The 72,089-nt window shown below is 43.7% G+C and overlaps 1 protein-coding gene across 1 annotated transcript; it reads right to left on the minus strand.

Moving 5' to 3' along the window:
* Window positions 1-1,175: 1,175 nt before the first annotated feature.
* Window positions 1,176-53,657, minus strand: BASP1 (brain abundant membrane attached signal protein 1). The gene is made up of 2 exons (XM_082499468.1): window positions 53,502-53,657; window positions 1,176-2,782 (listed from the first exon to the last, which is right to left on the minus strand). Exon 2 carries the CDS (start codon window positions 2,771-2,773, stop codon window positions 2,042-2,044), a length of 732 nt encoding a protein of 243 aa, XP_082355594.1. The 5' UTR covers window positions 2,774-2,782; window positions 53,502-53,657; the 3' UTR covers window positions 1,176-2,041.
* Window positions 53,658-72,089: the final 18,432 nt, after the last annotated feature.

Here is a 72,089-nt window from a genome sequence, read left to right on the forward strand (position 1 = left end):
CTTTCTCTGTGCAAAAGAATCCACTTTATTTTGACATGTTATGCATGAAATGGACTCCTTTGCATTAAGGATGCACAAGCTTGATGGTGGTGCAAGATTCGTGTCAGTGAAGGACCTGATCTAAACCTAACAAAACTACTCCTGCCTGTTCCAGTAAGCGTGGCTGCGCATCGGTATCCCCAGCGTGGTATAGGAACCTCGTATTTCTGAATAAAATAAAGGATAAGAATTATGGAAGTCTGTAAAGTGAATCGTCCTCACTGCACGGAGAGAGAGAATGTGAAATAATTTATATGATTTAAAAACACCTTTTCCCTTATTTACTAAATACAAGTCCACTCATCCCTTTAGTATGTGCACAAACCGTGTTGCTATTTACCGTTGCCCACTTCTTTCAGAACTTCTGCTCAGCCTCAGAGCTTATTAATGGGCAGACCAAATATGCTTCTTGAACCAGTTTTGTGAATTCTGGCCTCTGCACTGAAATCGTTGTCTGTATCCAGCAACAGCAGCGCTCAGCAGAAACTGCAATTATTCAGCAGTTCTGTTGAATAAAAATAAGGGCAACAAGGCAAAACTATTGAAAAATTTTGTTTATGCTAGGCTAAACTCTGATCAGCTACACAAGGTTACCCATATTTGAAATACACAGAATTGGACTCTTGTGGCAGCTGTGATTCATCTGCTGCACAACGGCAATTGGGAAAAGAATAAAGTGTGTCAGCACTAGGAATATTTTAATAGGACTAGGATTAAATTTAATTGCCTCATTTTAAAAGATCAGTTTATCAAATCCACTGTCTTACTTCCAGTTAAAACCCAGTCAGCATGCCGCTGGCTCTTTAAAATAGCAAGAGAGCATTTTTTTTCACATGTTAAGGCAGGCAAAAGCCATTTCTACATCGCCTGGGATAAAATATACATAAGATGTGCTCCTTCTTCAAACCTCACCTCTGAGTGCTTGTGGCTGTTGAAGCAGGAGTTTCTGGCAGCATGTTTCTAGGATCATGAGGTTGATATAGTTCTTTCTTTGCCTCCACTTCACTGTAAATAGGCGAGTGAACAGCCCCAGATGTAGCACTCCTTCTCTAAGCGTAAGAGTCTCCTTTGCCTACTTCCCAGGAGGTAAAAGTGAAGATTTAATCAGTCTTTACACTTTTATATTTTTTAAATTATTTAACTTTTATTACTGTTGCACCATTTATACAATTACATATAATTTCAATGCATCCATTGTACATTTTGTTTTTTCATTTGTTTTCCAATGAGTGTGTGTTGGTGTCTGTGACACAGAATGGAAGAGAAACTGGAACTGCAATGAACGCAGACTTTTTCATTTCCACTGACCAATAAACAGAACTACAGGTGCACCCAACCACGGACATGCATTAACTCGTCATGAGAAATCTAGGTAGGCTAAGTAGGATGAGAATGCTTTTTACTCCCAAAAAATATTTGGAGAGGAAGAATTGGAGGATTGGCATTGAGAAATATGTGGACAGCTAAGTGGGTTTTGTCTGAAAGTTGGCATTCATCCACTGCATAAAAAAAATATCAAAATAAGAAAGGCTGTAAATAAAAAAACCACAGAAAATACTGCTTTCATAAAGATCTGATTGCCTTGGCACAAACCCAGTGGGCAGAATCAAACGCATCACTCCCAAACCCCATTACAGAACAAAAAGAAGATTTTGATACATTGGTGGAGTGCATTTACAGCAGTTCAGATACAAAAGATGTGCTGTACTTTCAGACATCCATTTATTTTACTTTTTTTTTTTTTTTAATCCAGGACTTGTGTCAAGTTGGCAGAAAGTATATTAGATATTTCCCCACAAAAATACTATTTGGATTCTCCCCCCTCCCTCCCTCCCAACTTGATGGGACATCCTTTTCATTTTTTCTTTTTTTTTTTTTTTTCTCCTTTTCTTTCTGGGCAATACATATTTGTTATTTCAGATCTGAAACGAGTTAGTATAGCTGAAAAAATAAAAAAAAGACACAGGTTGTTTTAAGTGGTTGTTTCAACAGGCTGTCCAATTTAATCTTGCACTGCTATGGTTTGATCCGAATTAGTCGCTGGAACTTCAGAAGGTTTCGCTTCCTCTGGTGGGGCTGCAGGGTCCGAGGCCTTAGCAGTGGAACTAGGTGCTGCTGTCGCCGCCGTCTCCTTGGAAGAAGGCGCAGCCTCGCTGCTGCTAGGTTTTGAGTCTGAAGCTGGGGCCACTTCACTTTTAGTTTCTTGGGCTGCAGGCGCTGCGGGAGCCTCAGTCTTTTTGGCTTCCCCTTCCTCTTTGCTCTTGTCATCTGCTTTACTGGGAGCTGTGGCTTCTGAAGGCTGGGAAGCTTTTGCGTCGTTGCTAGGCTCAGAAGTTTTGGGGGCTTCGCTACTGGCAGCGGGAGCAGAGGCTGCAGTCGGCTCCTCTTGCTTGGGTGCCTGTTCGCTGCTCTTCTGTGGCTCTACTTTCGCATCGACAACAGACTCTGACTTCTCCGGTTCTGGTTTCTGGGTTTCTTCCTGGGTCACTGTTTTCTCCTTCTCCCCTTCTTTTTCTTCCGTCTTATTGGCAGCGACCTGAGTATCCTTTTCGCCCTTCTCCTCCTTGTTGTTCTCCTTCACTTCTGTGGTCTCTGTGGTTTGCTGGGCATCCGCAGCCTCCTTTGGAGTCTCCTCTTCCTCAGTTGCTGCTCCTTCAGCCTTCTTGTCTTTGTCTTTAGCTTTTTCATCATTGACACTGTACCCCTTCTTCTTCTTGCTCAGTTTGCCTCCCATGTTGGAGCTCTGTAACAGAAAACAGAAGGAGGTGGTTACCCAAAGCCCGGCATTTATCACTGAGAGAATCACAATCAGATGAGGTGCGAGAGAAAAATTGATGCCGGCTCCTTGAAAAGGAGACTACAACGGGTTCGGTCAGACGTTATCGGCTGAACGCACTGACGCTACTGAGCACCCCTGCCGCTGAGCTTACATCCCGCTCAGCCCTGCAGCATTTCAGTCAGCGAACCCTCTTCTGCCACATCCCCCCATGAACAGCCCTTCTCTGAAACCCTCTACCCCTGGTTATTTTTGAGGGGGGAAGGAGTGGAGGGAGTAAGAAAATGATGGAGGACTAGCATACATCACAGTCTCTTGTGTCCTGAGAAAGGGAAATAAAGGGTGGAAGTGGAAAAGAGCCATATTTATGTTCAGGTTGGGCACAAACCGAATTTGACTGTCAATCTTGGCATCCGTCCCTGGCTAACACCAAGTCCACTATCACTCTAGCAAAGGCTATGAACAAGCTTTTCATTGAGGTCTGGAAAAAGAAAAGCAAGCCTAGAGTCACTGAGAAGGCTGATGTTCTCCGTAAGACAGAAGACTGCATCTACTTACTCCACTCTCACCGCCTGTTACCCACACAGCCAGCTACAGCCTGTCTGCAGGGTTGATGCTACCCAGAGGACAGGAGCATGTGCCTCCCTCACCCACAGGGCTGCAGGTACCACGGAAGCAGGAGCAGCTCCTAAGCAGGGACGTCCCCATGCACGGAGCCCCCACCCAGCCCCTTCCCATCCCGCAGCTCCCACAGGGATCGCCCACCACTAGCCCCGCGTTCCCGCACACGGCAGCGCCTCACAGCCCCCCGCCGCAGGATGGGCAACACAAGAGCCTGAAACACAGCAAGCCTGCGACAAACCGGTAAGACAACAGAAACAAATACGGGCACTTCTGACTACGAGCTTACATGTGGCACGTGGCACGATGCAATAAAAAATAGGGGCGGGGGGGGGGGGAGGAGGGAGAAAGAGGGGTATGTGCTTTGTAGCCTCTGGTCATGGTTTCCAAGCATGACAAGTGATCAGGTACACGGTTCAGTAGTTTAACAGAAGTTGAGCACGTGTGTAACCATATCAGTATTTATATACCCTTCGTGTGAGAGTCTTAACTAAGAGCATACAAAATCACTGTACTTCAAAGCAAACTTTGTCTATTAAAACAGGAGATACTTGCAGATTACATTGGGTCATTAATGAACATGAAAATCTCTATGACTGGCTAAAAATATACACTTCTGGTACTAAAACAAATACATCATTCACACTCAATGAAAGATTAAGATAAAACAAATCCTAGTTTTGTACTACTTGAAAATAGGAGAAGGTGTTTTTTTTCAAAGTACCATCAAACCAATGTTCAATTTAAGAGCTTCTACAAGGGAGATGAATCATTCTAATTTTCTGTTTTCCAAAGGCAGATAGACTTATAGGCCCTATATTTTTCACACACTTGCCAAAATTGTGACTACAAACCAGTGAAAGTTCATAGGAGTGCTCATAGAAGGCTGAATATTAAATAATTTTAAATACCACTAAGAACTAGCTGCCTTTCAGTAGATTTTCTGCTAACACGGATACAAGGCCCAGGCACAGCCCAACAACAGACTTTCCACGTGTCTTGGGCAAAAATGAGATATGGTCAGCAGAGACCTTTCTGATTTCAGGTCTCAAACAGAACAACGATTTGCAAATACTGCTGAAGGGTTAGCACACAGCCCTGCAAAATGGTAATGTAATGCTACTGAAACACTACTTTGCTGTCTGAAATTTTATGGGGAACAGCAATAAAAGGATTAACTTCCACAGAGCCACAGTTGAGCAATCTAATCTCTGCCTTCATGGCTGAGATACCAGATTTTTAGGTATTTAGGGCAGGCTACAGATATTACTTTGTTATCTGACAAATTTACAGGCTTCTTACTACTCCATAAATATTGCTCCAGATAATTGTTTATGTACAGTTACAAGCAAATACTTTGAAAGGGGTTTTGCAAGTCAGCAGGATCAGAGATTTTTACGGAAGTCATGTGTGTATCCCAATTTGCAATCCCTAATTAAGCCTGTATTTGTTTCCCAGCAAAGCCCAGGTACTGCAAGCCTAGTTTCATTTGCTGCGTCTTCTGTATTTTTCCAGATTTAGCTGTTTCGTGGCTAGTAGTAACTCACCACAATTTATATTTTCATCCACAGAAAGCTTTTAACGTCAGATACAGCCGGCTGCAGAATGCGTATGCCAAAGGACCTTTAATAAGCTGAGAAGCATGTGTATGAGACGTGCGCTCCCAAACTATGAAAAGAATCATGCACTGTCTTTGCTCGGAGGTACACTGTGAAATCGCTGTGTCTCAATTTGCATCACAGCCAGCTGGCTCAAGATACTGGAGCAGAAGATGTGGAAGAGGTTCAGAGACTATCATTACGCTCTATTAGTAAATATTTACAGTTGCAAATGGACTGCCACCTTCCAGCATAGTTTCAACTGCTTTATAACAGAACAGATTCACTCTCTGTGACACCGAATCTCACATCTCCCTGTTTAAAAGCCGCCTAGATCATCATCATAATAGCTATGCCGGGCTATCACGCAAAAGCACAGTGATATCAGGGTCATCACCCAGCCCTGCAGGCAGCAATGCTACGATGTTCCTTTCCCCCCATGTCTGAATTACAAATACTCCTCCTCCTCTCCCCAGCCTCCCGATAACGTATCCGGGCTCCTCTGTCACGTTCTCCAGAAACAGCTCCCCACGTGCTCCACTGCCTCAATCGGATGCTGACCTACTCCCTGTCCCACCTTCACTGTGGCTGAAACACAGCTCTGGACCGTCCACAGTGAAGAGTCTCAGGGTGCAGCAGACACAAAGCAGACCTCAAACACGATCTTAAAATTACAACCAGCTACACCTGGAAGAAAAGTAGCACGTAGATCAAGCCGCTTCACCATCTCTGTGACTGAGCTGGATGTTCTTGCAGGGACAATCTTGCCTGGTGCCACGTGAAAGTGAATCTCAGTGAAATGTCTCACAAGTGAAACAGACAGTAAAGTGCATTAAATCATTGAGGTATGTATTCATACGGTGTTAAATCCACTCTGTATTGCTACCTACATATTAACACTTGCAGGAGTACAGACCTTTTTGCTCCCCCCCGGCAACCCCCCGCAAAGGACTAAAGCCTAACAAAAAGGAGGTGCCCTGTCTGTCCCAGTGAGACTGACGGCCCTGGCTCCATTGCTCAGCCTCTCCCACTTCCCCTGCCTCTCCCTAACCTCATAACCATTGCGTCCACCTCGTGAATGACAGACCCAGGAAAAAAACTTGCCTACAAATATTTAACATACACGTTAAAACCCAGTATGGCTCCAGTTTTTGCGCTACCATTGACACGCAGTGGTTTCGAACTAGCTCTAGCAGCCACCAGCTGACTGCAAAGCACTTGTAGCACACATGTCCAAAAGGAAAATCCTTGATAATTTTGGTGCTGAGCACCTTTCCTGTCAAATGGCACAGCATTTGATGGCTGTGCCTCTTCGCTACTGGACAGAAAGGGGTCCAGAGAGAGACAGTCTAGAGTCAGATTTTTTATATGAAGTTGGAACACATCAGTCACTTTCAGGGAACTTTGATGCACCGGTTGGCAGACCAGTGCTTCAGAAGAACAAGGTTAAATACAACACTTTGAAGTCATAATAGACTTCATCTGCTTCTCAGTGTGCTTGGTATCCTTTGACTGTATTGCTCTTCTCATGGAAGAAGAAACAAATCCAGAGACCACTGTAGAGGACTTCTACTACAGGAGGAAGGACTCCTTCAGTTTCTAAGAGCTGCTGTTCATTGCGCTCATCCTGAAGTTTCCATTTTCCTGCAGAAAGCAGGAAGGTAAGTGAAGAGCTTGCATAGGTATCTTTCTTATTGTATAGAAGAACTAATCTGGCTATATTTGTATTACAAAATATCACATCTACAGGTCACCTAGATCATGTTAAACACTTTGAAAACTGAATATTCATGATAATCAGGATTTCCTGGGATAACTGTGTCAAAAAAGTTAATGTCCATAAGACCATAATACAGCAGGAAGAAGAACTCACAGAACATTTCAGATTTTACACCTGAAAACAGGTGATCTGATGGAGATGAGTCCCTGGAACACAGGCAGCATATATTTGTACAGTTCGGGAAAAGAAATATGATTTCGAAGTTTTATATTCCAAATTGTTCTTCTATATTGAAAAAGTCCCTAGAATTGGACTCTTACGATGTCTCTTGTTTGTCAGTAAAGATTTGTCTGCCCAGTTAGATTTCTGATGTGCTTATAAATTTCTAAACATTTCATTTAGCATATACTTGCACGTCCCATGAAAGGGTCTGGCTGTTACAGGAACGGATTTGCTATCCCCCTCATTCTCAGCCCAGCAAACAGCCAGCGCATCAGGAAAGGACAGAAACACAGATATCACCTGTGTATTACCATAGACTGATTGCCAAAGCTACGCTTCCAAAGGTCCCGTTCCACTTCACACAAAGTGTGGGGAGCTCAGTCCAACTCCAGAAAAAACAGTTTGGGAAGACAATAGGTATGTCCTGAAACCCCGCTGCCTTCAGCGCGAGGGAGGCACGTGAGGTGGGTCAGGCCAAAGTAGCCCTTGCACAAGCCTGTTCCCAGGCATGAGTTATCTCACATCGCCTGCGGACAAGAGCTGTAAAATGCACATCCCTCCCAAGGCAGAGTTTCAACATTCCAAATGAAAGGAAATATGGATCCCAGAAACTGCCCCAACCCCCCAGCTGCTCAAAATAAATAAAAAGATCTTGAAGAAACCATTACATCTCTGTACTTCATTGATTCACCCTACACCTCTGTTTAAAAAAAGAAAAAAAATAGGCAAGTTTTTATAAAGGAACTTAAGGAAACAAGGAATTTCCAGACACAGTTTTCAAAAGATCTCCTGAAACTTTTATAAAAGAAAAAAAAAAATTTACTACTTTTCAAAATATCCAGTACAATTTCATGCATTCCATTACAAACACACACACACACGCACTCTCAGAGACACTCCTATCTCAGCAGCCCAGGTCAATCAGTTTACCAGGTTAATATTAGAAGATGTCTGTAGCATACCCCTAGATGGAATTAAACTCGCTAGCCTTGTCTTTTAGCAACAAAGCCATGTTTTTCTGTTCTTTCTCAATTATCCTCACGCATCTTTCTTTAACTCTGACATTACTTGGAATTAAGAGAACAGAAATGCTATGTCTCACTCAGATTCATGCCTCCTCACACCTCAGTGGTAGTGACCTTCTCTTCTCTTCTCTTCTCTTCTCTTCTCTTCTCTTCTCTTCTCTTCTCTTCTCTTCTCTTCTCTTCTCTTCTCTTCTCTTCTCTTCTCTTCTCTTCTCTTCTCTTCTCTTCTCTTCTCTTCTCTTCTCTTCTCTCTTCTTCTCTCCTTTCTTCTCTCCTTTCTTCTCTCCTTTCTCCTTCCTTTCTCTTCCCTTCCTTTTCTTTTCCTTTTTCCTCCCCTCCCCTCCCCTTTCGTTCTGTGCTCCTTATGTTTCAGGGCAGTGATGGGAACCGTCTCTCCTACACTCGGGTGGGTTGTGGCGCCGGTGCAAGGGAGAGAGGCAGCAGGAAAACCACACTTGACCACCTCTCCCTTCCCAAGAGAAGAGACAGAGATGGCTTACAGCACACAGCTGTGCCCTCATGCCACCCGGCGCCTGGAGGGCTGTGAGCAGCACACCGCCTTCACATGGCAGCTACATGGGTAACATGTAGCTGGTTCATTAGGTGCTGGTTCATTAGATGCACACAACGAACACGGGCTGTGGTCTCCACATGCCCTGGCTGTTCAGGCTGAGTCCTGAACACGGAACAATTCAGTGTGTTTATTGCTGTGAGACACACAATAATAAACTGGGAACATCTCACCTTGGCACTTGTGCTGACTTCTTTGTGGACCACAGATAATTTTTTCTCCATCCCTCAGCACGTGCACAGCCCTGTAACTACTGTGCCTCCTCTCCTTCCTCCAAAGCCTCGCTATTCTCAAGATTTAGTAAAGGAGTATAGAGTAAAAGAACAGTGAATGCTTAAAACACAGAAATTGCGCTCACTTGATTTTCTAACCTTGATCTTTAAAAGAAGGCAATTCCAATTTTGGCACTGTCCTGTCTTCTTTTAATATGCAGCCAGTAAAGGAACTCTAAGAAGTAATATTGCCAAGTCTAAGGGTTTAATTCTCAGCCAGATTTCAGTTCTATTTTCATCTGCTGAAAAGCAGAATATATTTGGTGCAAATTTCTTTTTTTTTAAAAAGAGAGGAACTTCACTTTTTATATTCTTTTAAAATTCCTGGGGACATGTAAAACACACAAAATGGGAGGGATGATGTGGTTTTTTTTTTAATATGGACCATTTGTCATTAATATATCTAAATTATGGTCATTGGTAACAGACTCCAATTATGAGAGTTATTATAATTTAAGCACAGTGCAGGCTGATAGAATATTGTGCCTGGCTATTTAAGAACTTGGACATGACTAACTGTTTCATCTGAGAAGCGTAACTGCTAATAATACAGCAAGTTATCAGAAAAGTTAATAATCACGTGACAATTATTTTGAGAGCAAATTAAAAAGTTGTACCTGAGATATTACTAAGATTCCTGTGAAATACTTGATCTCTGAGGTATGTATTAATTCATCAATTAGGAACCTATTAGGAATGAAGACCAGCAGTTTTATTACAGGCAAAAGTTTTGCCAAAACTATCAATTCATTTAGCGTCAACCTGAGACCACAAGCACTCCGCACCTGTAATTCGTCTTTGCACGCCGAGTGGAAAAAAGCTAGTTAGCTAGGCAGAATTCCTGAATAAAAAATAAAATTTATCCACTATTTGATCAAAGGGGGATGAAGATTTTGTGGGTTACATTGAAAGCAACTGTTGAAGACTTTGGATTTGCATCCTCCTGACCCGGAGGCCTGTACAGCTGAAGAACCTGGGGACACAGAGTGACTGAAGAGCCGCTACCCAGTCTGACTCTGGTCAGACACCAGCACTACTTTAGCTGTAGGAGGGTCTGGGGAAACAAATACATCAAGGTACTGCCTTATGCAGTCTCTGTGTGTGTCACCCTGTCTTAAAGCCACTTTGGTGAAGTGCTGACCTGTGTGCTGCAGCGCCGCTCTGGAGGAGCGTGCTCCCGAATGGAATACACCTCATTTCTCTAAGCCGATACCCCCTTAGCTCCTCCGGCTACAAAGCCATCTTGCAGAAAACATGAGCAGAACACGGACCAGTCTTGCCCTCCTGAGTCAACAAGGGGCACGGAAGAAATGCTCTGCTGTGTGCGAGCTCCCCGCTCTCCCCGGGCGAGGCTGTGCTTCGGAGGCAGAAATAACGTCTTTTATTAGACCAGCCAATACGGGCAGGAATAATATCACCCCTATTCTCCTTAGACGAGTGTCTACGGCTGGTCCATTTTGGTGTTAGCATTATTTGATACTTTCCTATTGCTGGTTTCAAATCGGAATCGCACTGTTTTGCTACAACTGGTGTTTTTTTCAGTGATCCAACACAACGTTACATTGCCCAGCAGCATAGATGCAACTGCTGGTGCCTCCAGTGCCACCCCTGGCAGCTCCTGCAAGGCTGTTTTGCATCGTTTACAACAGAAACACAAGCCATATTAAAAACTGAGCACAGAAGAAGCATCAAATAGGTTATTTTTACAGTGCAGTGCACGTGTTGCTCAGCCTTGTGTTCAGTTCGTCCAATGCTCTGATTGCTTAAATTAAAAATGCTGCCATCAATTTCTGTTTGCCTCATCCACCCCGTTCAGTCTACCAGCCTTCCTTCAGACTGGAGACCCAGCTCACGTTCAAAGCATTTCTCCTATATTCAGACTAACTGCATACTTTCTTTTTTTTTTTGAATAATAAAAGCAGCTTGCAGACATGCTCGTGCAGGTACACGCAGGCAGCCAAAAGTCAGCCTGCCCCAGACCGAGATCTTAATCACACTATTGTTAGGCACACGGTTGGAAGGGGAAACTCTTCTGTAAACACTTGTTTTGCAGAGACTGAGATTAATTTTACAAGAACACCTCTGGTAGAAACAGTTTGCAGGCTTCAAGATAACCCGAAAGACTAAGTGAAAAATATAAGCGTGTGCCTCCTCCTTATTCTTTCTAAGTTGCCACGTCACTTTGGGGGTTTTGACTCCCCAGGAAGCAGTTTAATAGGTATTTTACACTAGCCAAAGCTTTCTAATCCGCATCCTAGAATTAAGTTCCTAAATAGGAAATGGTGCAAAATTCAGCAGTGGTTATTACCCACATCTTTCAAACTGTTCAGGTCCCAGGAACATGCACAGCCGAGGGAGAGGCGAGATTCCACACATATTATTCCAATTATGGCCAGCCACTTTTTGCCTCCCTCAAATACTGAAGACACCACCACCATGTCTAATTACAAAAACACGCGAGGTGATAAAAGCCTAGATAATGGGACGATTTCCTTCTAATTCGTATGATGCTTGAATTTTGTCCCCCCAGCGCTATCTCTATAGTGGAGCTCAGTACCACAAATACGCTTGGGCTTGCAGACCCCTGAACTGGTTTGGGTGTCTGCAGAAGAGAGACTCCACAAATGTAACAGTCAGATGCTAGTAAGCAACGAAAATATTAGCCTCCTCCACACTATAATCCTAGTGAAGAGCAGATGTGGGAAGACCTTCTTCCTGGAGGGACTGCACACCAGGAAAGGGAATTTTTTCAAGCTTAACACCTATAGCTTATATTTCTCTAGCCTCATCCTGAACAAAGAACATACAATATGAGGCACATGAAGAGGTTTCAAATTCATGTTTTCTGTTAAAAAAAAAAAAAAAAAAGAAATTACTGTATAATCATCATTTACGTGTTTTCTTCCATAGCAAATGTTCTTGGTCACTGTTTGCATAAATAGTAAACTTACCTGCCATTTCCTTAACAAGGACATGGAGACCCACATTCACTTTTTGAAAAAGGCCCTAGGGTACTTAATTAGGGAACTGTCACTGGAGACAATTATTTATGGGGATCTACATTTACATGTTATCTGTTTAACATTCCACACTTTAAAAAACCTGTATTACTTTAATGCCCATTTAACTGGTCAGACTAGTTTTAATCAACTTTATACTATAAATTACAGTATGCCGTCAGAAACGGATACATTCACTTTGAAATCTCGGAACTGCCAGTTTTACTTGGAAAATGATTTCTCTGAGTGACTCCTAAATTCTTCAGCATTTTTCTTTCCCATCTCTAGGCTGCTTATGGTGCTGCTCCCTGGAAAAAGCACCAGGTGTATGCCCCGGCTGTCAGAAAACATCCTATAGCTAGGAAGAGGAGTCTTAGAGACAGCTCAGACCTATCGTAGACCATGGTAGTCCTCAGACTATGTGTTTTGCTTCTTCTGTTTGCACGGCACCCTCACTACAGGCAAAGAAACCACAGTTATAATTTTGAGCCAAATCCAATTCTCGATTTTGTTTTTCTTTTTTAAATAAAAGCCGCATGGACTGCAGCACACCATCTCTGCCTGCAGCACGTGATTCCACAATTGCACCACAGAAAGGGGGAAAACAGGAAAGCAAGACCAGCCGCCATCCACCGAACGCAGCACTCTCCCCTGGGGCGCACATCCTGGTGTTCACGAGAGCATTGCAAGCGCTTCCTTCCAAAATGCGCTGTATCTAGTTTACTCAGCAAAACAAAGAATTAGCAATTGAAATGAAGTATTTATCGTTGGCTCCTTTATTCCATTAACTAACTATTGAAGTATTTTAAGATTTAGGATCTAGTTAACACATTCTCTGTCTGCTTTTATCTGTTTCGGCTGCAGCCTTTCCTCAAAAGGAAATGATCGCACATCCACTTGATGCTCCAGGAGGGACCACAGCTTCAGGTTTAGCCATTAGAAGAGGTTGGTTGATTTTAAAAAAGCACCCACAGTTCTCTTCTCCCGAACCTTTTTCACAAAACATGCAGCTGCTTCAGTTACTGGTGATGTGCCCACCCCTCCCATAACCTCAGCCCTGACCATCCCAACAGCATTGCTCAGAAATTAAGGTCTATGCAAGAGTCACGGGACTAAACGAATTTTTTCCTCCAGTTAATACCCAACTGCTAATGACAGTTAAATTAGTAATTGAAACGTTATTCTGAAAATACCTGCGGGTTTAACATTGCATGAGAAAGCTGAGTACGCTTACGTCTTCTTTTAGGACAGTATTACCTATCATGCCTCTGGTGGAATTTAACCTCCCACAAGCAACCAACACAAAAGCTACTTACCACCTCAGCAGCACTTACAGGGTATTTTACACCGACTTCTTGAAAAGCTGCTGCATTTATCCTTGGAATAACCACTTTTGACTTTTAGTCTTGCATACAAAGTTTCATTTGAAACAGAAAATTCTGTACTGAAGTCAATGTCTACAAGTCAAGTCATGTTTTGCGTAACATCAAAACTACCTATAATTAAACCCTGCAAGACTTTGGGCTGAATTACAAGTATTTTTAATGTTGTTAAGAAAGAACTCCTCCTCGTGACCACAGTATCGGTGTCGGCACCTTATCAGCTCTCAGCTTCTCACAGCTCTGTTGTAATAAGGTCTTGTAGTACAGATATGCCCAAAAGAAATGAGAGAAATGCAAGCCTAAATGCTCAACGTCTTGGAAAACTTTTTACGTTCGTGTTCCCGGATGTTCACTTGTGCCATATACGTTTTCCACCAGGCTGTAGCTTGGGCTATTATATTCAGTGTATCACTTTGGTCATTCTCACTTCCTGGTTCTCACACTAGCACAATATGTGGTTTTTTGAAGCAGCATACATCTAACACAAAAGAAAATCTCATGTTCCAGGCTTTCTTTTTTTGATCTTATTTAGAATGCATGCCTGTGCTGGATTTTGACTTTTTTCCCTTCCCCCCTCCATTTTTCAAACAAGGCATTACATTCAAACCACCAGGCTTACCAGTTTCCCTTTAGTCACTAGGGGAGGATTATCAAAATAACATGGGATCGGTACACAACAATCTCTGGCAAGCAAAGAGCATTAAGCCGCTGATTTCTGTTTGTCTTACAAATCTCTCTCTCCATCTTTTTTACCACTACTCGTTTACGCTCCCTTAACAGCTGTTCAAGATACCGAGACGTCTTAGGAAGTCTTTTATTAAGACTGGCAATATTCTCCAAAACTTGAGAAATAAGAGCTGTATTTCTTGACCCAGACGAAGAACTGCAGGTATGCATCAACGAATGCTGTCGTGTGGAGCCTGTGACACTCCTTCAGTGCCACATTTTGGTAATAAGCTAACACATATTGAAAGTCAGCCATTGATGGGTGGGAGGAAAGCGGCAGAGTTTGCTTTTTGGTTTCAGTAGTGCAAGATGACAGAGGGGGATGGAGAATAAAACCAATCTCTATAAGAGAATTTTGTCTTGTGTCCCAAAATAATAATGGCTTGCTTTGAGAAATCCATTTTGAAAATGTGAAGTGTTCCAAATAATCCCAAAGCAAGAGCTATGCCAGCCAATAAGCTGTACCGCGTCCTGTGTTAAGCTGTCAGATAAGTCACCTTGGATTCAAGACCCCCAGATGTAGACCGATTGCCTAAGTTTCTTTCTGCCATCTTCACTGCCTGTTCTTTCTCTTTTCTTTTACTTGGTTTTGGTTCGTGTTACATTGGGATGGCTGAGCAGCTCTGCTAGAGGGAAGGTTACATAGGACTGGAGGCTAACGAGTCCATTTGGCAAGATGTAAAGTGAGCAGCTAGTGCAATCCATGAATTGCACTAAGAGATTTCTGTTCAAACCAGGCAAGGCAGAAATCCGATTTAATAATTACTCAGCCAGAACCATTACCACGCTAGCAGCTACCCAAAAAGGAGAAGGGTAAACAATGCAGCAGGAATGAAATGAAAACTAGAAAACAGGAAAGGTGATCAGGTGCATACCTCCTTTCAATAAAATCGCTTGGTTTTCTTTTCCATTTAAGTATCAGTAAGAAATCTGTCCATCTTAGAGCTATCAAATTTAAACGCAGTAAATGAAAAAATAAAAAAAAACAAAACGTTGCAGGCATAGCTGTGGAGTCGGATGTAGTCCCTTTCCCTCCCCCTCAATTAAGCAGACTTGGGGTTTGTGACAGCTAATGTAATTAATACCTAATATGGCCACAATTCAATTTCTGCAGTTCAGAATGCATATCAATTGCCTTAGATTTTATCAGTCTTGATGTAAACTAGCCCTCCATCAAGGCTGTATGTATGCCAATTTGCAGGTTGGGTCAACTCAGACCATATAACAGAGAAAAGAGTACTTTCCAAGGCCCACATGCTTCACAGAAAGCTATTTATAGAGAATTCTTAGAGTCACTCCTTCAGTTTAAAGAGCTCTCAGTCCATGGCTATTTGAAAAATTATTTATTCTAATCAAAGACGACAGGCAGACATCACTATAAAATATAAATGAGCTACTTCAGGATTAAAATGAGAGAAGTCTATCAAAGCAATAGAGGCTTGAGAAGTATGGAAGATTGGTTTTCATTTTTCAAGACAGAGATATAAATAAAAAGAAAAATACCACTAGAATGGTGTTGTTAGCTCTTCCAGCTCTAATACATTTCAGTAGCAGCCCATGATTCAAACCAGCACGGGGGGCCCATTTTGCTGTCCCCCATAATAGCACTTACGTGGAATCCATCCGCGCCCCAGGACATCCACATTTTAGAAGGAGTATGGGGATATCAATTCATTTTAATGCCATTAACAGAATACAGCTGCCAAAACTCCTGACAATAACTGGCTTTTCCAGAGGTTTTTTGCAATCTGTTCTCCTGGCTGGTGAGGTAGCAAGATCAGACTGAGCAGCACTTCAGTTTGGGGGTTCTGGCCTCCCTGCACTAGCAGGTCAGCTGGTGGGACAGGGCCCCTGCAGTCCCCTGTGGGATGCCCTCAAGGAAGGGGGATGGAGCGAACGCCTCTGCCCCTCTGTCTCAGCCCTGGCTCCCAGGGTTTGGCAATTCATTTGCTTGGGAATTGGGGAGAAGGAGCTGCGCTTCATAAACTTTCAGATGTTGGCTGTCACAAGCCAAGAGACATTCTGCTCTGCAGAAATCATGTACGCAGTTCTGCTCACTGCAGTTTTCTGGGTAATCCCCCCACACGCAGAAGTTGAGCACTAAATTCACACATTCCAAACAAGGGGGCCAGACCTAAATATGATTCAAGTGCATAAAAGCCTCATATCCATATTTGGAAATATTACTTTCAAAGGTCTCAGGCTATTTCAGAAAATGCTAAGTGAGCCAGTATCAAGAAATATGTCTCAAGAAACACGTAACTATTTTAAGGGCATTTGCAACCTCAAACCTTCATTTAAATCTCTTACCTACCACAATCTTTTACTCCCTTGGATTTTTTCTATTTTTAATCACAGGTAACCGGTAAGCAATACCACAGTTAAGCTTATTCTGATTTAAACATAAAACAGAATAAAAAACTTTTTCCATAAATGGCCGATTTCACTGCCCGCTTTCAGTTCAGCAATTCTTCACTATAAAAGGGCAAGTCTTCTATTTAAGTGTTTATTAGTTTTTGCAAAGGAATGGTTAAAAAATGATCTCTTTTCAAAGTCTATTCTGTGGGAATATATGGGACTAAAAAGACGGATCTTATGCTACTCGCCAGTGACTGCAAACTTGTCTTATATCACACACTTCTCCTGACAAAATCTGACATGAGCCACTTCATTCAAACACAGAAATCAAATATAGAAGGAATTATTCTCTCTATTCGGGACAACTTAGATAAATCATGGAAAACTACCATCACGCCATCACATGTCGTCATACCCTGCCATTCACACCTAGCTTCGTGTGTGAAGCCTGTCCCCGCTCCGCATCTATCTGCAAGTGTAAAGAACCAGCCTCATATCCCTAAAATCACAACGTGCCCATTTGGTGCAGGAGTTGTCTTCTCGAGGTGAAATTGCCACCCTAAAGCAGTGAGACAATATCCCCTGGGTTAAGCTTCTGGGAGGTATCACAGTACGAAGCGTACCACGGCAAAAATTGTTGACAGACAAGATCTTCCCTTCCAAAGCCCATACGCAGACACATGTTACTGCAGTAAGACTGTTACATAGTACAAAATCACAAGAATATCTCTTTCTTCCTGTTTTCAGGGGTCCACAGCAATCTGGGTCAGAGGAGGCAAGAGCCCAAAAGCCGCTCAGTTTCTGCCAGTTGCTGTTGGGTGGAAGGTCGCCTCATTTGTAGCCCAACTTCCCCCTTTGCAAAATGGGATAATATCACTTTTCATCCTCAGAAAATCTCTGCCTGATGCCAACAGGTGCTATAAAGGGTTGGAGATGGTTTTGCTTGCTTTGAAAAGCAAGCTCGTACCGTATGACTGACTTCTTCACCCCGAATCTCTGTTAGAGAAGGCTGTTTTTCTGCATATTGGTGCTATACTGAATTACGGTCTCTGAAGCTTACCGTTATATCGCACATATTAAAATAGCATAATGAGCAAGTCGCTCATCTAGATTTTACAGTACTGTGCCAATATTGTAATATGGAGCTGTAAAGCATCTCTGAACATTTTCAAGTATTGCTGAAAGCTCCTTCTGGAACCAAGCTCCTTCGCATTTGTGCCTCTAGGCTGAGAACATCTGTACATGGACATTTTGATTTATAGTTCCAAATATGCACATTTCGCTCAGTTTCGGTTCACTTGATGAGAAGGATTTTTTCTCAAGCTAAGAAAGCTCAGGTGTATCCAGCTGGATAAAGATGAAGCTACTGCTTGGCAGCCATCTTAGTGCTTTATTAAAGACAGATGTAAGAGAACAAAGTAATCTTGCTTAAACAGAACATTATGAATGCTTGAAAAGCTACGATAAACCCCTTTTAACCTGCTTGCATTGGGTTTGCAAGTGTTGGACTGACACATCATGGTCGGTGCTATGTTTATGCTATGTTTATTGACTAGGTGCACCCCTTTCAGGAGCAATTATTCAAATTTGAACAGACACAAGAGGAAGCTCTAAACTGCTTCACTAACTTTCCAAGACCTTTTTAAAGATTACACAAGTTTGAAAATTCTGAGTTATATTTGTCACATACTGCAGAAGCTGCTCTTCCTACATACAGATCTGGGCTGTAGCAAAACATTACTGCAGTCATAGAAAGTCATGAAAATTAGAAGTGTCTTCTTTAAATGTGCGATTAAATATCAAATAGACATAGCAACACGGCGCTGCTGGAGATGGTGCTCAGCAGAGCTGGATACGAAAGGATCATCTGCGAGGAATGGCAGGAATTAGGGATTTGAGGGGTGACAAGTTTCGGTAAATTCCCCTCAGTAGCACCGTTTTCACACTGTCTGAATCAAACTAGTCTGTACTCTGGAGTTTCAGAAGCCTTGGTAAGTAAAGTAAGATCATCAGAGCAAATTTGGCCAGGTAAATAATATCAGGAGAATGAAGAATGGCCGTGTAGATCTCAGTTCTTAGTACCTGCACTGAGGGGAAAGCGGCTACGGAGGACTGCACTGTGGGCTGGCGGTCACAGACTGAATTTGTGAACCTCTAACTTTGTACCCATTGACTCTGATGTAATTTTTTTTATGTACATTTTGATGCAATTGTTTTTTTCATTATGAGTAGATGAAGGACATACATACACACGTTGTTGCGGAGACTTCCGCTTCGACAGAGGTTACACCGTGGCAATTGTGTAAACACGAGGCTTTTGAAAAAAATCTCGTATCAGTATCTGCTGAGCAGGTTCACAACCCATCTTGTAGTCACAGGTTGACAAATAAACTTAAGAGCAAAAAAAGTTTTTGGATTTATTTCAAAAATAAGCATAATTTCCATGAAAAAAAGTTCAAATAAGTGTTACAGAGGAAGTAAAAAAGATTAAGAGGGTTTCTTTTCTTTTAAACTAAAAGAAAACTGCACTCATTATTATATTTGTCAGAGGCCCGTCAGGAAAGATGTTATGTATGTGTGCCAAAAAAATCTTAAAGATCCTAGCCTGAGAAAGACGTGAGGTTAAAGTAACTAAATAATATGGGATCATAACCATACGACACTCAGTTTCAAATGAATCAGTTTCTGTGAACTCATATTTGTAAGTTGTCAGCTCATAATTTTATCATAAACTCAGAGTATTTGGAATTTTTTTAAAGCATCAGCTCTAGTATTTCCTACAAAAATAATCCAAGATTTCCTTTTTAATCCTTATTTTAGAAAAAAATGTCCTGAAAGATTCTTAAACCCAGAAGGCATTTTTTTGTCTCATGGTTTCTTACGACATCATTCATTTTAAATGCTTAAGGCTGGGAACACTGCAGGCTTGCAAGGAGAGAAAAGTATCTGAAACATTCATTAAAAAAATACCGTCAATTCATTTCAGTTATTCATACCTGTTAGCCTGGTATTCAGATAAATTCAAGAAATACAAGGGTTCTTTAAATTTATTTTAAAATTTCTGTGAGAGTTTCTCCTTAGCATGCTTTGTTCTGACAAGTTAACCTTACATATTCAGGAGTCAAGACATCTAACGCCATTTGAAATAAACCCGATAAAGGACTGTACATCCGGGCCACAGGCAAGACAGAAGACCTGTGGATGGAAAAGAGGAGAACTGACTCTCTGGTAAGCGATCCGTCAGAAGTGCATCGATGGGAGCCTGTCAAAATCAGCACAGGTAGAGAAAGGAGGCACTTCCAACAATTTTTCCATTTCAAACCTACATGGAGAATCCAAAATTGTCCTAAAAAAAATAAAATAACTTTAAAATGAAAAAGTCGAAAACAATTTTGTTGTCTGTAAGCTAGCTACAGTGCATCACTGCAAGATGATCTACGCTCCATCTACTGAGCTGTTGGAGTGTTTTGACATAAATTCCTTTGCTCGTTTGCACTTAACTGGTATTTTTGGTGCTCTGAGTGGTTTTCCAGCTGGAGCACTCTAACAATCTTTTGATTTTATTTATGTTACTTATAGCATAGAATTAATCCGCAAATGAAAACATGGGAATTTGTAATTGGCTGCCTATTAGACCATTTCAACTGTTTTTCCTGGATATTTTTGACCATCTTTTTTCCTATCTCACTCCTATTTTTAGCAACTGGCAAATAACTATTCACTATCAGGCTAGATTGAAATAAAAGCAGTTCTAAAACTTGTTTGGAGCAACATGGTGATATTATCTGCTATACCACATAATTCAGATACAAATCAATGTGCAATTTCAGTATTGCAGAAGAGATGGGAGTTCCCTCGCTTCTTTTTAAGTTCCAAATTTTATTTTCATGAGTTACATTTTCAAAATCCACTTAAGCGCTCTTGAGAATTTTTCCTTATGATCTTTCCCTCAAAGATAGCTATAGATAACTGTGCAAAGCAAGAACTCAGTCTTTACAAAATGCCAATGTCATTAAGAATAATTTTGCAGTTTCACTTGAAGAACTACAAAGTAATATTTAGAAAGGCTAAACAAAAGTTAATCTGCAACAACCGTCTGTAGTTCAGTACTTTCAAATTAGTATTAAAATACGAAGTGTTATACTTAGGAGAGTGAAATTTAGCTGGGATCTTTGATCACATCCCAGGCATTTGCCAGTCCAATTCTCTTTCAATAAAAAAACAAGAGAGAGAGAGACAGAGAGACTCCAGCACTGTTTGCTAGCCCTACAAATGAAGTTAGAAGCTGGATCAAGGAATACTGAACCAGGGGCCCTGAAGCCAGTTGGCTTTGTTGAACCTCACATTGAACTTTTTTTTTTTTTTTTTTTTTTTTTTCAAAAATCAAGTGTTTCATATGCAGCCCAACTGTATGACATCTACAGTTACTCAAATATGATCCTCAGTTACCAGAAAGCAAGTTACTAGCAAGCAGCAGCTGGTAGACATTAGTATCAATGGTAAACCTGGATGGATATCAATATCTGCAAGCTACCAGCCAAAGAAAAGAAGTATTACAGTTGTACATGGCCACCTGCTTGTAGAGATCGAGAGCGATTAACTCTCTTCTCGACTGAGCGTCACCCTCCTCAGACTGCTTTAATGACTTTAAAACATTGTTTAGAAGGCTATCGAAAACACATTTGTTATATTTGCAAGGTACAATAGCATTTCCCCACTGTAAATTGCTGAGATTTACAGCCTCCCCTTGACTAGCACCTCAGCACGATGCTGTGGAGCAGAATGCACCACTGGGCTTATGAAGATTCAGCGCATGTGATTAAGCATGTGGAACAAAAGTCTGAATGCTCAGCTGCAAAAAACATGCAACAATTCATTAAATATTTGACTACAGCAACAGTGAGCAACAGGAAAACAACTTTGTGCATATACACATTCTTGTGTTAAAAAGACAGACATTAGACCATGACTACGATTAAATTTACCAGGAAGCAAATTCTGGAGTCTGTAAAAGAGGTAATGAGATCTGAGAAAAAGGTGTTCTTTCCCTTTCTTATTTGGTACTGGAAAGGCACAGAAAAAAATGGAAGAAAAAAAAAAAGAGTAAATGTCACTCTACATTCCCATTCAGATGTGGGGACTTCATTGAGCCTGTCAATCTGTGCTTATTTTCAATCGATGGTTTTCCACAGAAAATGGGAATGCATCACAGAGGTGTTTGTTTTGTTTTCCATTTAACGCCCCACCTGGAGAGATCAGCAATCCTGCAGCTCCGAAAGGTTCCATGCTCCATTGCTGATCTTGCTACGATTTGAGAGACCACCAGCACCCAAGGGCGCTATGCAGATTTATAGGCACCGTGGGCTGAACAACCAATCACAGCCTGAAACATCCACATCTAGATGAAGACACTTCCATACAATTATTGTATGAACACCTCCAAGCTGTACCTTTGTTCTGGAGCACGATTTTGCTGGGAGGTTTCTATAGCACTAATAAGACTTGCTCTCTGATCAGATACTAGCATAAATTTGGTACAATAGGTCCATGGAGGTTATTATTCCTGTCCACCTAAATCCTCCCAAGATGTAAAGTTTCAACTCTACTTTAAATGCAAAAAGAAAAATAAAATGCAGGCAATCCTACATTTTTTTTCCCCTGAGAAGCAACAGGATTTTGCATCTCGGCTGTAAATAACTATTTGGTACCATTGGGTCACAGCGCACAGCAGTACTAGAAGTCTGAAAAACCTATACTTGCTACTACATTCCGTGGAAAAGGGGTATAAAAATTGGTATATAGCTCTTTCATTCTAGGCTATGCTTTAATTCTTTTCTAGAGCAGTGTTTTAGATCTCAAAAATATTAAGGCATAAGGGAACCAGTCTGGACATTACAAGCATTGTTGCCAAGAAAAGCTCATGTATAGAATCTGAGAGTTGAAGGTACCAAGGAAAGTTAAAACACGCATTTAAACTAAGACCACTAGCCAGAACATGAGCTACTGTAGTGTGAGAAATTATTGTAATTCAGAAAATTAAGTTACTCACTGCCATTGCCCGTATTGAGCATGGTCTAACTGCAAACGTGTCACAAGCAATGCCAGGAAAAGGTTACCAAATTGGTCTTAATGCCTTTCTGATTATTCAAATGTTGTGTAAGTATCTGACAAATGGTAGGCATCTTTGCAGCCCCCAGGATTAGCAGTCATTTTAGGATGTCACTGAGTACTTCTGAGGTCAACCTCTGCAAATGTAAAAGAGCAAAACAGCTTTTATGTCCAACGGAGTTTGCAAGAGAAGGGGAAGGATGAAAGGGCAACCTCTTCCCTTTAGAACATTTCTGAAGAAAGGATGTCTATTCTCCGCTTCTATGGTGGATACTGAAATACGGCAGATCGCCTTCCTCCCACTGTCTTTCCTCCATTTGTTACCATGTTGCTGACTGAAGGAATATCCAGCAAATTATCCTGGCACGCCGGGTAGTGTGGACCATCACATGGAGAAGGCAAGATGTCCTCTGTTCCAACCAAGAAACCAAAGCAACTTATATACAGGGTCAGTACGGCCCATATCGCTGCTTAGCTCTCTGGTACCATGAGAGAGCACCTTGGCTCCAAGCTCTCCTGTACATGTCTAGCATGGGAAGTGTCCCTTTCTCCTGCTCCTGGCACCAGTTAGCAGCATCTGCCTGCTTCCTCTGCACTGGCATGAAGCAGAAGACCACATGAAAGATGAAAACGCATCACTAGATGAAAACACACAGAGGAGGAGATTCATTTTTACACTGTGAGGGAGGGGAGGAGAGGGATGGAAGAGAGAACAGAAAACTGGATAAAAGGATGTAGAGGAAATCTATCCTTCTCATGCTCAAAAAAGAGCAAGAATATGCTGCCACAAGACCAGCCTTCGCCTCCCTTTCCATTGGGTCCTTGCAAACAAAAAGTACTCCCCACCCACAGCTGTAAGTCAGATAATGTCCCATTCCACTAGCTGTGGTACATAGGTGTAAGATGCTGTCCTGGACTAGATAAGAAAGGTACAGCATTAGCAAAACACCAAAACAAAGCAGCAAAACAGCAAACAACAAAAGCGCTCTCAGACCAGTGGTAGCAACTCCAGCACTGGAGCTCAGCATCTGTTTGGACACAAGCCTGGCTTGCCCAAAGTGCCTGCTGTCACCAAGGCAGTGGCCCAGTCTGAACGCACAAGACTAGGCCCAGCAAGGCATCAAATGAAATTTAACAGCAAAGCGTACAGAAAAAAGCAATATACTTAACTCATTTTTGGTAAACGGCTATTCAGTGCCATTGGGTTGAGACGCATAGCTGACTCAGGAATCTGAGCAATCTACATTTGCTACGACATTCAGCAGAAAAGGGGAATAAAAATTGTTAAACGGGTTGAAAAAATTCTCACCTTGAGTTTAATCTACAGCAGATACAAAATAGTTCGGTTACTCAGCAACATATTTTTTTTCTTTTTTATTTTAACAGGTATCTGAAATTAGAGGCAATAATCTACGCCTCTATAACTACTTTTATAACTGTATTGCTATAACTACATAACGTACATTTATATGCTGGAACTGATTTCTGGGCATGTTTTCTGTGACAAACAGGGATAATAAATCACAGTCTTCTGTTCTTCGACATCACCTTCTGCTGTATGTCACATTTTGGTTCATAAATTACCCATTACCCTCCCCCTCCACTTACAGTGCCCCTTCACTTTTATGAAACACAGCTGTCAAGGACTTCAGTAACAAAGAAATTCCCAAATTCTCTCAATCTCTGGCATTTTCCTGTCTATTACACTGCTTCCAACATTAGAGCAGTATTATGTGAAAAAAAAAGCTGCCTTAAGAGTATAGCTGCCACTATCTATTGACACGGGACACTTTAAAATGAGAATGTAGCAAGAGTCAGAGTTCAAGAATCGCACACCCAGTCCAGCTGGATAACATACAAACATCTTACAACTCTGTCTCATTAAATGAGTTCAGGGAAAGGGCATTGCTAAAAATGAAGAACAAATGTCTTGATTTACAGATCTACGCAGCATTTGCTGCAGTACATTAAACAGTAACAGAAGTCATTTTTAATGCAGCCTCTTTCACTGAGAAGCACATAACGGCAGCGCATCTGCGCCGCTAAGGAGGAACCCAGAAAGGACACATACAGCCTAAGTCATTTGTGCTACCTTTTCCTGAAAGCCCGTACCAGTAGAAGGTAATGATGGCAGTATGGGGATGTACGAAATATTGCTCCAGTTACTTAGATCAGGAACCGCCATCCTGGCCCTTCCTTTCTGCTCACCACCCGTCTGGCAGCCAGCTGTGGGCAGCCCAGGAGACGCTGTCAATGACGACTGAGTTGCCCAATATACTGTACGTCACCGAGGGGACTCGAATTCATGCCTATCAGCAACAGGGTAGAAAATCAAAGACCACACATTCATATTTCCCAGCAGGGACATGCTGGTACAAATCAGAGTACTGATTTTACCAGTTTACCAGTAATAACCAACTGGTCCAGAGCAATCATACTGGTTGTTGAATAAAGCCTTTTATTTTTGTTGAAGCACGCTCAGGCCTCTGCGAAAGAGCTCTGTGTCAGGGCAATTGCTTCTGCACTGCTACTCCACTCTTTCCAAAGATGCCTAAGTAACTTCCCACACCACGTTTTATTTCTCTGCTACTGCAAAATGCCACTCGGCGCAGGGCATACACTCCAGGTCCCACTGGGATGGACGTGGAGCACCGTTGAATGCATCTACCATGGTGGGACTGGGTCAAAATGCCCATGGTTGATTCAAAAGTGAGCGGCTTTGATTTGGGATTTTGGGAGAGGGGCAGCAGCTCATTTTCCTTAGGTGCAGCATTAGTTAATTTTCTGTAGCTAAGCAGACAATCAGAAAAAGACAGGATTATAAGGATCATGTATCCATGGTGATTTTAATAAGAAGTCTTGCTTGCAGTAGAATAGATAGAAGCGAGAAAACAGAATCAGGCTTCACGGGTAATTTATTTTAGTTCATCTCCTAGGAAGTAGGATGTTACTGGTTTGATTTGAAGCCAAAAATTGTAAGCCTGGATCAAGTTCTTGAGATTCAAACTCAACTATATTCTGCTCTCAGAAACCAGGACACTGTGGCTGTCTTTATCTTGGATATACCAGTTCTCTCTGGTAAATTGCTTACAATGTATTAAGCCAAGTTTTGACAGAGTCATGCTGTGAACATTAATTTAATCAACATAAGTATCTTACTTCAACTGCCCTGTTTCTTTTCCTATATGGTATTTCTGTTCCTTCCCAAGGCCACCAGTGTTTAATAGTTGTCAGGTAAAGTAGTCTAGTATACATATACCTAATTTTGTCAGTTCTTCAGCCAGGAAAGGACCAGAATTTTGCAGCATATGTCAGGACGCTGTGTAGAAAGGAGCACTAAACAGTCACAACTTTCATTTGCATCTATAAATTATATCCTTTTTAAGAATATGTATACATATAAATATATATGTGTGTATATATATGTATATATACAAAAATATGGGTTCTACTGAGTATGAGCAGCCCTTGTTTACGAAGCTTCTTGGATCAGCTGCTTAATGCCCCTTTATTCTTTGCAGCTGATTGCTGTATTTTCTGAAACACAGTAAGTTTATTGTTACTATTTATTTTAATAAGCTATTCTATCGAGCATTTTCATATTGCTCACCACCATATTCCCTGAGATCCAGGAGAAACAGAGCATTTGGGATTGCAACACCCATGGGATTCTGTGACTAAACTGCCCAAGTGCAGGTGAGTCCTAAGCAGTGAAGCTATTTGCGATGCCAGAGAGGCTACTCCATGCCCATTTGGTTTCCTCTGTTGTCCACAGCTATATTTCACTCAGTGTCCTTGCTCAGCCAAGGAGGAAGAAACCCCAAGAAAAGTATGATGTCAACAAAGTGGAATTTGATAGAAAGGCTTGGAGAAAAGAGACCTGTTTGCCTTGAGACTGACTCTGTAGGAGGAAGATGCCACAGTTAGAGTTTTAGGCTTGAACAAGCTAAGACCAGAATAGCAATTATGTTAAGACTTCTGAGAAAAGGACTCTGACAAATGGCAAACCAGCAGTGAAATGTTTGCATTCCTTTTGCAAGGTCCAATAGCTCTGTTCCCATAGCTACTGTATGTTGAGATGGATGATGTAGCTACAGCAACAGAGAGCCAACATCCATGCTCACTGTAAAATTCCTAAGTCATTACTTAATCCTTCTTTTACCTCCATACAAACTTCTAAAAGAGGAAAAAAAATAGGGTTAGCTTGTTCTTTGAATGAATCAAAATTATGCTAAAAATATTAAAATTAGAATCACGGAATCACGGAATTTTCAGAGTTGGAAGGGACCTCTAGAGATCATCTAGTCCAACTCCCCTGCTACAGCGGGATTGCCCAGAGCACATTACTCAGGACTGCATCCAGGCGGGTCTTGAAAATCTCCAGAGAAGGGCACTCCACAACCTCCCTGGGCAGCCTGTGCCAGTGCTCTCTCACCCTCACCGTAAAGAAGTGTTTCCGTGTATTTGAACGGAACTTCCTGTGTTCTAACTTGTGCCCATTGCCCCTCGTCCTGTCACTTGGAACCATTGAAAAGAGCCTGGCTCCATCCTCCTTCAACCCACCCTTTACATACTTGTATGCCAAGAAGAAGACCCACTGCAGAAAACTGGAGCTATGATTTGCTTTCCCGGCCTCATCTCATGATTCCCCTCTCCACATTGACTGGGAGCCATTGCTGTTTTGCAATCTTTTTTTTAAGAGAGCTGTCACTGCATTACTCGATGGGTGATGTTTGGCAGTCTGCAGCTCCTCCAGGTCCCACCGTATTCAAGTGCAGCACCCAGTCATTTATAAGCCAGTCCTTCCATCAGGTGTACTCAGTTGTTCCTTATCTCCCACCACCCACGATTCCTACCCCACTACTACTTTGGAGAAATATTTGTATCAGAAAATCTGCAAATTTGCATCTCAATTATTTGCCTCCGCTTAACAGCTCTAGTTCCCTACATAATTAAAAGGGAAATATTGCATCAAGCATGGAAACTGTTGTTTAAAGCACAGAGTCTTTTAATCTTCAGCTTGTTGTTTGCCATGTGATTGCCAACTGGATAATGTTTGGCAAGCCAAGGGCATGTTTTGTTATATATATATACAGCTAACCAGAAAAGAGTTTAAAGTTTAACCTACTATAACGATTTCTGCTTTAATGCCCCAATTCGAGTGTCACCAAAACCAATAGGAGTCTCACTTAGGGGGATTTATACTGGGTCCTTAAGAGGAGCAGTCAGCACAAGCCTTGATTTCCTAAAGGCCCTACACAGAAATACGCCCTATCATTGCAGAATCTGAACGTGGAGACCCCAACAAACGTCAGCACCCTGAGCTCTCCCTAATTTTGCTTCGATGTCCTATTTAAAACGGCTTTTTTTCAAAGCTACATTATCTTACTCAAACGGTCAGTCTTTGCTAGAACTATAAAAGGATTAAGCGACACTTAAGCCCTTATATAGTGTAAATTAATCCGTAACCATTGCTTAGAAAAGCAGTTTTATGTTAAAAAGTCAACCCCAGAATATTCTCAATTAAAATAACCCAACCTCAGTGCTCAGAAATAATCTCACAAGAGTCCAGAAGGCAGCAGAATCTCAATGTAAATATTTAAAGTTTTAATAACAAGATGTTTATGCAAGCTCATAAATCCACGTGTGGCATAACTACCCGATGTCTACACTGACATTGCTAATTTTGGTTTGTGTGGACAGAAGGAAGGCTCAAGTAAATACTGCAGAGAATTGTTTTTCCAGACCCCGTCTTTCTGTCACGTCAGAATTGCTAAGGTTCACAGAGACTTTTGGTTAATGTCGGCATCATTTCTGTTCCTGTCCAGGAAAGGTACAGCACAGGTAGCTACTCCTTCAGCAAGTCTCATCAGTCAACTATTTTCCATTAAAAAATAAGTGAAAAAAAGAATACAAACACAGCCCACATTTTGCCTTTTTCAGAGGAGAAGATAACCGCTCAGGTTATGAGAAACGACCATTTTAGAGATGAGGCTGGGTATTTCCTCCCCCGTCCCGTCCCCCCCCCCCCCGCCCAGCTCCCGGCATTACAACATATCTTTCCCAGTCCCCGGGGCAGAGCTTCTGAAAGAGGAAAGTTTCCCAACGCGGTGTCGGCAGAGCAGGCGTGCGTACCGCACACCAGCCTGGGACAACAGAAATTGTGCAGGAAGTAAAACTACTGTAAGTTCACAAGTTTTCGAATACAGAGCTAAATATAGATACAAGCTGGCTGAAAAGTGGAAGAAAGATCGAGCCGATAGGGTTCGTGCAATGTAGCGAGAGACAGAAAACTGCACAGTAAAGAACTTACGGTTTCTTTAAGCTGGACCTTTCTGATTTAAATCACTTCACGGGTTACCCAAACAGGTTGATATTTCATGTGTATTAAGTTTTATAAAGCCAATTTTCAAACAATCTCATTTTTAGCTAAAAAACTGTATCAGCCCAGGGCAATCTAACAAAATAAGAGTCTGGTAGGTCACCAGGTCATCGTTAACCTCGGTGTTGCAATACCTTTGAAGTACTGCAGCAGAACTCATTTAAACATCTAAGGCTAACTATCAGGTTGCACTGCTAGAGGCCTCAATATCTACAAATTTGGGATGATTGTAAGGCTCTGAACGAATTAATAGCAGAAAAGGAGATAGGCTGCTCCATGCAAGCAGCCGCACAGGCACCATTGGAATTTCAGTCGGAACCAGGAAAGGCCTCCTAAAGGCTGCACAGAAATGTTTGCCATCGCCCTGCAAGTAACAGTTCTGAGGCCAAAAGTAAAAAGAGTAGGAGATCATCAAAATTTTATCTTTCAACACGAGATTCCACCTGCATACCAGTGTAGCATGAAACGTGCCTGGTACAAGCCTAAGCAGGGAGAAAAGAGGATTCAGAAGGCATGCATGTGCTCTGTTGCTTCCAGACCTAAACACAAACTGGTTCACACCTCAGTTTTAACATCAGCGTCCATAAGAATGAATGACCTGGGACACCAGGACTGCCTCTTCTTCAAACTGTGTGCATTCTGTGAAACCAACAACTAAATGTTAGAAGAAATTGTCCCTGCCTCACCTGGACTTAGCTTGCTCTATTGACTTCAAAAGACTTTGAAAGGAAGAGTCCCCATATGACAGAAAACAAGCTGTGGTTCCAGAGAAACCCAAGCTTCCTTCCTGCGTACTGGCCATTGCAAAGAGATAAAGACGGGAACTCTGAGTGAATACGACCATTTCAATAGTAGTGATGAACCTTGCAAAAGCAAAGTACAAAGCTGAAAAGTAATTTACTGTGGGATTGCCCCAGGCGTGCTAAGAGAAAGGAGTGCCATTGTTCCGTCTTCCTGCAGGAGAGATGGAAATCACCTTGGTGAGTTGGATTCCAATGTCAGAAAGGCAGTCTGAAGACTAACAACAGGGAATAAGTCATAAACTGTGAGTATCCTCAAAACTCAACACTTCCAAGATACTACTTTTGTGAAATATAAAACATATTTAGAAAAAATAAATCCTCCAAATTCAAGAGAACTTAAAATAAACTGCCACTCTGTCATAGAGACACGTCTTATGATTGGAAACAATTACGGTGTTTGCTCCACTATACACAATAAAAACGCCAGATCCAGGATTACATTTCCTCTGTTCTTCATTAAATTTACTCCTTAAATTTGACACTCTGATCCCTGACGTAATTTGAAGAAGGGCTCCCGCTCATGTGAATTATGCATTCCGGTGCGCTCAGCGTAGGCAGTGCTTTCTCCCAGTAATGCAATGGACTCCCATTGCAGCAACAGAGACTCAGCACAACAATCTGAATGAGAAAGAAAGTAACACCTCACAGACAGAGTCAACCTTACAACTGCCATCCTGCATTTATTCTAAGAAATGCAGTAATTTATTCTAGTCCAGCTGCTCTAGGAGAAAGAAGGTGTTTTACATGCAAGGATATCAGTGCCACAGCATTATTTGATAAATATTTCCAGAGCTTCTCAAGCAACCAACTGTCATCTTCTGATTACTGCGTCAAAAATGAAGCTTACATAGATGGCAATGAAAATTCAAGTATAAACAGCAGGTGGTCTGCACTCATCCAGTAAAAGTAGCACTCAGCAAGAGAATTAGTTTCAACTGGTGTTCCGGTACGGAATCTGTAAATGAGAGAGGCAGCATGGAAGATCATCTCAGAGATACTCATCTCAGTAGCTGTGACATAGTTTAAAAGAAGTTTGCAGTTTTAAGTGATGCAGATTTATTGTGTCTTCAATAAAGAAAAACAGAATAAAAAAAATGTACAACAGTGATGTGGACAAGACTTAATCAGTATTGTTTTGGAGGAACCAGCCATGCCATGATGACGAAAAAGAACTTTACTGACAGCTCCATTATTTTTTTATTCTTTTGTTTGTGCACACCAACAGATTACAATAGAAAGTCCTTGAAGAGTCAAATGGATGCAAACAGAAGCTGTTTACAGCGAGTGAGTAGTCTAAAGTGACTGCAGGAAACCTCATTATTGCTCAACCTTTACAGTGGCGGCAGCAGTGAGGTGATCCGGGAGTGGGAAGGAAAATAATTAGGAGTTCCTGGTATGGGTGAAGTTATTCATTCCTAAGACTGTGTCCCAAAAGGCAAGATGCAAAAGTGATAGCTGAAAATATTCACTTAAGAGTGTCCTAAGAAATGACAGTGGGAAAAGTTCATATCAGATCTAGAAGCTACCAAGAGATGACTGGTCCGATACCTTCCTATGTTTTCAACTGTATTTGCAAGGTAAAAACTTCAGAGCTTCATGCCACAGAGCAGGATTGAGCAAATTCAGGTCTCCCCACAGGCCTGTGAAACTCTGTTATGTAGGTTTATTCCATTTTACGTACCTCAATTATTTGCTACTTCCAACATACCAAGCACAGAGGAAATTTTCAAGTATTTCAATGAAAGCGTTTGCCAGTTAAAATTAATTATTTTCTCCAGCAAAGGAGGTAATCCAGAGAGTGAGACTTCTGCTTTGAGGTACACACTTGCAAAACACCCGACTGGCCGGGGTTGGGGGGGAAGAACTACCTCAGAGAATTTCTTAACCCATGAGAGAATTTCAACTCAGTGCAACTGAAGAAGTGGCTAATGGTCAACAACCAAAAGGACCTCCTTGCTCAAGGATGTGCTGCGCTTGTTATGGCACTTAGTGCGTGCCTACCGGGCTCCATTCATTCCTGTGGCCCTCGATGGACAAAAAAGGATGGGATAAAATTTAGGCGAGGAATTTAAAATAAACCCAAAGTAAGGAAGGACCAGTATTTTTGGAGATACTACAAGTACACAGAAGAATCCTTGCCAGCTGGCAGGCTGTGGGGCAGACAGCCTGCCAGCACAAACGCTCCTGTGCCCCGGCGCAAGGTTTTGGCAAACTGTGCTGTGTCTATGGGAAGTGGATTTCCCGTGTGCCCCGGCAGCACCAGGCAGGCTCTCACCTACCCTGCGCCCCGGCAGGAGTGAACCCGGGGAGAGGGGAGGAAGGAGAAGAGCTGAGCGCAAAGGGCGGCCTGTGGTGGGGCAGGGGTCTGGCACCACCTCCCACCATGCGGGAGCGCGAGAAGTAGAGCTGGGATGGGTACCTGAGATCCAAAGATGTGAAGGATTTGGGAGAAGGATGAGGAAACTGCACAAGAGGGATTCCTAATGGCAGAGATGTCTGTGCCAATAATTAACTAGAGGGGGCTCTGCGCATTAAATCAACATCTTTAAAGAGGCTGTTGCTGTGATAAGAGATAGCACAATCGTGCCAAAATGCAAGGGCAACGTCCCCACAGCAGGAACACAGACGTGCCAGACAGGGGAAATATCACCCTGTTGGGGACTGGAAGAGATTCTGGGCTAGGCTGAGAGCCCCTGGCTGGAAATGATCTATGCTACCTCGTTTATGTTTGGGGTTCGAGGGGTGAAGGAGCTCAGGAGGGAGGAAGATAAAAGGAGAAGGAGATTGTTCAAGGCAGCAAGGCAATCCTTAAGTCGTACAGCCAGATTTTGCTCTTTGTTCCAATCTCCATAGCGAGCAACAGTAAGTGTCTGCGCCGGTGATCTGCCTCCAAAGAGCTGACACAGGTTGGGTCAAGATTCAGGAGGGCTCGAGGGCAGCTAGGTTAGGTCTGGCACTGAACAGGAGTTAAAATCAAGGACTTTTGTACAATCAAACTTCTCTATACTGAGGCTTCCTCACCTGTGTTTTTTTCCTTTCCCATTATCTGAGCTAATGAAGAATTGTCCATTACATTAGTCCAGACCCGAAGCAGTTGCCCAAGAGGAGCAGAGGTGAAACAGTACCCAGTACTGCAAAAAAACACACACATTGGCAGACAGCAGTGGATTAAATACAAGCACAGGGTTCATCTGGTTTTCCATTCACTCCAGTATTTATCTCTATTAAGGTTATTTTAAATACAGAGGTCTCACTCACTGCTGTAGTGGGATATTTTTTGAAGTCATTCCAGAATATTTTTACTGTGCTGCTTTTTTTTCTTTTTCCACTCTAATGGGAAAGCCTCACAAAAAAAAAAAAAAAAGCACCTCAATTTTAAGAAAACACGTTGATTCTTTTATGTCCTCAAGGACTTGGCAAGCAGGCAGGTTTGGCAAGCAGAGTCATGGCCAGGCAGCAGCTTTTAAGTTTATGGACATGAAGGCCAGTGACATAAGGCACATACACTCTGTATCACAGCTGCATGCTACTGAATTTCCACAGTGGGTCAGTGACTTGATTACATAAACAGTGGAAATAAGAGATCAAACCATCCCCAACACAGCCAATCTATTAGTAAAATAAAGTTTTGTTGGGTATGGAAAACCAAGAATCGGCAAGAGAAAAGCTAGGGAGGTTCCCTGGCTTAAAAGCCGCATAGACCTGAGTTTGAAGTTACTGGCTCCAGTAAACTTGGCTTAAATAAATCTTCAATATCTACAACTATTTGAAGTATCATGCACGGCTTCAGTGAACACATGGTATATCAGGATTCTAGCCATACAAAGAGGAAAGGCAGTACCTTACAGAACCTGTTTCTAACTCACACTTCTCATCTTTACTTTGCTTCAAAGAAATACCCAGATTGCTTTCATCTCTGTGGTATCTAAGGTATGACAACCATGTCCAAGTACGGTCAGCTAATTATCTTCAGTGGATAATTAAGAGCACTGAGGAGCTTGGCTTTCTCCACCAATGGTAGATGTCCAGGCTTTTAATTTGGGCATTTGACTTCGTTCCTTAAGCTACTTGGTGAGAAGTGCAACGCTATGTTTTCAACTTTTCTAAAACCTACAGAACAGAGAAAAATCGTCTTTTACATAATAATGATGTGTTTCAGAGCACTGCTAGCCCTTCGTTGTAAGGACCTTCACACATGATGAACTAAAGCTTCGAAACACCGTATAACCCAGGCATGTAATTGTACTTGAATTCAAATAGCTGCCAGCCACATTCGTGTTACAATCCCCTACTAAGACACAGGTCACACTAAAGGGATAAAAAGAGGGGAGGAGTTAAAGCATCCTCTTTAACAGTTTAGCAGAATATCTTAATAAAGTATTTTGTCATGATTTATTGCTTGGCCTAGGCAATTTGCTAAAAAAAGTCGGGGTGTCAGAATCTAACTATCTTGAGACATAATAACACGGAAGCAAGGTCAGGGGGAATTTCAAATTGCCACCACACTTTGTCAGAGTGAATCCTTAAATAGTACCTGCAAGATATCCTCTGAAGTCTTGAAGTGCTCCACGATTGTTGAGGCAGCAGCTGGTTGAAAAACAAAGCATAGCCTGATCTTTGCTTTATTGTTGATCTGCAATGATGTCCCTCTTTTGGCTACTTGATGTGTTGTTCTGTGCAAACAATTGGACTATTTGTCTTGGAATAGAAATATTCTGTAGAGTGAGAAAATGGTCTAATTTTTAATTTTCTTTTAAGATGACATGAGAAAATTCTTTCAGAAGCAGTGCAAGTTACATGTACAGTTAAAATGGAAAATAGAAACATTATTCCAAGAGAAAGAGGAAACAGTCTCAAAATACTTAATGAATTTTCCATGCATTGCTCCATCTGACGAGTTGCATTAATCACACCATACAAGACACATTACACCTTCACACCTCCCAAATCAGCACATTTTAGGCATGAGAAAATTAAACCCATGTAAAAATGAGAAATTGTAAGCCCCTGAAAACAGGTGTTTAAAGAGTCTTATCAAACACGCTTGTAGCAGTGCTAAGGTTGGAGATCTTGCTCTTAGCTTAAACAGACACTAGCGACTGAATTGACTTTGATCTTCGGAGTTGGGGGGGTGTATTTCAATATTTGCGTGCTTCATAGGGGAAATATTTGCACAAAATTTGTACTTGTTAGCTAGGGCAACGCACACAAGCCAGTTGTTGAGGCCAACAATCCCCCTGAAGCGATGCTTCAGCGCTAGATTGCGGAAATAGCAGAGCGACCCAAATGAACCCAGAATTTCAAGGGACCGCTCTTTATATCGCTCTAATTGGGTGGACACATCAATCCTTGTTAGAGCACCTCAGTGATTCATTTGTTGTTTACTGAGGCATGTGCTGGAAGAGTCCACTGGCATGCCTTCAAGGGTCACAGCGAAGCCTCTTCCATCGAAATTAAAAATCTAGTCGTCTTTAGCAGCTTTTTAATAAACAGGATTTCCATTTGACCCACATTAGAAGCTTGCTTTGTGGAGATTTAGAAAGAAAGGTCTGTCCTTGCAAAAGAGCACAGGGGGCCGTTAATATTCAGATTAGATTTCTGCGGTGATTAGGTATTATTAGCACCTGAGTTCCAGCTCAAAATGAATATCGTTTCTTCCCTGTCTCAAGAAGTTCTTCTCAAGGAGTCACCTTTCTTCCTCTCAGAGGCACTAGAGTGCCTTATAGGCACTAGAGTCTTTTTAACGACTGGATTGTCGGTCAGACCTGCGTTAGGTGAGAAGCTGGGGTGCTCCAGCACCTCAGCAGGCATAGGTTCGTACAAGGCCATCTGTAGCACACACGCGCACAGCCTACCTTAACACCAGCTGCACCAGGCGCTGGTAGTCATGCGGCTACCCCAAAGCGCAGCGTGGGCTAACTATTTGTGTATTCGCACTGCTGCTCGCGTGGCTCCGGCAGATTGCTGAGCTCCACGCTGCCACGCAACTCTAGCACGTGCCTTGAGCTAGCTCCAAACTCGCGGTGCATCACAGAGCCACCACAGCGGCACCAACAGTGCAGATGTGCCATAAGATTTCCAGGCAGCAGGAGAAGGGAGCAGGTCTGTGTGGCTTGCCTGGAAGGGACAGCCTCTCACGTCCCCCGCCAGGCCGTAGCTCCCTCACCAAGAAGGCACCTGGCATCACCCAGGGGTGGCCGGGCCAGAAAGCTTCATGAGATCACAACTTCAAGCCAAAGCACAAAGTTCTTTTTCCAATCTGTTCTCCTTGATGGCTCTTAACATTTATATCAGGGATGATATGCTTAGCCCTATACTTGTTATCTGAGGATAAGTTACATCCCATTTTTTACAAGCTTAAATTCCTTCGTTCAATGTGAGTTTGTTTTACAGAAGTAAAACCACTAGAAAACAGGGGTCAGTGTCCTGTTCCCTGTGACAGAGGGAACACTGGTCTGCTATAAACAGCGTTTATGCCGACTATCTGTGCGGAAGGGCTGACGTTGGACCCATTAATATTTGTATGACAGAGTCAGTCTCTATGGTGCCATTCACTTGCAGAAGCGTGCAAATGTGAGGCAGTGGGATCTCCATCGTTACTGTCATCTCTCATGTTACCATTTTGTAATTATACTTATTCAGTTATTTGAGGTTGAAGTTAAGAAGGACTGTTAGATTTTACAAACATTTCTGAAGAGCTATGTGCACAAAACCAGCTTTATAATGAAAGATAAAGCTGGTACATTTAACACTGATTTTTTTAAGTGTTGGTTTTATTCAATTTAATTCAATTGAAAGGAATGGAACAAGGATACTTACTTCCCCAGGCAACGCAACACTGAAACCAGTACTGAAACACCCAGTTGCAAGGCAGAACTACGGTTCAGAGCAGTATAACATATTGGTGCCCACGTTAGTGGAAGCAGTAGGGTGAAATACACGTGAAATTCTACAATAGGTGGCTAAACATTCTCAGAAGGATAAAATTAGCCACCACAGAGCTTCCATGTGAACATGGCTATGGTGCTGCTGGGAACAAGCTAACTCCAGCACTCCTAAAGCTACCAAATGCACTGCAGACTTATTCCCACTTTTACAGCTGCAATATAAACTAGAAAAGTGTGGATCTATAGCTGTAGATTTCATGGATTAGGACTGGTCCGACTGTTCTCCACTTCCAGATAAAATCAGAAAAGAAATTTACTTGCAGTTGGTTTCCCAAAAATCCCATCAACAGTCCTTTCTTTTTACTGCATTGCCTCAGGACATGGTAGAAAAGACTTCTCGGGGAGTTTCAGTAGGCAGGAAGTACCCAACGAGTTACTGTATGAAAAGACAATATATATGATAGTTGGGCTCACCTCATAAAATACAGCTTTCCACAAGAATAGCGCACTTACCTCGCTGTCCTGACAAACTGCCTCATGTTTGGCTAACAGTCCTAACTTCCCTTCCCACAAGCAAGCGGTACTGCCTTCCTGCAGCCAAATGGCTGACACAGTAGACATAAATACAGGAACCCCATACAAAATGAAGCTCAGCTTTATAGCCATCTCGTAAGTACACTAAGTGAGAGAACGACACATATTCATAAATCCTGCTGAGCAGCTATCTACAGGGCAAGACATTTCCTAAAAAGTGCTATGTTCCCGTTTACGATATAAAAGATTTCTTAAACCAGCACCAGTGTAGCAATTTGTTATACACAACATATTTTGATTGCTGCTTTACTGATCTAATTCTATCAAGGAGCATAACTTCTAGTCTCAACAACGTGTTTTGTAGCGGGAATCGGGAATTACAGATGAAACAGTCAAGTTAAATATCCCTTATCTTTTGAAGCAAACTATGAGTGACTCTTATGCTAACAGAAAAAAATAAGAACTCCTTTGAAGAGATTATAAATATGTATTAGGAATTAAAATGCAGTCCCCTTGATTAAAACTGACGGAAATCCCCCAACTCCCCCCTAGTCAGCATCAAACAACATTAAGAAACACTTGAAAGTACGAACTCAAGTTTCTAGTCCAGTCTAATAGTTTTATCATAACAACCTACTCACTATTTTTAATATTAAAATCAAAGGACAACATTAAAGTAAGAATTTAGTGAGCCCTCTGCAGCTCTCTTGCAGTGCCAGGATCACAATATCCCTTGAGAGGTCTGGCTCCTGCCCAAGGCACAGAAGAGTCGGATGCTCCGAGGCATCCCTTTACTTGCCTTACCACTTTACTCACACCTGAGCTTTACCCATCAATCTCCATTCAGGAGTAAACAAAAGGATCGCATCATAAACCATAAGGGTTATTGCTGGCTTTTACAGGAATCGAAACAACATAAAAAGACAAAAAAAAAAAAAAAAGGAAGCTTAAGATTTGAGTTGGTCTTCACTTACGCAAAATAGATACGGATGTAAGAGATGTAGATGGTCATTAGAGGTCACAGTCTGAGTTAACTCACTTCTGATTTCCCACACTGGAACTCCCTTGTCGGTTCAGATATATAGTGACCTTTGGGCAGATCTAGGCCTTTGGCACTAAGGTAATTCACTTACTAGATTTCAAACCACAAAGCATTTTATTGGAAGATTTCACAATTGGTTTTAATCTGCAAAAATTTGTGCAATTTTTTTTTTTTTTTGAGTTCCATAATGTGATGCTTCCATGTTCCAGCCATAAGATGGATAGTCTTAAACATGTGGGTTTAGATGAAAAACATGCTTAGAGGAATAACATTAAAAATCATTCGAATCTTGAAATGAAGGTGCAGTTAGGTGATACAGCTAAACCAAATTAAATAGCTGGGCTGGGCCCACTGCCCGCTCCCCTTCCCTTGCAGCTGGTCTGGCTCTTAGCTGAGCCCTGGGCGAGGTGATTCAGCTCACTGAGCTGGGAGAAAAGGAACCCAGCCAGAAAAAAAAAAAAAAAACAAAACAAAAACAAAGCAAACAGGGGAGAGCACGCAGCCAGCCCACCCTAAGGAGCTGCTGATTCACTTCAGCTGACCTACCTGCACCCTTGCGGTGGAAGTGTCTAACGCCATAGATGGGATCGGTTCTCAAAGAAGGAAAAAATCCCACACATTATAACGTAAATGTAACATTTTCACAATCCGTAATTTGCCTCTAAGCGTGAAGTAGCGGGACCAGCTCCGTCATTAAGATTCGTGCCAGGCACTTAATTGGCAGTTGGGGACTTGAACATCTTCCCGGAAACTCCTACAAATAAAATACTGCAAAACGGCAGAAGGGGTAGATATTTAATTTAGGAATCCAAACAAAGACACTGGCTTTATACTAGAGCTACATGGAAAAAAGCTGTCCGGTCTCCCAAAAGACTGGTATTTATGGCATTCTTATACGAGCTTTCGCAGTCAGACAGGCAAAAAATTAGCCACGGGTTTAAACCCTTCGCTTAAAGAGAGTCACTTTAGCTACAAAAGAGCACGTTTCAACTCTTCTCTGTCCAGTTCAGAGCTGAACCTCAGCTTTCAACACCTCGGTGAGTGCTCTGACCAGAGACATTCTTTTGCCAGTTGGTAGTTTATATAGCATGGTGTAGCCAGCTCCATCAGCAGGGGTTGAGACTGACCCAGCCAAAACTGGACAAAAGTCTGCTGAATATGTTACTCACTTGATTTATAGGAGACAAGTTTAATACCCCAGCTGGAATCAGCAAGAGCAAAAATTTGAATCTTGGCTCTCCACATGCATTAAATGCTTAGCTAGCTCAAAGTGGGTAAGTCTGTCCTTTCTTTCAGCTAGAAATAAACCCCCATATGATTATTCCTACAGAATTTGAGCTGCAAGAACTCAAATATTTCCCAGTAGAAAACATTTCATTGAAAGATTCCCAGCCAGCTCCATTGTCATGGCCAAATCTCAACATTTTTTTCTGACAGTCTTTCAACAAAAGTAAAAGAAAATAAAAATTATAAAGACAAAAGCACTATTCACTTGGTGAGAAACTGCTGATAGGATTTTATTTAAACTTTCCTCCTATCAGTATTACGCTTCCCATTTGGTGAAAAAAAAAAATGCAAAGGGTGTGGTCCTTCACAGGACGCTACAAAATCCATTAAAATATACTCAAATTTCAAATAATTCAGATTATAGTTTTTGCAACAAGTTTTCTTATTGCTGTACATCTTCAGGATGCTTTACCAAGAGGCACGCAATATATGCCTTTCTTTGATTAACACTCATTAGTCCCTAGGCTTTGTATGCTATTGCACACTTTAGGTCTCAAACCTCCAAACTCTATGAGCTGTACTCTTCATTAAGTGGCTAGTTACCTTATGGTAGAAAATGGAAAAGTTTTTACTGTCCCACTGTTGCAGACAGTATGCTCAAAAGCATACTCTAATCCTGAAACACAAACCTGAAGGTTGACTTTAAAGTTCATGTATATTTTCATTGGCCTGTCTCTTAAGTCAAAAAGGTTTTTGTAGAAGCACACTAATTACGCCAGGCATAGCCCGTTTGCACAGGTCAGATATTTCTCTGCGACAAATCAGACCAGCTCTGGAGTTTAAACATCAGCATGCACATAATACTTGAAGATCAAAACTATTTTCGAGGGCATACCAACCCTTGAATGAAGTTCCAACATGGCCATTTTTAGCACTTCATCTTGCTTACCTATTGTTTGTACTGCAGAGCTCCATACAGCAGCTGATGAAAGAGGCTTGGTTGGATCGCTTGTGAACAGTTTCACCGAAACCAGATTCCCCACCGAAACCACAGCTGAAACCAGCTCCGATGCAGCGTGTTGACTCAAACCCAGTACAAGCAATGAAAGCCCCATGACCACCCCAACCCGCCGCCCTCATTCGATAGCTCCCACACAGAGACCTGCTGCAGAGAAGTAAGAGAGCGCTGTCCCCGTAGACACCAGTACACACTCCCCACCTACCCTAGTACCTGCCACTGCACCGTAGTATGCGCTTGCTTCCCTCGTTGCTGTAATTACTCGGTCTGCTGTTTCTCGTGTAAAGGCCCGTGCACTGGAAAAACAATCTCTGCTCCACGGACTATTCTGCAGCCCTTTGTGCCAGTTTGTGTGAGTTTATTAATATTAATAAGACTTAATGCCGGGGATTTTCTCTCTGACCAAAATAATCCTAACCTGAGGCGTGGTTTTTTTCTGACCTATCTACTCAACTTGAAAACTGCACTGCTGCACACACTTACCTTCTACAGAGTAAAAAGATAATCCTCTTCAGGCTGTAAGAAACTCGCCTTCAACATTGATACTATCCAAATTAACCCACCATTAGTTTATTAAAGGAACCAAGGAGGAAGACAGGAAGAAACGCAAACAGATGGCAGAACACCGGGCTTTAACATTTTGGCAAATGCTTATGTATTACAGCCTCAAGTGCAAGCCCTGTTATATCACATAAGAGCATCAGACCCGGTCAGTGCTGCCCACCCACCCATCCAAATTACCGTGGAATTCTAGCGGCTCACAGCTCTGCCTTTATTAGTACAACTCAGTTAGATTCAAAGCAAATACTCACTGATCAGCAATGTAAATAAAACTGGGATCAAGCCCACAACTCTAGTTCTGCTCCCAAACATGCCTCCCTCATTGAGAGGGTTGCTTCAGAGAATACCAATACACTGTTGTGCACGGTTGGAAATCCATACGTCGCTAACTAATCTAACAATTAGCAGTTTAGCGAAGGTGAGCGTTTCCTCATCTTTAATACCACCAAGATATGGGCAGCTAGCCAAGAATCTGGTTCATTAAACAGAAACACACGTACAAATCCTGCAAGCGCTTCTCAAGAGCTCAACGCTACTTCCAGTAAGCGTATATGGAAACTAAATAAATCTCAGGTTGCCCTCAGGTACAAAAAAGTCGATTGATTTCAAAGACGTAGTCCAAAGTAGCCGCAGCATGGATAGTCCCTGGGATTGAACCAGGAACTTCAACGGCAGCTGCCCACCTGCACACAAAAGATAGGCTGCACAAAGATATTTGTTCAGCTAAACATTAAGCCCATTCAAAACCATTTATGAATACACACCAAGGATTTCTTTAGAAATGAGCCTAATTTATATCAGGCTTAACCTTCAAAGCTATTGTTATTATGCCATTAAGTTTGAGCAACCATGTGTTGAAAACGTGTGTATAGCCTTTGTTATGCAGTTAGATTCTCCACTCATCTGTGGAACAACCCGGCAAACATCTCTGCAGCCTATAGATTAAGTAACAAAAGATATCCTAGTGTCATATCAATCAGAATTACACAGCTGTCCTCAGATGCCGTCACAAAATTTCATCCCGGGCTTACATCGTACAATTTTCAAACGTACCCACATGACTACACATCCCTGTCTCGAAATAAAATTTAGGAACTGAAAAGCCTCAATCGATTTTGCAAGTTTTACTCCCCTTCTTGCACATCAGCCCCAATTTGAAGAATAGCCTCAAACTTACAGCACATTTCAGGAACGAAAGTCAAAAGTGCTATGAGAAATCTGTTTAACAACCTATGCTCTTCAGCATCAATGAATTAAATGACCTCTTGCCAGGTCTAGAAAAGCCTTATTTGTATATTTTTTTCTAGCGTATATCATGTCCATAAAGCATCTTTGCAGAGGGTTTTTCTTTTGATCTCTGTCTTAACAGAGCTCAGACATACTGCCAATAAATTAGTATGCTTGGGAATGACTTTGTTGCAACTGAACTACTGTCTCTGGACTCAAGAACAACCTTGCTCCAAAGGTTCCATATGTGCCTAGTTCCAAAAAACCACAGGGTGGAAGGGACCTCAACAGAAGTCTAGGTAGTCCCTCTTCTTGCCCCAAGGCAGAATGAGTTATCTTTAAGTGATCTCTCCCTGGTTATTGTCTTACCTCTTCATAAAATAATCATTCTCTTCTTTACACCGCTCAAAACCAATGTATTTGGTTTTCCTTTTCCTAGGTCCTGTTTGATCACTTATTGTTTACATGTGCATCCACTTGAATGGTATCTCTCTTTTGCGTGGCATATTACCCATACAAGAAATATCTTTAAAGGTTCAATGCATAGTACATGAAAGGAAGACCTCAGATGTCCATTTCTGGACAGTTAAAAGGCAATTTATTCTATCTTGGTGGCAAACGCTTAGCATAACTACAAAGTGGACCTCTGTTGCTCTTGCTTTCCCCTTCTGGCCAAGAAAATCTTCTTTACGGTAATTCTGATCACATATTCTTTATGGCTACCATATATAGTCTTTATTAGAAATGCCTCCACTGACAAGGAATTTTTACTATGATTTATCCATTTCAAATTATTCAAAATTATTTTAACTCAGGTTACTGACCATCTTCCATCTGTTACAGAGCAAAGGGCAAATATTTCCCACATACAATCTACAGTTATGTTTATCTAATCGAACAGTGGAAATCCCATTTCTTGTGTAGAACACAGTTACTTGCAGCACAACAGAGAAAGATGCCTCCTTGTTTCCATTAAAGGCTTTAACGTGATTGTAAGTTATGAGGTGTGTTGTTAATACAAAAAATCATTCCACCATGTTAATTAAGATGAACTCTGTATTTTTTTATTTCAGATGAAGGGCAGCTGGGAGGTATTCCTGGCTGTGACTCGGTATAATTTTGAAATATAGTCTCTTAGGAGCCATGAGCAGATTTAACCACGAATAGCTAAATGCGCCTAGATACATGAAGCTATATTTAACTATCTCCCTAGCTAATTAGATCAGGGAACCAGAATCATATGGCTAGATTAATTAAGATAAAACGGGGCATTTGTAATAATTAAGTTAGCTATTTGGTCTCCTTTTCAGCGCAGGGAGTCAACGAACATCGTTAGCACAGCAGTCGATGACCGGCACTTCCCACCGTGTGCGCCCCATGGACGCAGTCCCACCAAAGCCACTGCGTTTGCAAGACAGCACAGGAGGACAGCGGACAGTCCCATTTTCTTTGTTTGTTTTCAGAAGACCGAGCGGCCAGAGGAGCTCCTTCCCTGGAGGAGTCCCTGAGGCTGCTCAGAGGAGAGAAGGTTTCTGGAGACAGCAGAGTGAGACAGGCGAGAGATGCAAGCCGGGAACCTGCAGCTCCAGAACAAAACTGGAAAAATGTTGCGAGGAGCACGTGGCAGACCCACAGTCAGACCCCAAAGGTTTTGAAAAGGAAGGCTGGGACCAGGGAGGACTGTGGAAATTTGCTACAACGCAGAAAACCACTGCATGCTTGAAAACAACGTCAGTATTCAAAAATTGCAAGGGTACGCGGGCAGAGATCAGGCTGTGAATAAACCTTTTATCTATTAGTTTGATTCTCTCATTGCTGCAAGTTTTCTCTATGTAAGGAGTTGATTAACTGAGATGACTAGTTGTAATTCTAATGAAAATAATCTCCTTGGAGTTTTTTGTCTTCTTCGGGAGTTCAGTGTACAGGAGATGATCTAAATCAATCCACGTCAGTTCTCTGACCCCCTACCTGGGGACCAAGGGCTATTTTGTGTCTTCACTCTTATCTGTAGCTAAAAACCTGTACTTCAGAAAAAAAGGCATATATATTTGCCATTGTGAACTCATTTGGCCTGAACATGGCACTCATCTTGATGGCATTCATAATGAATTTACACAGCAATTGTGGTGTTGTCTCAATCATATATAGATGTTGTGCTTTATTTGGACACAATGAAAATCTCAAGCAATTAGAAGTGGATCCAAAGAAGGGTTTCTCTATGAAAGCAGCTCAGGCCAGTATGACTGTGACAGCTACTGGCCTTTATGCAATACACAACCCAGCAAAGCCACAGCTTGACAGACAAGCTTTGTCTATTATAATAGCGAATGTTTCCCCATAAAGTGTGTTTTGGAAGGTTCTGCAACTCACTAATGTAGATTAATTATGATCTTGCAGCAATTTGTTTAATGTCCTACAGGAATCAAACAAATCTAGTTCTTCTTGAAAATAAGACTGACAATGCAAGCTATCACATACAGGTTTGGGGGTTTTCTTTCATTTAGTCAAGTGCTTGTTTTGCTTAAAACTAAAACACCATGTAAAAAGGAAAAAATTCTGTTTCCTTTCCGTCAGCAGAAGGAGAAATCACATTAATATTTCTTCAAGTGATAAGGAGGTAAAAGTGTTGAATGCTTTTGGCTGGCAAAGCTCCAAGATTTCCATATTGTTACAGGATTTGCATAAAAATTTGTTTAAGATCAAGTTCTCATGTTGATATCATCTCACTCAAGTGAACATCTAGATTTGGGAGCTATATCCATGCAAACAGTTGGGGGCTAGTAACATTAATTTGAGTGTTTGGAATTAAAGTTTTGCAATAAGAGGTTCTGTTCTCATATCCTTGCTTTGTATTGCACAGGAATGACAGTACACACTTAAGCTTATGACATAGATCTTACTGCGTTCGGAATACCTGCTGATGCCCATATCACATGTTAATGTGCGACTAACAAGGTGTTCTCTAAAATAGGTTGAGTTAGTTCACAGTTTAAAATATGGACTTGTAGAGAGGATAACCAAGGGGAACGGCAACATAACCAGGTGTGATAACTTAATTGAAGTGAAGAATCTACGGAGGCATGGCAAGGAAGGATACAGAGTCAGAGTTACCTGAAAAATGAGTAAGTACTAGCTTGAAGACAACAGAATTTTTTTTACTGTGATGCATTTACAAATATGCACAGAGGTAATAACATATATCCCAACATGTTTAGAATACAAAGTTTATATCAAGAGGTGCATTGAATGGCTTCTTTAACCTGGAGTAAATGTGCCAAAGACCTTTGGTTATGAAGTAGAAAGCAAAAAAAAAAGCTGCTAATATAAATATTTCTATTCTCAGACTGTAAATTTACTGCCACTGTTTCACAGCAAACTCCCGGACAGACTATTTTTCTGAACCGTAAATCTGTCTGTGCAGAACTTCCTTCGCTCCCTGTCACCTCTCTCTGGTAGATGGTGAGGGACTCGGATGCTCAGTCTCCTGCCTCACACGGTCAATGGCTGTGGGAGAGCACACAAAGCCCGTTCGTTTCCCTCAACACCACCCTCCATCTAGCAACTCTAAGTTAGAATAGAGATGGCAAGTATTCAAAGGCACAATATTTATCCTGCTTCAGCAAGGGGGGTCCATTATATTTGTCATTTGTTGACTGATATGTTTGCTTTTCTTCGTAATGCCTTGGTGACCGCAGTGTTTCAAGAGATGTTTACAAAAACACCAGTAGGTGATTCGCAGTATAGTTTGAACCCTTGGTAACAGGAGCCACCTCAGCACTGAAGGCCACTTTCAAGTCATTGTGCCATAATGGACTGCCAATACAGCGTATTGTTCAGTCAGGATTGAGACACCATGAGGAATGCCGCATTGCTCTTGCCATCGCCATCAATAATTTGTTCATGAATCTGTCAGTCACCAACTCATCCGCAGAAGAGGATGACAGCTGAACTTTCTGTGACCTAATAATTATTCTAGTGCTTATAAAAAACTACTGTAATACTAGTTTTCTTGAGCTGTGTTGAAGCTTTTATTCAATATTGCATGCACGGGAAAAGAGTACACTCAGGTGAGCTATCGTATTTCGTTGCACATGGAAGCTCTTACTTAGCTCCGTTCTAAAAGTATTATTCATTAAGGCAATGTCATCAGTTCAAGGCAACTGGATGTAAAGCATGGGACACTATGCAGAAAGTTGAATGTTCCTCTAAATATCACTTAGGGAAACCAGCACTGAGGAAATCATTACAATGTACAATACTGGTAGAACATCAGATGGCCACAAGTGGCTTAAAAGGGGTTCTGCTGGAACCTCTGCACTGTGGGATGGTTTTCTTCAAGGTGAAGATCTCTGAGGGTAGAAAATGAGAAAAGGGAATAGCGTACAGGAACAGAGAACAGATAAATCCTTCTTACCAAAATCCTTCCTTGCTCATGATACCAGATCCACCAGAAAATATTGTCTGCGTGGTCAACTTGTCACTCTCCTTGAACTCTCACAACCTACGTGCAGCTTTCTAGAGGCATCAGGATGCTCTTCGCTACCAATGTTTGAGTTATGCAGAGCACTTACGGACTGCAAACAGGGAAAGACTTTCCACATTTCCACATTTGCTCTAGTCTGCTAATTTAGGCACTTGAATTATAGGCTACAGGGCTGTCCTGAGCACTCAGGTACACTACAGAGGCCTCAGGTGCTCCTAGGGAAAGCGCCTAGTGAAACGAAGTTACAAACCAACGGTACGCTCTACTCCATCTCAAGCAAAGTATGGAATGGAAAAGCCTGGAAAATCTGGCCAGCTTTTCAGTTTTACACTCTGGGGAGCTGTTGTCTCCCCTTCTTCACTGGGCTTGTAGATCTGAAAAGGAAAGCAAGAGCCAACAGGCAGCTTTCACCCACTCTTCAGCGAGACCGGCTATTCCCAGCACGGGCTGTACATTCGCTGCTGCAGAGTTTGCAGACAGGGCTGAGCAATGCTGCTGGAGGAGAACGAGCCCCACTCTCTCAACCCATCTGGTTCGGAAACCTGTTGGTTAGAGCAGCTAGCACATCTTCCCCATTCACCTCAGCTTCCGTGGTGACGGCAAGAAACCCAGAAGAGCTGTTTGCACCGCCTCAGAGCTCACTGAATTTGCTTCCTCCCACCAGCTCAGCACAATTAGTAGCAGAAGTCAATCATGCACTTACTGGTGCTGGCCAAAATACAAGCAACAGGAAACTCTGCGTATGAATGGGGAATGCCGAAAGCATCTATCTGAGCACCGCGTCTAGTGGCGACAGGTTTCACCCTATGCTTTTCCAGACTCCTAGTTTTATACCACCTCTAGCCTGGTTTTGGTTTTGTTTTCTTTCTCCATGAATGACACGCTCTATGGCTTTGAGGAAGGATGATTACAGGAAGCTGATGTAGCAATTCTCAGGCTCCACTCTATCTTGGACAAACAGATGTACCAACAGGTTTCCCATGGTTTTACTCTCCCATGTTGATTACGTGTTTGCAACTGGGTTTTCACTGTTTTCTACATCCTGATTTGCGCTTGTTTTGTGTGTGCTTTTCTAAGGTAGTTAGATGAGAGAGAGGTGTATCAGTTCTACTATTGTCGATCCGTTCTTTGTTTTGTCTAACTTTGCTTCATTCCTTCTCCATAGTTCAGCAATCACCTTAAATTTGTCTAGCAGATGCACATCTACAGCATCCTGCTATGTGACTGTCTCCTCCTTCCTCCTAAACCAGTTAATAACGTCAAGCTGTAATTCTGAATATGAGCCCCTCCTTCACCAACCGATCACGTAAGGGAAACGGTAAGAGCAGAAAATAAATTCACAAACTAAAACCTGGCTCTATCCTTTTGCAGGGGTTGTTATGCTCTACATCCTGCTTGAGTATTTAAGGACTACTGAAACAGGAGATGACCAGCAGCCCCCTGATTTTACTGCTTGTACAGAATTGGCTTCCATTCGTCATGTAAAGTCATGACGGCATAGATTTCTGCCATTACAATTAATCCTATGGGAAGTTTTGCCGTTATAGTTCCTAGGATTTTGCCTGGAGTAAAAAGTTATGCTTCAACATTGCACTCATATGCTCTTCGTGCCAATGCGGCGGTGCTACAGCCATCATCATGGCATCACTAGCAAGCAGCCATCAACATGCCTTTATAAGTAGCAAAAGGTAGGTGGTTAAGGCCCAATCTTATTACATGTTCAGTGTTGCATCCTTCGTAAGGACAGCAAGTCTCTAATCAAGGTGAAGCTCCTACCATTGGTCCTACGGTGTACATTAAGCACCAAGTGCATGCTGCTCAAAACAACTGTTAGGGAAGTGTACATCAAATTTAATCTTTTGAGAAGATATTCAAATTCCTACAGGGTAAAAAAAAAAAAATAAATTAATCCCTGGATCAGCAGATCATAATCATATGTGGCACTACTTACTAGGCTAAAATCTAAACTATGCAACATGTGACTAAAAAGCATGTGGCTTTCCCGCCGCTACAGCACTGCTGAGGTACTTGGCAGTTTATACCCCACAAGTGAGATCAACTACACAGCCTACTTAATTTCTATTCTGCAGAACACAATACCAAACACATCAAAAGAGCTCAGCCTCTGATTTATATCCTAAGACAGAAGGTTTTTATTAATAAAACTGTTTCCTCAGAGTTAAATTCCATTAACCGTACTTAAAGAGGGAATTACTACACATCTTGCTCCCAGGCAAAACCTGACCATTCCACATGTGTTACAAATCAGTATCTCTTTACATTTATTGGTGTGCTGAAGAAAGTCAAAGGATCTTATTTTCAGATTCTGGCAAGTCAGGAATCTTTCATGTTTGAGGACTCAAGTTGCTATCAATCAGTTTCTATTTTAAACTTAGGAATTTTCATATCAAACAACCAATAGCTACATTTTTATACTAACTGCATTTCTCCATCTTGAAGTAAGAAGCTTAGCTGGCATCACGCTTTTAAGAAAGACAGCTGGGAGATACAAGATGCTGTAGAGAAGACTTTAAAGTCCTTTCCATTCTGCAGAAGGGGGGTGTTTCCCCCCTTCTTCCCGCTGCATTTTTTTAATCTTCAAAGTGTTTCCTACTAATGCATGAAACCTCTATTATGCCGCATATGGTTTCTATTTTCAAGTCTCTAATGCCTTCAGGAATTTCTTTGATTTATCTAGTTGTTACCCCATTCTTGTCATTCCTGATTGATACAGAAGAAGCAACGCAAGCTCCTCCTAAGTTTTCTTTCTTCAGTTATGAGGCTATCCCAACGCATCTGTACGGTACTTCAAAATGGCCTGTTTTTACTGCCCGTGTAGGAAAGAAGGTAGGGCCTTGAATATCGGTTGGTAACTCTTCATTATATTTGAATAGCATCCAGTTTTCTGACTTGAAGAACTCGAATTTTATCCATTAAATTTACAGTGCACCCAAGGGCACTACATTTGCACCTACAGACCTAAATCAAGACCAGGGTTTTGCACACAAATGTGTACATACAAATGCAGCACCCTCTTCTAGCAGATTGGGGGGGGGGAGAAATACTTGGAAATTCTTGTTTTCAAAATTAGTGCAAAATCCACTTTCAATGGCAAGTTTCCAAATAATTAGTAGCTCAATGGGAGCTGAATGCCTGAAAACGTAGCCGCATAGAACTCTCTCAAGATTTCATGGGAAGGCCTGTTCCTGCCCTGCAACCAGCTTCTGTCCCTCAGCGCATCCCATCGGGGCCCAGGTGGATGCCTGCACACGGGAAGAATTTCGCATTGTTCAGACGGAAGCTGTCCTGTACACAGGAGGCTCTGCTGAAGGACTTCACGGTTCACCGCATGGGGCAAAGCTACCAGTGGAACACAGCACAAACACGAGAAGCTTCACTTAGAAAACACAATTTATTCCAGAGACTTGATATTAAAAGACAAAAACACACAAATACTTAAGGACTAGAGACAGTTCCAGAGGGGGTTCTGAAATTATGGAGTGTGCACACTCTATAAGCTCAGGGAAAGGGCATGCTCCAAAGGTACGCCACTTTCTGAAATAAATCGGTCTTTTATTGCCAGGTTGCTTCAGTGGGTGTTGCATTTCAAACGCAAAGAAGAATGGAAAGAGAGGCAAGAAAAGAAAAAAAAAAAAAAGAAGAGGGGAAAAAAAAGCACAGTCATTGCTTCGTGCAATAGCTGGAACAGCACTATTACCAGTTTCACCATTTAATGCTGATTTTATTTTAAATGGATGTTATATGCTTGGAGGTTCGTATCAACACAAAAAAAAAAAAAAAAAACAAAACCTGCTGCATGATTGCTTTTTGGCAGCTACGTACCATTTGCCCAAATTACACAATCAGCTATTTCATACATGAAGCATACAAGAATAGACAGAGCCACCATGAATTCCCCTACGCTTAGGGTTTATTCTGTCCACGGACCAGAGTTGGCGCTCTCCAGTGAAACTACAACAGCCAGACAAAAAGAAAATATTCACTGCATACAACCCAGTAGGTAGGAAGATCACAAAGCCAAGCTTCTCCCTCATAGGAAGTTCTATGAGACAACCAGCAGAGACAGCAAGTGCGAAAAACCTTTTGTCACGCCCTTCTTTCTTCCTTCCCCACCTAAAGCTTGGAGGGTCTCCCCAAAATTCTCAGAAACCCCCTGAATACAAAAGGATCGTGAGGGTCAAGGCATCTCCACTGGAGACAGCCGTAGCAGCAGATGCCGCATCTTCCCCCGGTACGGCACTACCCACCCCATGCTCTCACTGCTCCTGCGCTTCATGGGGACCAGCTACACTGGGAAAAAAAAAAAAAACACGGGTGTTTGAAGCCTGGCCACCGGACTAGGTGGTGCCTGGCAAGCATCTGGCAAGCAGAGAGGTGACAGCTAGGCAGATTTTAGGGCTCCGATGGCAGCACTTCTTCAGAAGGGAACTTCGTTGAAAACACTGGAAATACCAAGTGATCACCACCCAAGGGGCCTTGGGGTGTATGTTTTCCAGCCCACGCTCATCACCCTAGAGGGGAAGCAATAAAACCTGCTGCCACCCTCTATTTAGGAGCCCACTCGCAATATTCTTTTGTCTTCTTTAACTCCAGCTTGACAAATACACCAGTTGCCTCTGTTCAGAAATGAACACTCAACAGCTTACAAAACGATCCACTTCCAACAGGCTTAAGGGTGCTCCCCCTAAAGAGAAACCCATCCCCTAATTTTGGCCCGCAGCATCCGCTGGGGAGGAAAAGGGGCGGAGGAGGCGCCGGAGCACCGACGCCAGCGCCGAGATGCAACAATTCGAACAAAAGAGATTTCAAGATGTCGCACTAACACACGTACACACACACACACGTACACAGACACAGACACACACACACACACACAAAAGATCGCTCCCTTTCGGTAGCGGGGGATGCTCCAGCAGCAGAACACGAGCGTGTCCCCCGGGAGGGAGCCCGGCAGCGAGCCCCGTCCCCGCAGCGTGGCCGCTGCACAGGGCATCCAGCCGCGGCACCCAAAAGCACCCACAAACGGCCCCCCCCACTCCCCCTGTTCTGTGCCCCCCCCCCAGGGCCGTGTTGCGGGGGAGGGGGGGTGTCGGAGCGCGGGGCGGGGGAGCTCTGCGGGCACTCCGCGGCCACTCGCCTCCCCAAATCTGCCGCGGGCAAGGGGTGGGGGGCAGCACCGCCATCCTTTTCCCCTTCAAAAATGCCACATTTTGCCTCGGCGGGGTGAGGGGGTGCACGGGGGGGGGGGGGGAGGACGGGAGGGACACGACAGACGACACGGGTCCGCTCGCCTCAGCAGATGCCAGGCGCGATGCGGGAGCGAAGGGTGTCGGCGTGGCCACATTCACCTCCCCGGGTGAAGCCCGGGAGGGTGGAGGAGGAGGGGGGGGGGGGACGGGGACGGGGGGGGCGTCCCGGGGGTCGCAGCGCGGCGCCTTTGTTCCGCCGCCGGCCCCATCCCCGCCCCCGCCTCCGCGCATGCGCCGGGCAGAGACAAAGGCGCGGGCAGGGGCGGTGGGGCTTCATTCATTACACCCCCCACACACACACACACACATACACACTTCCACCCGCGGCAACGCGCCCCGCTGGGCGCCCACACGGCGTGGCGGGAGGGTGGGTGGGTGCCGTGTCCGGGTGTCGCCGTCCTCGTCGCCTTCCCCCCCCTCCTCCTCCTCGCGTGAGCGGCCACGCCCAACCTGAGGCGCGGGGGAAAGTTCCTTGCGGGGAGCCGCGTGCGAAAGACACGCGTGTGCGTGGGGAGAGGCGGGTCGGGAGGAGAAAAGGGGGGGGGGGAAGAGAAAAGGTGGTAGGGAGTTGCAGCTTGCTTTGGGGCGAGGGGGAGGCAGCGGAAAAAGGGGGGGATCTGTGGGAAAAGGGGGGCGGCATTCGATGAATATTCATGAAAATTAGCGCATCGGGGCGCCGGGCGCTGTTAGCGGAGCATCACCGGGGGCGGGGGGGGCAAGCGGCGGTCCCTATTTTGACGGCTGGTCCGTAGCTCCTTCCCCAGGCAGGACTCGGTTAGCCGAACCGCCCCTCACCCCCTCCCCCCAAAAAATAAAAACCCAACCCCAACCCTTGTCATAACGCCCCGCCGAAAGCAGGGATGAAAAATCCACGCACGCGTGACCGGCAAAGGCAGCGCCGCTCCTTCGCTGCCTCGCCGAGAACAATCGCATTGTTGCCCGCCACAATGGGCACGCGCCGCCCCGACGAGCCCCCGGGCAAGCATCACGCCGGGAAGATGGTAAGAGGGGGGGCGGGAGGGGGGTTGGGGGCGGTGGTGGTGCAGGGAGGTGCCGGGGGGCCCCCCGGCACCTCCCTGCACCACCACCGCACCCCCCCCCGCCATCTTCCTAGCGTGGTGCGTTTTCTTCTCCGAGCGCTTCATTTCGTGGAGAGCTTTGTAAAAGCATTTTTTAAATATTATTTTTTTTTTTCTTTTAAGCAGCTTCCCTTTGGAAACACACTCAAGGCACCGAAAAGAAATGGGGCATAAAGCCCTATTTTTCCCACCACACCCATCACTACCCACCCCCCCCCCTACTCCCCCCCAAGAAAGCGTTATCGGGCATTTAAATTTCACACCGAGCAGCCTCCAGTCCATTTTTTCCTTTTTTTTTTTTTTTTTTTTTTTTTCCTTGAAGCCGCTCCCGGGCAGTCTCCCTCTCGAGGAATCGAGCTCCTCGTAGCGATACTCCCAAAAATGTACCCGGGGAGGTGGCTCCCGCTCTGCTCCTCTCTCCCCACTCTTCCCGATTCAAACGCACATCTTTCCCCGCATCTGAGACACCACGGGGGCGAAAAAAATAATATATAGAGAGAGAGATTAAAAAATGCCAAGCTCTCGGGTGTCTGCTATATAAATGGCGTAAGTGAGATATACCGCTTCTTACCTTTTTATGTTTTTCCTCTCTCCCCCTCTGTGTATTTGTGTGCTGGGGTGTCACAAAGAGAGTCCCAGGTAGCCCAGAGCCCTCTCGGCTTGGTCTGAGTGCTGTGGCTCTCCACCGCTCGCTCGCCGGGACCGGAGTGACTAGTGCCTGCTGGAGCAATGCCGCCGCTACCGCGGCTGCTGCCTCTGCATTTCTCACTCTCTCCCCCTCCCTCTTTCCCTCCCTTCCTCCCCCCCCTCCTCTTCCCCCCCCCCCCTTCTCTGTGACAGTCTGTGGGCAGTTCAAAAGCCACACGCACTTATTTATTTATTTTTTTTCCCCGGCTCGCGGGCGGGAGATGCGCTGCGCGACGTTCACGCTTAGGGGGCGCACGGACCCAAGGTTTTAAATATTAGCCTTGCGCCCTCCGGGGGAGGGGGGGGCTTGCTTGGAGGTCCGCAAACGCACCTTGCAACCTTACCCCCCCCTCCCAAAAAAAAAAAAAAAAAACCCAACAAACCAACCCACAACATAATCTTGGGGAGGATCCCGTCGAGGAGGGGACGGGGAGCGGGAAGGGAGAAGCCAGCAGCCTTCGTGCTCCAAGGAGAGCGGGCGCGGCACGCCGAGATGCGGGGGTCTCCGCACCTTCCGCACCCGCGTGTCGTGTGTCCGTGTCCGTCCCCCCCCCCCCCCGCCACAAGCCGGGGAGGCTGTGCCGGCGGTGCCCCGACGGGCGGCGGCGGGTCCGGTCTCGGCGGAGCTGGGAAGCTGCGCGGCGGAGGGAGCGGGCAAGGCGGGACGGCCGCCTACAGGTGCAGCCCTTCCGAGGGGCGCGGGAGCCCTCTCCCCCGCCGGAGAGGGGCGGCACGGGCAGAAGACATAGAAAAACATCCCGGGCGCTTGTGCTTTTTGCACCCTTAAGGGGAGGTTCTGCCCGTTAAACATAAAAGACCATAAAAAAAAAAAAAAGGAAAGAACCCATTTCTCAGGAGAATGGATCTCTCCCGGGCGCTGCTGCAGCCGAAGAGCTGGCCCGAACGTCGCTGGGGCTTCAGGTGTGGTATCCCTCCAGTTCTCCCCCTCTTCAAAAGCGCCCCTGGGAGCGGCCACAGCACCCCCGCACCCTCCGCCACAACGAAGGGCACAGCCCGCACCTTCCCACCTCCCTCTTTTTAAAACCCCGCCGCCAGGCACGGAGCCGGGCGCGCCCTGCCCGCCGCTCCGCGCCCGCTCCGCGCTGCGGGAGTCCGCCGGCGGCGGTAGAGGCGGCTGATGCGCGGAGCTGGGGCGCCCTCTGCTCCCCGAGCGGCCGACGGGCCGGGGCTGCTGTGCTGGGCTGTGCCGGTCCAGGAGCTGGTTCCCGGGCCGGTGACCCCTCGTCCCCCCCGCCGTGGCCCCGCTGCCGGGGAAGGCCGGTGGAACGGCCCCGCGGGGAGCCGCGATCCGCGGTGGCGGCATCTCCTCGGGGGCGCGCTGCGGAGGAGGGGCGGGGAGAGGGGGCGATCCGGCACCATCTTCCAACGGGGACAATGAAAGCTGTTTCCCACTCCTGTGGGGACAAGCACCGAGCGAGGGACGCGCGACTGGCCCGGCATAAGGATAACTCCGGTGTGCGTTTTGGGTAGAGAGGGAGCGAAGAGGGCGCAGGGCGTGCGGAGCGGGCGGCGGCGGCGGCGGGGAGGATGTTTGGCTGCGGGGACGTGGCGTGCGGTGCGACGTGCGAGGCGAGGGGTCCCGCTTCCTCTACGTTCGCACGTAGGAATATTATGGGGAAATAAAATGCGTTTGGGAGTTTATGCGTTTCGCCCACCGCACCCAGCCGCTGCTGGGTGGGCAGGCGAGTCGGTCCGAGCCGCCGGGGGAGACGCGGGGCTCAGGGACGGGCGGGCAGCGCGGCGGGAGCCTCCGGTGTCCCCCCGCGGTCACACAAAAAGGCCCGGGTGTGGAGAAAGGGAGGGAGCGAGCATGGGTACGGCGGGTTCCCCGGGCGACTACAGGGATTATTCCCCAGATTTTCGTGCAAACCTCCACATGCCAGCCTTCGCCTCAGCCTTTTCCTCTTCCTCCCCGCCCCCCCCTTAATTCTCCTCCGCATCTCCCTTTATTTTATTTTTTTTTTCCCTGGTGGTTTAACCCTCGTTCCGCAGCTGCGGGGCGCAGCAGCTCGCTATGCCACACCTGCCCAAATGCAGCATCCCTCCCCTCCTCAGGCGCGGCGCGGTGCGGTGCGGGGCTGGCTGCGCCCTGCCGCAGCAGGGGGAGGGAGGGCAGGCAGGACCCCCCCACCCCCCCACCCCACCCACGACATCTCCCCGCTCACGGTAACGGGCAGCTGGGAGGGTGCGGCTGCACCGCACGGGTGAAGCAAGCAGCATTTACGGTTAAATTGGGTAATCGAAGAAAAAAGGAAAGGGGGGGGGGGAGAGGGGGGGAAGAAGCACCCGGACACGTATCAGCTGTCGGGGGAGGGAGGGAGGGAGCTGCTCCTCGCGGAGCCGAGGGGCGTCCCGCCCCCCCGCGCTGCCTCCGCGGCTCTCCGCGGGGAGAGGCGGGCCGAGGGCCGCGGCGGCTGGCGGGGCCACCCGGGATACACCCACTCGTGTTCCCGGGAGCATCCCCTGTAGAGGGAGCAGTAAGGCCGGTGCCTGCCCGCCCTGCCCGTCGGTGGGTGGGCTGCTGCAAGGTCAAGGGGGAAAAAAAATCCCCCTCCCCGGTTTTATTTCTGAGCTGTGCGTATTTGTTGGGGCAGGGCTGGAGAGAAGCGACGGGCAAAATGGGTCCAAAATCGAGCCAGGGAATAAGGCAGAGGCAGGCGGAGCACAGCACGCCCGCAGAACAGCTCAGACAGGGACCGAGGGGCTGGGCTGGGCTGGGCTTGAAATGGGGTCCTGGACCATGAGTAGGGCTCGGAGGAAGCCTCAGGTTAGATCGGTCGGGGGCAGTCAGGGCTAACAGTGCCCACGGGGCCATGACATTTAGACTGTCGAGATTGTCCTGTAAAATTGCCCAACCACAACAGAACCGGCGTGAAATAATACAATACAGGGAAAGAAAAAGGCCAGTATTTAAGCCTGTATTTGAAGGTGAATGTTTAGGCAGTGAATGTTTACCTGGACGGAGTCAAGCACTGTCTGACTTGACGGGGGAAAGACAAGCGCACAGGGTGCCCAGTATATCAAGAAAATAAAATTTCCAAGTGTATACTGAGTTATTTGCTTGGGAAAGCCTGTACAACCAAAACCGGCACAGATATAGTCATTGCTGCTACCAGTTTGAGAGGGGGTTTGATCCTTTTACGTTTTTCACCAGCTAGAGGGCTGAGATGATAACCACGGTTTACCAGCTAGTATTCCTTTAAATATACCTCCATGCTAAATTATGTATCTCTGAACAAGCCCCTAAATTCAGAAATCATCAAATGCTCCCTTTAGTTTCTTTGTTGCATCCAGTTTTGGTACATATCTGCATGTCTTATTTGATAAATGTGATACATTTATCCAAATGGAGATTCTAAGCAGCCTTTGAACATCCTTGTCATAACTAAGGGTGTGTAAGGTATCCCCACCTTTTCCTCATATGTGGAAGGAATTGAAATAAAAGATTGGTACCAGGAAGAAGAAAAAACACTGAAGAGAGACACCTGCGAAAAGATGGAGAACCAGGTCTGTTCTGCAAACAGGTACGTCTGGGCCCTTCTGTGCAATGTAACAGTTCACCGCTTTCTGAAATCCGCACTGTTACTCTGCTGTGACAAACACCCAAGCTACCTCCTCCTTCTTAGCCAGCTCTTGTCACCTCTTGCCAGTTACTCCAGCTCAGTGCCTTTCCCTCCTGTGTCAACCTTTCAGGCTCGACTTTACTCAGCCCTCTCTGTCTTCCAGGTTTCACCCACTGTCATATTTCTATCTTCTCCATTGGGGAACAAATCCAATCCTAAATACTTTTTTCTCCTTTTTTTAATCTGCATTCAATTTGTTCTTCTGATTAATAATCAGCTCTTTGCTCTGTGACTATCTGACAACAGAGCCACAAGCCACAGCTCCTAGCCCAGCATTTATCACAGCACAAGACCAAAGGACTCCCTTCTTCTCCCACCATCCCTCCATCCCTGTCACCCAGCACCTCCACTTCTGTGTCTCATAGCTCTTTGGTCTTTTTCCTCAGGAGGAGCTAGTATCAATAAGGACCACCTACTCCGGGGAAGGAGGGGTCTTTTCATTTTACTCTGTAGGAAGAGAGAAATGACCAGCAAGGAAGAAAAAAAAAAAATCTCCAAGTTAAAAATCCCACCTGTGCTCCTCTTTCAGAATCAGCCTGGTAAGAGAAACGCCTCCACCCTTGTGTTTATCATCACGAGAAAACAAAAGCGAACCCGGAGTGGGAACAGCTCAGGGCTTTCCAAACCTGCCAAATTCAGCTGCATCTGCCGGAGCAGCCCCCCCCCCCCCCCCCCTCCCCGAACCGCCCTCTGCTCCTCTAGTTTCAACCTTACACCACAAGAGGGAGCATTTTGCTCAGTTTATTGGCAAAAACCTAGTTTTCCCTATACTGAGGCGAAGAGCATAAACCCAGTTTCCCGTATGTAAAGGTTTTCCTAAGCCTGTTTATTCAATAAGCATTTTCGTAATAACATTTTTTCTTTTAGCGTGCAACGCAATTGTTTAACATTTCATAAGAGTGTTACGCATGTATAATAAGTTTTATTATGAGTATCTAAAATGTAATTAGGGTCTAATTCCCAGTTGGTTCACCTGGTTATAGAGCCATATATTCTGGGGGAAAATAAAAATGTCAGTGTAAGGCATATGTAAAATTTTCTATTTGCAGTGGATATTATTCTCCTCATAAATGTAAATGTCAGGTACACAAATTTCAAAAATTGCAGTAGGATAGGCAGACACAAGGTGTTTTTTTATCAAATTTGCAGGCAAAGCACATAAAATAAACAGCTTTGATAAAATCATAAAACAACAACTTTGATAAACCACTATTGGAACACCTCAATCCAAATTTAAGTCCTGACATGAAGGCAGATGCAAGCCTCTCATAACGATTTTAACGACCCAAAGTTGTATGGTGGCAGGCATAGCTAAGTCTAATTTTACTAGATTGGGTGTTACTGTTTATACCATAAGAAGTGACACTTCATGCCTATAGCCAGGTGGGGATATGCGGATTGTGAACCCAGCTTTACCCCAAAGTTCCCGGCTTCAGCTTAGTCTATAATGCAAAGCATATGTGCTTCCCAGGAGGTCCTGCTCTAGCCGTTGATTTTAAAAGGCTTCCTTGCTCCAGTGAAGTCTGTGTGCAAGTTTTCCCAAAGATGGATATAGTTGCCGTTCTGACAGTACAATTATCTGGGTTATTTCTGTCTCCTACCCCAATTACCCTAAAGAGTTAGAGTTACTTATGTACAAGAGAAAGAAATGTGCTCAAGTGCTGTAAGCTTCCCTTATGATTTATGTATGGCAGGCTTCCCTGTGACCATCTATAGGTTAGATCTCGGAGTCTTTGCTCTGTTTTCGCTTGCAAGTTTCACCGAAGCAACAGCTGAATAAGGTATTCACTGTTTGGCTTTCATGGCCATAAAAATGTCTTTCAGTTAACAGCTGGAGTGACTATATCAATATCTTGATAGTGATCAGAATTGGCTTCTCCTGTAGTATTTTCTTCTGTTCTCATTCAACTACAAGAATGTCAGTAATGTAGGATCAAATGCATGACTGACTGGATGATCTAACTAATGTGACAGATAAGACATGCCTCCTACAAGGCAGGAGAAGTGAGGCGCACAGAAAAGAGCGTCAAATATCCTGAGAGAAGAAAAACGTGATTCTCTGCTCCAGTACTTGATGTTCTGATCTCCACACTGAAGGCTGCTTATGTACCTTTCTTACTGGGCTAAAACATTGCTCTGTTTGAAACATGAGTTGGATTCCTACCTTGAGAGAGAACTTCTGGCTGTGAACCCCGGGGCCGTGGCCTTGCAGGTACTGTTAGCCCTAACTGTCCTCTCCAAGCTTCCCCTGGGACCTCCCCCCACCTCTGCTCATGGGCCAGAACCCCATTTCGGCTCAGCCTGGGCCATCAGTCACTGCTCCAGTGACGTTACAGTTGTACTCGATCCCATCCCTGTCTCTGATTCTGTCTTCTGCCACCTCTGACTGGACCTCCTGGATGGACCCTGTGTCTGGTTTATCTTCTCATCTTGCCCCCCTCAGCTCCCGGCTCCTCCTCCCTTGCAGAGCAGCCCTGTACTTGCTGCTCACCAACACCCGATTTGTCACAGGTGCCTCCTGGCAGCCCAGGTAGCTGTGTAAGGATGACACAAAATGAAGTTTGTTGAGATAACTCCAGCTTAAGCCATGAGGTCTACCTGGCACATTGCTCCTTGGTGAAGGTACTAGATGACATCGGTACCACTGCTCTGCTTTCAGATTCAAACTGAGTCGCATTAAACCACTTAGGGAGCACCTGCATCTCTATTTGTGCAAACTTAGTCCTGTGATTTAAACTCTCCTAACGCACAGAGACTCAGTGTCACCACAAAGTCAAAGCAGAAGAAGGACAAGATGGACACCCACCTCAAATTTGTCTTACAAGGGCAAATATTCCTGACACCTATCTGTTGTTGCTGCCACTCCTATCCGGGAAGTTGACTGCAGAAAAGCCCGGGGGTTCACTGCAGGGGAGAAATTTATAGGATCATTTGCTTGTCTTCCTACTGCTCTAGGTTGCAGCGCTCATTTACGAACCTTGCCTGTCCTTTTCCACCCTCTTCCAATGAAGGGCACTTCTAGGTCAGGAACTGACTGAAATTAGGTGTTCTGAGAATCTCTGGTGATTGAAGTGATCAAGGAAAATAGTTTAAACATGCATAAATTGCAGCTCTAGTCCTATACAGCCACCTTTCTTTGTCCCCTTTTTTCCTCCAGCTTGGATGCACTAGATTTAAAGCTTTCTGCCTTCCTTTTGTGCTTCATTGCCCTATTTGTGCCAAGCACAAACTGCAAATGACTTGCTGAGAGTCAAATTAAGTAACTGCGTTTGAGGTGGCTAAAGCTGAAAATATTTGTAAACATTCAGATGGAAATGGCTCTCCCAGATAACAAAAACCAGATAATACTCGTGCCTCAAAACCATTATTCTTTAACCAACCACCGGGCATGTTGATAGCACAAGTTGTTGAGATGGCTCCCATGTATGAAAACACCCCTCTGCTTCCAATCAAGACTCAATTGTGGAGATTTCTCTGAAATTGAAACGTTAGCAGTAGATCTTCACAGAAAAGACCCAGTGCTCCGGACTAACGAATCAAGCAGTTAGATGGTTAAGTTATGTGACCACACCTAGATGACCTGTCCTTTCCATACCAGAGATGGGTACATTCTCAAAGCGTGCACCAAGCATTCAGCCATGGGATTCTCTGTGTTGGAGTAAGACACTCTGTCTGCTTCCCAAATGCTTCTTTGAAATGCTACACTACTTTGATATTTTTATTTTCATGTTTTTACGTGCCAAGTTTAGTTATCAGAGAGGGTGGGTGAAAGTACTTGAGCTTTAAATAAGCCCTGTAATGTGCACTGCCAGCTGTTTGCAGCTGAATGACAGAGGATCTGTAGGCAGGCTATACCTTTTGCCTTTATTGGGCAAATTTTGTGGATACTACGAATGAAAGAGCATATGGGGAGTCCTGACATACGGTAGGATCAAGGTTGTTGCAGTGCATAAATCAAACGCTTACACACACAAAATGGTTCAAACCTTACAGAAGAACTTCAGAAAGAAGAAGATAAAGGCCAGTGGGATCTGTGGAGATCCAGAAGGTGATAACTGATTGTGCTCCAGCACAGAAGTATCAGACATCCCCTACATTATCAGCATACAGTTCATTGACCGGTGTAACTGAATGACTTCATGTAATGGAGGCAGATGCCGCTTTTGCTTGCCCAGCAGCTCGTATTTGTTTAAAGACAGGTAATAAATAACCTTGGTGAGAGGCACAGGTTGCTATTGTCACCACACCACCAGTCTGTCCTTCAATGAAGATCAGCTAATTGCTGTAACACCATCTGACCGTGCAAACAGCACCTCCGCTTTGTATTTTGTGAGTTAAAAAGCAGAGAAAGAACTTTCCAACAGGACAAGGAGGGCATCATCTTTTCTCATCAAAATCACTGAAGGAGGCCCCACTGCTGGTAGGTCTGACACAAAGCTGACAGGACAAGCAGCATGTTTGACTGGAAAGCTGTAACTTTCTACTTTCCACGTGCTTCTGTCACAGTTTCCAAGATAGCTGACGTCCTTAGCACGTTCCAGAACTGCTGGCCAGCGGGCCACGGTGTGACCTCACAGCCTAGACCTCCTGAATGCATTGTTTCATAGGACTTCGGTGAAGAGGCATATGGTTTTATTTCTGATCCATGAAGTTGATAGATACCATCTTGTACGGGCCCCGTCTGCCCCGTTGTCTCAAGCACACCTGTGTGTTTTAATTCATCACTCAGGGAAACAAGGCTAATACCGCACCTGGGGGTAAGTCACGGGTTAGTAAACGTATCCTGGATTCCATGAGCTCCACGAGCCTGAGGCTGAGCTATTAATAAGCAAAGATTACAAGCCAAATCAGGAAAGTGTTTTTGTTCCAAATATGGTAGCCACCACATTAGCAGAAGAGCTTTCAAGCCACTGTTTCTTTGAACTGAGGAAGTAAACTGGGCAACAGCATAGTACAAAGCAGTAGCCAGTTCGCTGAATGATGAATTGTTTAGAGTTTAAGAGATGCTTCAGCTCCTCTTTGTACTCTCCTTGCCCACCCTCTCCCCTTCCTTCCAAGCCAGCGCTTTGGCTTCTTGCCAGGGAGGCTGTAGTACTCGGCATGGCTGGGGTAGGAGCCTATACCATCTCTCACCAATGCAAAGGGAATGTAAGGGACCTGCAGCTATTCATAGTGTAAGTGAAATCAAGTCGTAAGCAAAACGCAAAATCGCCACGGTCGCCCTGCTTTTCAGTCTTTCATGCGATTTCACCTACAACACTCTGTCCTGTTGCGGTGTTCGGTCTTTGTGACAAGGGCAGAAGTTTCTCCTGCTCGCGCAGCCCCGTGGGTTGTCGGTCCCAGCCAAGTCAGATAGGTTAGTAAGATCCTGATGCTGGCTAGACTCCTGTACATTGTAAGGATCCTAAAAAGCATAAGGATGAGCGATGCCCCTATAGTGCGAGTGAGCGAGCCTTGGAGGCAACAGGGCTGGATTTTGTGAGGGCTGTTCCCCCCTGTTGTACGGTAGCTAATGACAGCGCAGTTGGCTCAGGCACCTCCTGCTGCTTGTCACAACACAGGCAGCATGACTGAAATTATGCATCATCGGATTACCGATGCCAGGACTGCACCTAGAGCAGATGATTTCCTCCTTGCTGAAAGAGAAGGATGTTGGAGGGGGTGTCAGATCAGTTCAGGGAGAAGCTTACCAACACCCGATTTTTGGCACAGAAACCATCAGTACTACTAATAAAAATCTGTATCGTTGCATTTAGAAAGAAAAAATGGCCAGAGCATATTGGGGCAGTCATATTCTGAATAAATATTTTGCTTTTCCACAACAGATGCAATAGACTTAGTTTTGAGAATTTCATTGTGAATTTGCAGTGGTATATAGTGAATAAGACACATAACCACATGCATGGTCTGAAGCTCCAGTCTTTTCAGTCTACATCTGGTTTTCTTATTCTGCCACTTCCACTCAATGTCCATTCCTTTTGTTTGCGGAAGGTAGTGAAAAAACAGAAAGCAAATCCTTTTGCCTTCTTTCTTTACGTGTTCTTTTTTTAAAAGACTGGTTTTAAGCAAAAGTTGACTGTATATTCTGACCTGAATAATTAGGCCTCTGAGCTCAGATGAAATGTAATAGTAGAGGACAAAAGCATAAACTTTCCCATTCTGCCTTCTCAAATACTTTCTGCTCTCAATAGAAGCAAGCACTCCCTAGCCTTTACTATAGCATAATATTGAAAACCGTTGCCAGAATTACCAGTGACACTGTAGGCCTTTCTCATGGAAGAAGTAACTTGTATTCAGCAATTTATTTTACAGCCACGAAGCAATTTAGTCACAAGAGCCACTAGATGCCCCGACCAGATAAAGAAACCAGAAGCTTGAAGGAAGGCTATCTTCTGCTCCTGTTCCCGTTAACCATCCACATTTTTAAAGCTCCTTTTGGCACAAGCTGCAAAGATACATTAAGCTGATATGGCTCATTCCCATTACAATGCAACGAATGAATGATGCTGAAGATTTGCCTCAATTTCTTTTACCTTCTCATACTAAAAATAAGCTAGGACAAGATTTACCTCTGTTATTCAGTAAATAACAGGAATGTTGAGCCCACCACAAAGTAGTGGGAGAATATACTGCAAGCTCCTCCACCATTGCGATAGAATGGCTGAACCAGACCATTTTTACCAAGGTATATTAGAGTTAATATTATAAACAAACAAACAAAAAATGTCAGCAGTTTGACTTGAGGTTGCTTTCCGTTCAATTGCTTAATTATCATTTTCTGGATTTATTTGCGAGCCAATTTTATTGGTTACCCTGGTCTTTTGAAACATAGAGCCTGAATATAATATTTCTCTTCTGTCTCTGAAAAACTCTAAGAAATATCTGCTTTGAGATAGAGGAGGAAAATAGACCATAAATGGAAATTAATTCCTTAGCCAGAAGCGTTCCTTGACTATCTGAATTGTATATCCTTCACTGATATACACCACATGAGCAAAATAAACTCCTTGAAATGCAAGGTTTCAGCTTGGACTAGAGACACTCCATAACATATTACAAGTGTTATTTTGAGGGAACCTTGGGGCTATATAGTTTGGGTTTCTGCTTCAAATGGGACAATCTTTAAATTAGGCCCATCATGGCTTCATCTGGTGTAGTCTTGAAAACCACCAAGGGTGGAGATTCTACAGAATCTCTGACAGCTTCTTCCAGTGCTGCGCTACCACCTTGATGAAGAATATTTTCATAATGTCTTATTTGAACCTCCCAAGTCACAACATATTTTCCATGGACAGAGGCATCACAATCACATCAGCCATCTCTGTCAGCACCCACCTGCTCCCACACACTGAATACCTCCAGCTTCTCTAGGTCATCCCTAAATTGTTGTGCCCCCTACCTACCCCCACCACCTCCTTCCCAATATGTGCTGGTACACACAGAGCTCTGGGAGCAAATTTTGTTGGTGAAGACAGAGCAAAAATTACTTTAGTACTTCAGTTGTTTCCGTGTTTGTTACTAGACTGTCCCCTCATTCATCCACCGACCTACCTTTTCTCTGAACTTCCTTCTCCAGCTAATGTACCTGTATAATCTCTTATTGCCCTATGTATCCCTGGCCAGTTTTAGCTCCAGACCAACCTACTGTTTTGACCATCCTGATTTTGTCAGCATTTGTCTTTAAACATTGCTGAGCAATATTGTTATACCCTTCTTTCATTGCCTCTCTTTGTTTCTTGTGGTCTCCTTTTTTGTGTGTTTTAGTTCATTGGGAAGCTCCTGGCTTAGCCAAGCAGGCCTTCTGCCAGAATTCCCAGTCTTCCTATACAACAGGATGGTTTGTTGCTGAGCTCTCAAAAAGTTTTCTTTAAAAATTAGCCAGCTTTCCTGGGCACCTTTCCCCTCTATGGCTGCTTCCCAGGGCACTCTGCCTAGCAATTCCATAAAAATAAGCCAAAGCCTGCTGTCCTGAAATCCAGAGGCCTTGCCCTGCTGCTTTCTTTCCCAGCCTTCCTTCAGATCCTCAGCTCACTCAGCCTGTGGCTACTGCAACCCAAGCTGCCAACCATGGCTGCATTTTCCACTAGCCCTTCACAGTTTGTGAGCCGTAGGTCTGGTAGACCATTACCTACGGTTGAGCCTCTAACATTTCTGTGTTGGGAAATTGGCACCAACACAACCTAGGGTTTTCCTGTAATGCTTACATAATGCTGTGTTGTCAATGTCTAGAGGGTTGAAAACTACATGAGGATGAGAGCCTATAAACAGGAGACTTTAACGAGTTATTTTAGAAAGCCTCATCTGCTATGTCTTCTTGGTCAGGTAGTTCTTACAGACTCACCCTCCTCTGTTTTTGATTCAGAGACATGCTCATTGAGCATGTCCTCCAGCTTTGTACTGGAGCACTGGGCAGTCAGAGTCTTCACGAGCCCCTCTCCTCTTCTTCCCTGGTTGTCCTTCCTAAACAGCCTTTACTCATGCCTGACCATGGGCTTCAGTCTCTGTTCACCAGGAATATATGTTATACCTTACTGTTCACTTACATGAGTTTTAGGTAAAACACACTGTGTTAAATGTTGTTTCATATTTTGGAGGGAGAAGAAATCTAGGACCTCTTCTCCTTACCCTTCTGCAAACAAGGATAGATGAAGTTGTGATCTGAAAGGGGACAGCACAGCTGCTCCCTGTGACATGGCTCACAAGCACAGACAAGGTGTGAAATGAGCCAGGATGAGCCACCAGACAAGCGTCAGCACTCAGGTCCAGTTTTCTACCCACACCTGCATTTGCATCCGTGGAAAACACAGGAATGGTTAGAACATCACTGACTTCACCAGCACTGTTATACTACAGTTATGGTGCACACATGACCGGTCAGGCTGAGGAAGAGCAGAAAGAGAACTTGCTCTCAACTTCAAAGTAGTAAGCACATTCCTTTAACTCAGGAAACTCTCATAAAAATGTAAATATATCCCATTTCCTATTGTATTCAGTAATGCCTATATACATACAGCGATACAGTTCATAGCAATCTTTTATAGAGCTCCAGCCAAGCTAAATGCTTTTGAAATGCTAATGAACACAATGAGTCAATTCTTCATAACCCAAGACACTGCTGCACACCCAATAAGGGAAAAGCATCCTTAGGAAAGGCTGACTATCCCCCTTCACATGGGAAGCTTATTAGGTTTGGACTGCACAGCGTGTGAGAGGGAATCCAGAGCCACCTTCAGGTTAGTACTCATGTGGCTTTTGTTATATGCTCGATTATTTATAAAGCAGATAATTTAAAGTGTCTTTCAGCTACAAGCAGGGAAAATTATACTTGTATTCCATGTAATAAACAGTAAATCAGGGTGTATGTGCATTGTGGATTCCTCTTCAATTTGTAATGCCAGTGTCTGGTTTCCATGCCAAATAGGAATGCAACATCCTTATGGAAAAAGTACAAATATGTGTGCAAATAAGCAGATATCCCCTGAAAAATTAAGAATCACTAATACCTTTTAGATGAGTTCGGATTTATTGTCTCAGTCTTAGGGTGAATGACAATTGTGGAGAATGCATGTTTTCTGCATTTGCTGACAAGTTCAAGAATTCATACTGTGACAAGGAAAAGAGCTTTCTGGACTCCAGGATACCGGACAATGTTGACAGTGCCACTGTTGATGCTCTATATGTAGCAAGGTTTGCATGGAAAATACAATGTTTGCAAGTAGAAATGCAAAGTCTAAATTTCTTTCCCCTACCAGGTCCACAACTTTGAACCTGTTGGGCAGTTTTATCCAACAGTGACGGAGATCTCACATGAAAAGCTTGCATGTGTTCATTAAAAAAATGATGGACTTTTCTAGGGGGACTCTGGTTTTGCTCCACTTTATGGAAAGGTTGCAGCGTGAGCTTGCACCTCAGGGACATCAGCAAGTGCTGATATGAGCATCCTGAATCCCTTGGGTTTAGGAAAAACTTTGGACACATCTTTAGGTAGAGAGTGGAGTCAGGAGGCAAAAAGTTATTAAGGGTATGTTAAGAACGTCTCACTTGTGGCACATGTGCATAGAAAGTCAAAATCTCACATAAATGAGGCCAGATGTGCTGCACAGATGTTGGATGGTCTGATTTCACTACACTTTGCAGTTGCTGTGTGCACATGAAACGTAACCTGCGTGTGGTAGACACTGAACTTCAGCTACAGGGATCTGGAAAACAAACTTCCATGTGTTACAGTAATTTCAATTGCTCACAGAGCTCCCTGTTTTGTTGCATAAACCAGTTTCTCGTGATATTGTAAATCTTGGAAGGCCAGCAGGAGGATCACTTCCTTTAAACGCTGAAGCTCTGTAGTGCCTAATTCTCATAGCTTCCCAGCTGGCTTCTGCCTTTCGGGTGGCATCCCTAAGCACCACAAACTTGCGTGCTACAAACATCACCCAATGCTGTTGAAGGAGTTCAAGGCGATGTAGTCCTGGATGGTGGGTGGTCTTCTTAGACTCTTGTCTTTCTACAGCATGCGAACACTCTCCAGTAGCGTCTTAAGCAAAATAAATGATTTGTCATGTGTTTGGTCCCCCTTTTGAGAAAGCAGGCATAGCTTTCAGGTTACCTCCCTGGGAATAAGCAGAGCAGCGCTGTTTGCTACCCTTGTGTGTCCTGCTCTGATAGAAACTGGTGAGCCACCCGGATGACTTAATCTTGGTGACAAGTACCCTCGGAGAGAGTAGGTCAGCACAGTTCAATGCAGCAGGCATTGCTAGAAATGGCATTATCAGAAAGCTTCCGTGCTTCTGTTCATTTACCAAACCAAAAATCAAGCAGAATCCTATCAGGGCCATTTCTGACCAGGAGGGGATGACTCATTTCAACTATTTGCAATCTGAGTGAACTTTTGAAGGAGTAGCATGTTTATCTTTAGGTCCTTCAAAAATACCAGTGACTGATTCCAATTTGCCCTCTGCTTGAAACTGATACCTTTTGTTTTCTATTTTAAGCTCATGCAAGTGGAGCCAAAATCAGCTCTCACGTAATTTAAACGTGCCAGGCGGCCTGCTGGGATGAGCAGTGGGCCTATAGTGCTAGAGCAGGATCTGATAGCTAATTCTAACTCCCAGTTTTGGGAGCACTACAGAAGGTGCACTGATGAGTATTACCTACCTGTCCCGGGCTCTTGCTATGCCCAAGGCTTACTCTACCTTATCTTGGAGTGAGACTCCTGGAAAATCATTGTCCTGCCCACTCAATCTTCCACATGCAGGAAGTAAGCAACAGTTCCCATCTTCTCTCTCTTGGCCAAATGAAAGCTGTACTGCATAGTTTTAAGGATCGGGAGTGATGGCCACAGTACTTTTGCTGCTTTTCCTACCAAGAATGGGTTAGTCCACAGATCTTCCACCGATACCATAGCTGGAATTAGCTGAGGGACATAAATGTGGAGGCAGTGCTGCTTTCCATAGGTTAGAGAGAACGGGAGAGATTTCATTTTGTCAGTCAAAATCACTGCTTATTAGCTAACCTGAAGGGAGTCAGAACGACAGATTTACTCTGAATCTGACTGTCATAGCAAGAAAAAAGCCATTTTTTTTTACACTCTTTCCTAAAGTGATTGCTAGTACTGCTTTTGGAAGTGCATATTTTGTTACGAGAACATGGTGTTTATAGTCCGTTCCTAAACATCCTTATAATTTCACTCCAACTAACAGTCACTAGAACTAAACAAGATCTGAGCAAGGCCATAATAGTACATTCATTAATAGAACAGAAGTCTATTTGGGAAGTGTAAAACATTTGAGATTTCTCAATTGTCTTTAAAAATTGGAACATAGTGTGTTTTTTTGTTGACATTTGTTGTGCCTCTAGTGAACAAATAGGCTGGAAGGATACTAACAGGAAATTCTGTTCACAAGATAAGCAGCTGTTAGCCCCCAAAGCTTCAGAAGTTCATAAGGGCCAAAAAAAATGTCTTTCTGTGTCTGATTTAATGAATAGTCAGCATTCCACACCAGCCAAAGGAAATGCTTTGGGGCAGTTTTTACAGATGCAATCAAATCTTGTGTTTGTGTGAAGAAGGACAGAGCTTGCCATTTGTTTGTGAAATAACAGTTTCAAAGGTTATGCTTTCACCACAAAAATCTTGAACTGTTGTCATTCCAGAACGCTTGAGAACCAACCTATTTTGTAACTTACTGTTTAATTTCTGGAAAGAGACTTGGTCCAGAATATGTCATTGTTTTCACATTAGAAATCCTCATGATTTTAATGCACATTTCTTGAAAAGCGTTCTGGTCTGCCTCATAGTCATCTACAAAACAGCTAACAGAGAAATGCTTCAATCTTTTGGTCTTCTGTTTGTGGCGCACAGATGCTACTGCTTTTCAAGTAAACTCAGGAGAGTAACAAAAGCACTTCAGCAGTAGACCATATGATCCATTAGTAAGATCATAAAATGGGTATGTCTTCATCAAATTTCTGTGTGCTGTGCAGTGAAGAACATCTTCAGCTGATGTAGATGGCATAACCTCATTTATTACTGCTATGCTAATTTACATCAGCCAACGTTGAGGACCTGGTGAGTCACTGGTGATTCTGGGAAAATTCCATGCTTCCTCAGAAATAGTTGTTCTTGGAAATGTGGTGTTGGATTTTTGTATATAAAGCATATTCAAAAACTGTCCTTCACAGCAAGCGAGTAGAAAATTTGACTTTAGACATTATGATTTCGTATGAAAACATGAAAATAAAAATGAAAATTGAACAAGTTACTGCCGGTTCTGTATGTTCTATTTGTAGAAGGGTGGTGAAATTTTAGAACCCTGAATTCCTTCCAATGGAAAAAGCAAGCTGTAAGGAGCTTGGCATTCATGAAATCTTAATCCAAAAGGGCCAGGGAAGTAGTAAGCCATGCTCCTTGCGGGGAGATTGACATAATTACTTCAAACCCTTCACAAGCCTTGTGACAGAAAACATGATGGGCCTTCAATCAAGCTGCTCTTAAGTTGTCTTCAACATATAAGAAGGCAACTTATAATATTTATATTCTTCTAAACTTTGGGAGTCTTCTAAACTTCATCTCCTTTTCTGTATTTTCTCTTCCCAGTCTAGGATAGAATGAAGTTTTACTTGCGATGTACAAGAAACATGTATATAGATGCCTCTGTGACCAAAACAGTGTAACTGTACATATGGAGTTCTCATCAAGCATAAGGGTGGATTTATTTTCTCAAGAAATACAATGGCCTTAACTGCAATTATATACAAGCATTATGTTGTTCAGTTTCAGAGTAATGAAGTACAGCAGGAAACAGCCTAGACAAGACAGGGTATGTACAAAATGCAGCACTAATTGCTTGCATAAACCTTATCATTGATAAGCTGAGAATCTCCTCAAGCGTTATGGAACGATGGAGCAGAGGACCACACAGCTGTTCTGACTGTGTTGCATATATGGACCAGGGCTTTTTTTGCATTCAAGCTTCTTCTGGGCCATGACAATTCCAAACTGACAGGCACTTTAGCATTCAGCTGCCTTGGACCAGAACAGATCAAGTAGGTCTAACCATTTCCTCTGATTTCCCTATCACTAATGCATCCTCAGAAGGTGCAGGTGTAGCTGATGTTGGAAATGTCACTGTGAAAAGGGAATAAACAATTTTTCAGGAACACTCTGGTCTCAACATGACAAATGATGCTTTATTTCCTCTGTATCTAGCACGTTGTTTTCTTAGTAATGCCTAAAGTGCACAGAAGTAGAAACAAGTTGTGACATTATGTACATTGCTCCCTGTCATCACATTTGAAAACATATTTTCTCTGGAAAAAGTTGAATACTGTTATTTTCTTCTTCTTCTTCTTCTTCTTCTTCTTCTTCTTCTTCTTCTTCTTCTTCTTCTTCTTCTTCTTCATCGTTGTCGTCTATTTTGTTTTTTTTTTATTTTATTTATTATTATTATTTTTATTTATTGTTTTCTTTGGGTTTTTTTTTGTTGTGTTGGTTTTTTTTTAATAAAAAACTCTTTTCAAAATGGAAATAGGTGTTTCAATTTTGGTTGAGCTTGAAAGCAGTATTTTGTAGCAAGACAAGATATTCTTTGAATTTTGTTCATATGCATGCACATTTCATTGATGTGTATTTGTATAGATAAGCTTATATGAAATTTCACTCACTAATAGTCACTGCAATGTTTTAGAAATATATTTAAACGCCTAGTCTACAGGAAACTTGAATTTCCACTGGATCACATTCTAAATTAACCATTTATATTTTTGAACGAGCACCCTTCAAGACTGAACTGCTGCACTAGGTCATACCTCACTGAGCTTGCACAGAAATTACATCTTCTTTTCATCCCGTTTTTCCCGAGCTGGGCATTTGTGCTGCTTTCACCACTTTCCTCGGAGGCAGTGCTTGGGTCAACTGAAGTTCCTGCCTCCCGTTGCTAAAAGCAGCCCTCTGGATTTAGCTGAATGCTAACACATGGTACATTTTTACAGCAATCTCACCGGATTAAATCAGTAGGCTCTTATGCTTTTATTTATAACACCATTTTCATTTGTGCCTATACTGAAAAGTGCTGAGGGTTTTCGTTTGTATTAGCTGAAAGGATGAATTTCCCAAAGGCTCCCTTGGAAGCGGTAGGACTCCCGTTTCGTTCAATGGGAAAATCCACCCTGGACTGTCTCTGGGACCCAAACAGAAAACTGAGCATACCGCACTTAGCTGAGCTACTGTCTCAGGCTGCCTGCCAGTACTGCTTCAGAAAATGCTCAAGTTCAGCTTTCCAAGCTGTCCTTCAAATTCATACAGACAGATGCCAAGAAGCTTTTTCAAGCATCAG

Source organism: Vanellus vanellus (assembly GCF_965231255.1).
Source record: "Vanellus vanellus genome assembly, chromosome: 2".
Classification (NCBI taxonomy): domain Eukaryota; kingdom Metazoa; phylum Chordata; class Aves; order Charadriiformes; family Charadriidae; genus Vanellus; species Vanellus vanellus.

Excerpts from the sequence above, each read along its gene's own strand:
- BASP1 (XM_082499468.1), bottom strand. The coding sequence starts at position 2,773 with ATGGGAGGCAAACTGAGCAAGAAGAAGAAGGGGTACAGTGTCAATGAT.